A 50,879-nucleotide genomic window follows, 5' to 3' on the forward strand; every position below is an offset into this window, starting at 1 on the left:
AAAATCTTAAAGAATGTATTTATAATATTACTCAAAATTTATAACTGACTAAAATAAGATTTCGCTTATCAATAGACTATTTTAATAAAAAAGAAAATTCATTATACGCTCTCTGTATTTTCAAAACATTTTTTTAATCAAAAATAAAAAATTATTAAAATAATTATTTCTCAAACCAAAAATAAAAAATTATTAAAATAACCATTTCTCAAACCACAGCGAAAAGAATCCATTATTTTCCACGTGGGAGGGGTTGGTGAGATTTATTTTAATTTTGACTTTTTTAATTTTTTTTTTAATTTTTGAGTAAGGGTTGAATGGTTGGTGTGATTGGTGCACACCAAGAAACACCACAACGCTACGACCCCACAAAACACAAAAAAGGCGCCCTCCGAGATCGATTAACGCTAGAAATTTTAAATATTTTATTAAAAATTTTATCAAATATTTTATATGGGCGTGAATTTCGCATCATACGACACATTTAATAAAATTTTTGATAAAATTTTTGGCTCGTCTACCATTTTTGCTCCGAGATCTGAATTAGTTAACCCTTCTCTTTTCTCTCACCCACCCTGCGTCTCTGCACAATTATATATATCTCTACATTCTATACATCTACATACTCATCACTCGCTCTCTCTTCTCTCTCTCTCTCTCTCTCATTTCATCACTTGCAAGCAGCGATGGAGGGAATTCTTTTGGGTATGGGAAACCCACTATTGGACATCTCTTCTGTCGTCGACCAAGAATTCTTGGACAAGTACTCTCTCTCTCTCTCCCTCTCTCTCTCTCTCTCTCTCTCTCTCATTTGATCATTTTCGTGTTTTCAAGCTCAGATCTTGATTCCTCATCTCTGTTTCATTAGATCTGATGAATTTACTCGATATGTAGACAACGTGTTTGTTAAATTGTTGCCGTGAAATTATTAGATTTGAAGTTGTCCCTTTTGTGATTTGAGCTGTGTCTTCAGATCTTAGATTATCTATGCCAATTGGGTTTTCTTGTAAGATTGTGCATCTTGCTGAAACCATGATCTTTGCTCCCACATGGATCTGAATCTCATTGTTAAAAATTCAATCTTGATCATTGTTAATTCAATGCGAGTATAATTGTTCACCTGGGTTCTATTTGGATCTGTATGTTTGATTCTATAGCTAAAAACCCATTTCAGAGACGTAGATATATTTGCTCCTGATTTATTCATTTATCAATTTTGCACTTGCTAGAAAAGACTCAAAATTTATTTTATAGTATAATAGCTTACGGGATTCACTATATAAACACCATTGAAATTCATATTCTTTGCGCAAAATTCTAGGTAGCTTTTGATTTGATGGGTTAGTTTTTTTTTTTTTTTTTTTTGGCCTGATTATATGTACTTAAGAAGATGTGGGTGAAGAGTTGCTTATTACTATGGTCTAATTCTTGATTTTTTTTCCCCACTGTTGATAGTTGTAGTAAGTGGTAACTCTCTATGTGTCTGTCTTTTCTGAGCCTTTGCATTTCCTTCATCGTTGTTCTTGCATGTGATATACAGTTATTTCAACAAGTGTTGCCTGTTAACTACTTCATCACAGCCTCCCACCTCCGCTGGGCTCTGAATCCCTAAATATTTGAAAGAAGTGTATAATATAGGCAAATAATATAGGTTAATGTTTGTTTCTGTTGGAAGTCAGCATGTTTATCTGTGGGCTTAACTAATTGAGGTCGTCTCATAATTTATTAAAATTGATTTTTGTGATGTCTAACATGAACTGTGATGTTATGTCAACAGATATGACATCACGTTGAATAATGCAATTCTTGCAGAGGAAAAGCACATGCCTATGTAAGTAATTTATATATATATGTATTTTTTTTTCTTTCAGAATTTTTAATGAATGATGATTACATTCAGTATCAATGATTTCTGTGATTCATTCTTATAAAAAATATTGGTGACATTGCTTGACATATCAGAATATTTGTTAACAATTTACCAAATAGCTGCTGATTTTAATTTGTAAGGACTAAAATTGATAAATCACAATTAGTCAATCATAATGCATGACTTGAGTGGTGAAGAAGAGAAGATTTCTTCAGTTTATTATGCACTCTTATCGCAATATATGTAAAACTTCATTCCTTGCCCTGGTGGTGAACTTTACCAGCATAAATGGTAATGATTTAACTGAATTGATACCTAAGTTATCAAATGGAGCAAATACAAAATGAAAAATAAAAACCTCAGGATCACAAATTTGAATTTATTTACCTATGTTGTACTGCTTTTAGAAATTTTAGTTTGCTTGGATGTAGAAAATTATTGTTATTATTTTTAAAAACGCACACCCATGCGATAATACATCGACAAATAAAGTGCATAGCACAGTGCATTTGTCCTTAAAAATGCTTACCACGTTTAGTAATTGTATGTTGATGCATTTTTCAGGTATGATGAAATGTCATCCAAATACAATGCGGAGTACATTGCTGGAGGTAAGGTGGCCATTGTGTGTATGTTGGGTTCTTGAAAAATAGTTCCCATGATATCTTTAATGAATATAGTTATCAATTAGTGACAAGTTTTATGCAATCTTATCGTGTGCAGGTGCTACTCAAAATTCAATCAGAGTGGCTCAGGTATGTTTTAAATTTATTATGACGGCCTTAATGATATTATCTCAATTTGATATTATCTCAATTTGCAGCACAATGACCTTTTTTTCAATTTTATTTTTTCTTTTGCCATTAATAGTGGATGCTTCAAACTCCTAGTGCAACCAGTTACATGGGTTGCATTGGAAAGGACAAGTTTGGTGAGGAGATGAAGAAAAATATAAAACTTGCCGGTGTTAATGTATGTTACATGTTATTCTCCTCCTTCATTGTTGTAATTGTCATCATCAATTTTCATCTTCATCCCCTTTCTTTCAGTTTTTGGCTTTCAAACTCATGAATCTGCATTTTTGAAGCAATACGTGAGAGGGGTAACTTATCAATCTTATCTGTCATGTGCTGACACCCAGGTTCACTATTGTGAGGATGAGTCTGCACCAACTGGTACCTGTGCTGTTTGTGTGGCGGGAGGCGAAAGGTCAGTTTTACACAAGCTTGCTCTGAAACTCTTTTTACTGACTTCCATATTACTAGTGTGAATCTTCTTCTACTTTTTATAACTGTAAACAGAGTGAATCTCTCACCCTGTTTTAGTGTGCATTGTTATGGAGCCTATCCTATAATGTGTGCTGATAGTTAGTATTTGAAATGTGCATTGTATTGTATTTTGTGGTTTGCGCTTAAAATATGAACTATTTATTTGCCATTCCTCTTTATTTATCCAAAAAAAAGAACAGAGAAGTGAATAAGTTCTTATTTAGTGCAGAAAACTACGACTTTTCCTTGACTGATATGTAATGGCTTCAAATTTTGGTTGTATGAACTGTTAGCGGAATAAATTTTAGTTAATTTGTTACTCATAAAAGATAAATGTGTCTGAAACTCAATAATGTAGATAGTTGTGCTCTGGAAATGGGGCATCCCTAGTTCAGAGTTTTGAGTTGCCATTATGAATTTGATTGAGCAGGGCACATCCCATTTCTAAATGCGTGAATTTCTTTATTAGTAATTCTGTTATGGAACTTAGCAAACTAGCATTCAAAACTGAACTTCACAATAAATATCATGTTTGATATAATTTATCCAAGAAAAATATATATATATATATATATATCATGTTTGTTATATTATTGTGAATTTTACAAAATAAAAAGGTACATTATTTGAAATCATGGTTTCTTTATGATAATTTTAGTATCTTTTCATGTAATGGAAACAGAGCAAACTGATTATGAAGCCAATTTAACTACAGTATAACATGGACATAAAATGAAAGAGAATAAATTGTGTGCCACACTTGAGCTATGGTTTGTTATTTAGTTGATTTTATGGATGCATTTTGAGCTGGAAATGAAATTCCATTGTTTTGGTCTCTTCAGGCAGGTTATCTGGTCTGTGTGTAGGCTGTCATGGAACCTTTTATAAGATTCAGAAACTGGCTTTTTTTTTTCTTCATGTACCTTGACTGACAACATTTCTGTGTTAAATATATATGCAGATCACTTGTTGCCAACTTATCTGCTGCAAATTGCTACAAAACTGAACATTTGAAGAGACCAGAAAATTGGGCATTGGGTATTTTGTCTGCCCTGTGTCATTTGTAGGTCAGGTCTTCTTGTCTTCCTTATTCTTTTGTGCTAACTTCTTGATATTTGGACAGTTGAGAAGGCCAAGTACTACTATATAGCAGGCTTTTTTCTCACAGTTTCCACAGAGTCCATTCAACTTGTTGCTGAACATGCAGCTGCAAACAAGAAGGTATAACATGACATATAATTGAAAAATCGTACTTGCTCGGGTTGGCTTTGGCTAAATAAGCCCAAAAGCAAAAGCCTGTTCGTTTTGGCTAAAAAAGCTAATTTTCCCACTAACAAAAATACAAATTTTTTAACATTACCAATCGCATCAACTTTTTTGGATTTTTTAAAAAAAAAAAAAAAAAATCTAAAAAAACATTTGCCAATTCCCTTGTATGTTGGCTTGCAATAGCTACTGCATGAAACATTATTGAGATTTTCTTCCATGTGCAGGTCTTCATGATGAATCTTTCTGCTCCCTTTATCTGTGAGTTCTTCAAGGATGCACAAGTTAAGGCTTTGCCGTAAGTTTTATGCACTCTTCTTTTTGTGATCTTTTTTAGTTGGGAAACACAGAAATATTGACATAGGCCATATATTTTCTCTTTCTAGGTATATGGACTTTGTTTTTGGAAATGAGACAGAGGCAAGAACCTTTTCAAAAGTTCATGGCTGGGAGGTAATGTTTGTTTTGGCAACAGATGTCATGGATCACTTTTAAAATATTTGCCTGATTGGATTATTTTATTTTTTCAGACAGAGAATGTCGAGGAGATAGCTTTGAAAATTTCCCAATGGCCAAAGGCATCTGGAACACACAAGAGGATTACTGTGATTACTCAAGGTGCAGATCCAGTCGTTGTTGCTGACGATGGGAAGATCAAACTGTTCCCTGTGATATTGTTACCTAAAGAGAAACTCGTTGATACCAACGGAGCAGGTTTGGCTCTCTAGTTGCTCTTATTGCGTCAACTACTAAAAAATGCAAGCATACCATCCAAATGCATGTCTCTGTCAAAAGTTGCAATTTTTAAAAACGTTTCATAGTAAATTGAAAGCTATGATATCTGCTTTTTTATATCATTGAGGTATTCCCGTGGTTGGGCAAGTGAACACCATGAAAGGCTGATACTTCTGATCCCATTTTTCGTTTCACATTAGTGAAAACTTTATTTACATGAAATAAATGTATTCAATTAGATATATATATATATATATATATTTTTTCATTCTTGTAGGTGATGCATTTGTTGGAGGATTTCTGTCTCAGTTGGTTCAGGAGAAACCCATTGAAGACTGTGTGAGAGCTGGTTGTTATGCAGCCAATGTCATCATTCAAAGGTCTGGCTGCACATACCCAGAGAAGCCCGATTTTCACTGAGCTAGTCTGTCTTCCCATGATTTCAATGCTATGTTGTTTTCCAATTTTGATTATTGAGAAAGCCATTGCTGGTATTTTTATCTTTGTATTTTCGTTGGTTCCTTGCTCAAGTCATTATTGCTACGAAGAAACTCCCCTCAGAACTCAGTTATTTGGCGAGGGAATTTGATTCTTCAGGCGCCTATTTCTTATATTATGCTGGATTATGTATTTAATAATGTTACTTAAATATTAGTAGTTCCGCTGCCACTTTGGATAAACATGTCATGTTTTAGCTTATAATATATGTGATAAGATTTTAGCATTTTTTTAATATTTTAGCAGCCCTTGTTCCTTGTGATAATAGTGGTTGAGAACTGAATCGATTATTAAAGCTGAAGTAGTTGGAGAATGTTATTGTAACCTCTGAAAATTTTAGGGGCATTTCAAAAAATTGAAATGCATATAGCATAAGAACTACTTTTAAATTTCATGATGCCAAATTTATAATTCATTATGGCATTCATAATTTCATGTTTAAAATTCATAACCCCTGTTACAGTTTATAAGGCCACATTTGGTAGGGGATAAGGGGGAGGGTATTTTTTTTTTTTTGGGTTTTGGGATAAAATTATTTTGGGAATTTTTTTTCTTGAGAGCAATTTTATCTGAATCAATAATATTTTATGATTTTTTAATATTATACACATGAGCCTTAAGCTCTATTGCAAGCCACACACATCATATTTGTTTTGTTTCAGTTAGTATGATATTTTTTTTTTATGATTGAATACTAATAACATTTAATTAGTACCCATTTTATTATAATTATATTATATGAGCACTGCTATTTGAAGTGATTTTCACTCTAAAGGGTTGGAGAGAGGGGTAATGAATTGGGTAATGGTGTGGACTCAATTTATCAACCTCCAACAACATTACAACAAAATTGGAGTATTAGTCACTGTAGACTCTAATTTCGGTTTTCGGTGTACCAATATTACTTCAACAATGATTCATCCCACTAAAAATATCACCACTAATAGCACTAATGCATTAAAAAAGTAAAAAAAAAAATACAACTCCAAGATCAAAACATCACATCATTAATGGCGGGACCCACTGCCACCTAATTAGTGGGAGCACTTAGTGCTCCCAAGCATTTTTCATATTACTTGGGTGTGTTTGATTGGATGGACTGGATAAGGGGAGATTAGAATCTATCGGACTTGAGTTCTGGGACTGTGAATCTCCCGGATTATTTGGTTGGATTGGATATGTATCCCATGTTTGTTTTTTATGGGATTACTATTTTTAGTGAATTTAACGTTTGGTTGGACGGACTGGATAAAATAAATGAACAGAAGACTATTTTACCATTTTTCAATTATTTATTAAGTAATAGCAATATTAAACATATCTTTAATATTTTAATTATTTTTAGCTAGATTAAATAAAAATTTATTTTATTTTATTTTTTACACAATTAAATAAATTTATTTTTTAAAATTAAATAAATAAAATATCAATAAAAATATATGTTATTTTTTTAATTAAAATTTTAAATAAATTTGTTTTAAAAAATAATAATAATTAAACAATGAAATTAAATAAAACATCTATTAACATTTAAATATTGAAATTAAATAAAATATAAACAAAATTTTAAAATAAAACGTCAATAAAAAATTATTTAAAAAAATTAAATAAATAAAACATCAATAAAAAGTTAAATAAAATTATTTTATTTTTAAATTGAGACATTTAAATTTTATTAAATTTTACTAAACATAATACATAATTAAATAGTAGAGGGTCAAAATGGTCATTTTATCACCTAATCTCAATAGTAAACAATCCCCCCAAAATTGTCCCACACCCCCCCGGGATAATATAATCCCCCATATGGAGGATAAGGAGTCTGGTCAGACTCCATATCCGGCGGACTAAAAAACAAACAAATAATGGACTATTCACTCATTCGGATAAGCAATCCGAATAGTGAATAGTCCCCCCTAGTCCCCCAATCAAACACACCAGGGTGTGCTTGATTGGGGGGATAAGGGGGGATTATTTACTGTGCGGATTGTAATCCGCACAGTAAATCCAATCCGATATTTTTTTTTTTTTTAGTCCGCTGGATATGGAGTCCGGCCGGACTCCTTATCCGCCATACGGGGGATTATACTATCCTAGGGAGGGTGTGGGACAATTTTGGAGGGATTATTTACTGTTGGGATTAGGTGGTGAAATGACCATTTTGACCATCTACTATTTAATTATGTATTATATTTAGCAAAATTCAATAAAATTTAAATGTCTCAATTTAAAAATAAAATAATTTTATTTAACTTTTTATTGATGTTTTATTTATTTATTTTAAAATAATTTTTTATAGATATTTTATTGATGTTTTATTTTAAAATTTTACTTATATTTTATTTAATTTCATTATTTAAATGTTAATAGATGTTTTATTTAATTTCATTGTTTAATTATTATTATTTTTAAAAACAAATTTATTTAATATTTTAATTAAAAAATAATATAAATTTTTATTGATATTTTACTTATTTATTTATTTATTTAATTTTAAAAAAATAAATTTATTTAATTGTGTAAAGAAATAAAATAAAATAAATTTTTATTTAATCTAGCTAAAAATAATTAAAATATTAAAGATATGTTTAATATTGTTATTACTTAGTAAACAATTGAAAAATGATAAAATAGTCTTTTGTTCATTTATCCTATCCAGTCCGTCCAACCAAAAGTTGGATTCACTAAAAGTAGTCATTTTCAAACATCTAATCCCATGAAAAAACAAATACAGGATATATATCTACGGCTGTGATTCAAACCCCCAGCTGGGGGCACCTCCAGTGACCCCCAGCGCCACATGGCGCTCTGCCAGTGGCTGAAACCCAAAAAAAAAAAAAAAAAAAAAAAAAAAACTGTTTTTTTGACCAATCAGGAGTGACCCCCAGTACCCCCACTGGGGGTCTTAAGCTTTATTCATATATCTAATCCAATCAAATAATCCGGAAATTTACAATCTTAGGACTTAAGTTCGATAGATTCTAATCTTTCCTTACCCAATCTGTCCAATCAAACACACATTGGCGTGTTATACTTGTAAAAAAAAAAGTGTGCATCGTCGTGTTATACAATAAACAAAATATTTTAAGAAAACATGTTCATTCAAATATTATTTTTGAAATGAGGGATTGAACTGCCATGATTATGCTTTTCTTGTTAAAACAAAGCATATTCGCCTTTGAAACATAATTATTTTAATTGAATTTTTATAAAAAGACATGTATAAAAATTAAGATAGTGATGTGATAATTTGTAATGACTTTTTAACTATTTTAACCTATTGACAAACAAGTTTGAGTTTGTTTAGGTTCAAAAAAGGGAAAAAAAAAATTAGATGTTGTTAATGAGGGCCTTAGCCCTCATTTGGAATAGACTTTTTTAATCTGATTTTTTTTTTTTTTTTTTTATTTTAGCCTAACTAAAAAAGTTGTGTTTGAGATGATTTTAATTTTTTTTATAGTTGATTTGATGATTGTGAGAGAAAAAAAATAGAATGATTATGATTTGAATGTGACATTTTATCTTATTAACTATTTTAGTTTCTTTTTTTTTTTTTTGGTTTTTATTAACTATTTTAGCCAAAAAGTTGCATCCCAAACAAGGCCTTGTAAATATTATTTATAAAAGTGTATCATAAAATATACAATCTGAGAGGTGGATTTGAGCTGAACAATTGGGCCGAGCTATGGCAGCGCGGGTATGTTGTTGGCCCTTGCGAGGGCCAAACCCTGTGTCTGACCGAATTGAACCAACGTGACTCCCCGACCCATTACGTTGGGCCAAGCAAATGGTCGACTAGAATGTGGAGACATGCAGGTGCTCAATTGAGCTATGATTCGGCTTGATATTCGGTTAGATTCACAGTGATGCATTGGGCCAAGCCACGGACTTTCCAGATTAAATTTGGGCCGAGATGTTTACAAGGTGGCGGGGTGAGATCGAGATGTCAAACTACCTCACGACCGGTCAGTTCAAATAGACCGATTTATTATAGTTCAGCCGTCCCAGTCATTGTGGTGTTTCTTCCCAAGTGATAAGTCGGTCGTGATAGCCCGGTTGTGTGAGCCACCTGGACTAATGATCTGAAGAAGGGAAAATCCGCTCATGATATGCGTCAATACCGTTTGGTGGTTCAACAAACACTGTTTGGAGATTGGTCTCTACACGTATAAGAAAGGTAGAAGGGAGCACAGCCGCCTGTCCAGGGAAGGACAGCAGAGGTAGTGCGCCCACAATCTCTGAGGCTTCATGGCCAGCCTAGAAAATGAGGAATGGGGGAACGTTGGAGTAAGTAACCTGGAGGAATTCACAACTCTCTCTCTCTCTCTCTAAAGGGCTCTATTCCCATTCTTCTTCTTCTCCAAGTGTGCTGACTTGATCGTCGGAGGGTTTATCCGGCAGCACACCGCCGGACTGCTCACCATCTTTCTATTTTCAGGTCAAGTGACGTTACGTGAAACTTGGGTTCAAGGAGTACGGAGAACGGAGGATATTTCATCCCGTACACAATCATTTTAAATTTTGTTATCAATAAATGGAGGGACCTAACAAATGAAGTATTGCAAAAGACTGGAATGGAAACGAAACAGAATGTATCAAATTTTTAGCATGTAGGACCAGATTTGGCAAATCAGAAAAGATCAACTACATCGTTCTTAATTAATATCTTTAAAACGTTAGTTAACAAGACATAACAAAAATTTATTGCATTTAAGAAGCATGTTTTCTGTACCAGCAGACAACATTTATAGTAGTAGATTGTAGTTAGCACAATTATAACACAGTAACAAAACAAAAATGGCACTTAAATGCAGTGTCCAAATAGGAGTGTTGCTTTGTGGAGGTTTCTAGGCCTAATGTTTGGGCTCTCATGAGCGAATGCACTTAAAGTTTTAAGAGTAATGCTAGAGACCCTAAATATTCTATTAAAAATTTTATCAAATGTCTCACATGGGTGTGGGACCCACACAATGTGGGTCTCATGTGGGTCCCACACCCATGTGAGACATTTGGTAAAACTTTTGGTAGAATTTTTGGGACCTCTAGTATTTTTGAAATTTTAAATGTTGGTTCAGAACTCAAACAATCAATCAACTTCACTATCCATTTCAGAGAATAAATTTCTCAATGTGTGTGTGTGAACAACTTTGGAACAAGAAACTTGTGTGTGGCTTGTTTAAGAAATTTTCTTTTTTCAAATTTCATCAAGTGTTTAGGGCCTCCTTGATCTTTAGTGTGAAAAGGGCAGTGAGAGAGTTATCAAAAGTAGGCACTGACAAACACCCTACTTCATGCTAATTTAAAATAGCAAAAAACAAATAAAAAAAACACTATACTTTATGAAAAATGCCTCCTAATGCATAGTATTTCCTTTTCTTTGTCAAATTTCTGTGAGGGTTACATATATATACCACCAGGGTTGGTGGCCTGGTGGAGGATGCAGCCCATTCTCCAGCCGAGGAACCAGGGTCGATTCTTGAGAGGGGCATTTGAGATCACTCCCTGTGAGTAATGCCTTTACTCCTCTCGGTCCCTGGCCTCTGCTGCGGCGCGAGATTTGCCCTCCATTGGTGTCCTGGTGGTGGGTCCCTCACTTGGTGGAGGTTAATTCCTAACTGGCAACCGGTTACCCCGAGGCTAAGGCCCAACGGGGCTGTGATGACACCTCAGAGTCCTTTTTTTATAGTTCAAAAAAATAAAATAAAAAATTAAATATATATTTTTTCATAAGTCTTTATTAAAGTCTTAATATGTAAGGACCATCATCGACATCGACATTGGCCCATAAATTAGTGTCCAAACTCGTTCACAGATGGCTGCAGGTCAAAAACATTAAATTCAAAAAATCTTAAACTAAATCACGCACAACAAATTTGGCGTAGAGCCTGACAAAATTTCAAATCCCAGATCCAAGTCTAACTCAAGCCTTATTCGAATGGTATATTTTAAAAAGCTCAGAATTATCAAATTTAGAATTGGTTTAGAGGCACTTAACCTAATTGGAAACCATTTTGTATCATATTACAATGAAGATAAAGAAATTATAATAAATATTCCATACAATCTATGTGATATTTTGAGAAGTTGGTAAAAAATTAATTTTTTGACTTCTTTAGTCCATTTTGTCTTTTTATAAGTAAAAAATATGAGAGGTGATGTGACCCAAAATAGGTAAAAAGCTAAAAACTAACATTTTATTTGCTTCCTAAAACACCCATATATATATATATATATATATAAAGAAAATGAAGTTTCTAACCCACAAGTCTTGTGAGAGCTCTAAATTTTCAATCTAAATTTCATAATTTTTTGATTTTTAAAAATTTTAAAAATCTTTTATTGGCTAACTATTATTCAAGAAAAAAAAAATAATAAAAATTAATATCCCTTAATTTATGACTTTCAAATGGAAAGTATATCAGATATAAAAAAAATCAAAAGTATACTAATCCATTTCAAAATTCAAATTTGAGGGTCACTAAATATGAAAAATAATCTATTAATTTAAATTTAAAATTGACACAAAATAAATTTAAAATTATAATGATCTATCCCATAATTTATAAGTTTTGAATACAAAATTTAAAATTATCATAATTAGTTCATAATTTTTGTATATAGAAATAGTAAGAGTGATGTTGAGATTATTTATATATTTTATAAAAGAATACTTTTAAGAAGAGATATTATGAGAGTTGTAAAACTCATACAAAATGTATATACTATTATAATTGAAAAACATTGTCATCTTATTAAAATTTAAAGTTGCAAATTTTTTTTATTTTGTTTAATTTTTGTTAATATGTATCACAATATGATTGGTTTATAAATTAATTTTACATTCTTAAAATAAAATTTTAAATTTCGATTCTTCCTTAAATTATATTACGATCAATATTAGTTCCTTAATTTATGGATCTTTTATTAAATTATAAAATAAAAGTTTAAATTTATTTTTTTTTAAATTATATTACTACAATTAGAATGAGACCAATATTTACATATGTCATAATGATATAATATTATTGGTCTAAACATAATATGTGGTTAAATACACATATTCAAATTATTGATTACTATTAAAAGTTTATATTTTTATTTTTTTGTCATTTTTTGTTTGAAATTTTATAAAAAATAAATAAATTATTTCCTTCTAAAATACAAGGACTTAAACAATAAGTTTTTTAATACAAATATTTTTTTAACAAAATATAAAAATATTAAGAAAAATTAATGACTTTTTTAACAATTGCCAAACATAATACATTCTATTAATTTTTTTTAATCTCAGTTATCAATTAAACTAATTCAAATAAAAAAATTAATATTTTTTTTTGACTTAAATAGTTAAGAAGTGACTTTTTTTTTTAAATGAAATAAAAATAAACATTTTTTTTCTATTAAAAAATGATAGTTGGTGAAACCTATTTTTTTTATATAATAAAAAAAGAAAATGAGAATTACATGTGATAATTTATTATTCCAACAATGCTATAGACCCACGCTTTCACCCATAATGATGTGATAAGGGAGTTGGGTCCCGTGTCAGCAAATTAAGAGTTGACACATTGATACTACATTATTGTGGATATAATTATAGGTTTTTTTTGTGGGTCTCAAATATTTTTTTTTATTATTCATCTAGACTTTTTTAGTACTTGTTGTTGGATCTTGTTAATTTTTTTTTTAATCTCAGTTGTTAATTAAAATAAAAAATAAAAATATTTTGGTTCAAATTGCTAAAAAGTGAGTTTTGCTAAAACAAATAGAAATAAATGTTATTTTTCTAATAAAAGTGATGGTTTGTGGAATATCTTTTTTTATTTAAAAAAATGAGGGTTATTGGTAATAATTTATTGGTCATATATAATTATTTTTAGATGAAATGAGAATACTACTCTAAATTTTCTTCTTCCCTTTTTTTATTTTTATTTTTATTTTATGCAAATACTTTTATTTTTGTAGAAATTTAATTTTATTATATTTAAATATTTCATTGTAATTTTAAATTAAAAATAATTTTTTAAAAATCATATTTAAATTATTTTATGCCATTATAAATAAAATATAATATTTTTTTTAATATCAACTTATTCGATGATCCCTTTTTAAAAGTTATATTTACTTTTGTTCATTAATATTAAATTTGTAATTAATCTTATTTATTATTGAAAAAATAAATTAGCAAATAATTTTATATATTTATATATACAATTTTGTTTCGATTGCTTAGATTATTTGGTATGTCTGTCCAAGTCCATTCAAATTTATTCAAAGTTTTTAATTTTATATAGGTTCTCACCAAATTAAAAATTATGTTGTACAATCTTTAAGAATTTACAGGCTTGACTCGACTGACTTAGGTTCATCTTGCCTAAATTTACAACTTTAGCAAGGGCGTTGAAAGTTAGAGCATCTCCAATGGAGCTTCTATATCAGTTGCCAAAGCTAAAAAATGACAGGAATGACAAAAATGAGTCTCCAACGATATGCTATTTCACTTGCCAAAGATGGCAGATGCCATATGTGTTCTCAAATTTGGCAAGTGAAATGACAGATGCCAACCTTGCCAAATCAGCAAAAATCAACAGGAATTTGGCACCAAATTCGGTTGAGAAAACAACAGAATTAATCCAGTAGGGAAGCTATTTACCAAAATCAAACCCAATTTTCACAATCAAGCAAATTTCAAAATGAAATTGACAAAACACATGAAGATAGATAGTATATATATATATGATCAAACCCATGAAGGCAGATCGTATATATATATGATCAAAATCAAACCCAAAACATATATATATATATATATATATGAAGACAGATATTTTTGATGGAGATCAAAACACATGAAGACAGATTTTTTTGATGGAGATCAAGACAGATCAAAACATATATGTATATAGATGAAGATCGTACCAGAGACGGAGAGTACACAGATCGGAGGGAGATAGAGTCAAACCAGAGAGAAGGGGTTCCGATCTTGGAGGAGAAGGGGGAGATCGGGTCCGATCATGGAGGAGGTCATGAAGGAGAAGTGGTTCCGATCTTGGAGGATATCATGGAGGAGGAGGTTCCGATCTTGGAAGAGAATGGGAGATCGGGTTCCGATCTTGTGCTCTGTTTGATTTCGGCCATAGAGGAGAGGACAGAGTGAGAATGAGAGGGAGAGGAAGAGTCGTAGAGGAGATGAGAGTGAGAAGAGAGTGAGAAATTCTAGATAGATGTATGGCAAAATAGTGATGCCTCATTAGTGTAAATAAAGAGCCGTTCGGCTCTGTTTGGTTTGTTCAACCAAAAAAAAAAAAAAAAAAGAAATTATTTTTTACAACGGCTCTTTAAACGGCTATTTGCCAAACGGTAATATATTTAATTTCTATAAATTGAAACCTTCCATGCCACTTTTATTTCACACAAATAGTTACATTTAATTTTTCTTTTCTCATCTCTTCTTTGAATCTGATTTCACAACAAACCTCTTAAATTATTTTCTTTTTAGTTTTTCCATCCAATCACTATGGAAGGTTCATCAAAAACAAAAAGAGGAAAATCATTCACCATTGAAGAAGATATGGCAATTTGTAAATCTTGGTGTCACATTTCGGAAGACCCAATTGTTGGCAATTCGCAATCGTATGCTCACTTTTTGGAGAGAATTTACGAAAATTTTTGCCTGCTTCAGAATGATCAGTCCAGAACACAAGTGTCTATTCAATCTCGATGGGGTATAATCATGAAATGTTCTAACAAATTTCGGGGATGTTTAGCTTAAGTTGAAAATCTTCACCCAAGTGGGATTTCTCAAGTTGATATAGTAAGTTTTTATTTTCAATTATTACGTTTGGTTTCTTATTTTCTTATCGTATAAAAATTAAGTAATTAAATAATGTTTCAATTTTTTTTAAACAGATGCTTCAAGCAAAACTGTTATACCATCAAGATGAAAACAAACATTTCGCTTTTGAACATTGTTGGCCAATATTGCAAGACAATATCAGGTGGCAAGATGTAACTCCCACGAATACGGTAAAGTCAAGGATGCATACAGTGTTTACCCCTAATTCAGCCCCTGATTCCCCTATGGAAAACTGCATTTCTCTTGAAGATGACAACAGTCCAACTCTTGGTAACAATCCAACTATTGGTGAGGGCAGTGTCGCTGGAAAGGGTAAAAGGCCGATAGGTAGGAAATCTGCAAAAGAATTATTCTGGAGAAATCAAGTCATTGAAACTGAAGTCCAAAAAATGAGCATACAATTAGAGACATTTAACCAATACCTTGCTGAGAAAGAAAAGAAAAAAGAGGAAAGACAAGAAAAAAGGATTCAAGCACTGCAGGAGATGAAAGAACTTGAGATGAAAAAGCATGAGTTTGAGATGAAAAATGAAGAACACCAAATAATGACTACAGACATTTCTCACTTGGACCCTCAGATGAAAGCGTATTACACAATGCGAAAAAAATGAGATTTTCGCCAAGTGGTCCTCAAATGTGAGCAGCCCAAATTTTTATTTCCCCCTACCTCCTAATGAATAATTACGGGATAATGTATTTTTGAAATTTGTAATATCTTTTATTTTTTGATGTAATTGTTAGTCTTTATTTGCAATGCAATTTTTATTTTGTAATGAAATTTCATGTTGTTTTTTAATTTTATTTTTGAGTATTTTGTACTTCACAATGTAAAAAAAGACATTTTATGAAAATACATTAACTGACATTAAAAGACATTGTAAAATAAAAAGACATTAAATGAAGAACATTTTATTTGAATGAAAAGACATTAACTGGCATTAAATGACATTAAATGACATTAACTGTCATTAAAAAGATAAAATGCAAACTTAATCTACCTCTCCAGCTTGGGACCACAAGTGTTCAATTAGATCATTACGAATTACATTATGGGCTTCAACAGATCTAATCCTTTGTTGATTCAACATAAATTGAGCATACTCCTCATTCGGATCGCGTGACACTTGACAACCCAAATTACTGGTATCAGTCTCAAGTTGTACTGCACTGCGTTCATTTTTTGGAATATCACGCTCGTCTTCAATGATCATGTTGTGCAAAATAATGCACGTCTTCATGATGTAGTGCAGGTCCTCATCACTCCAACCTCTAGCTGGCACGCTAACAATATTAAATCGTGCTTGGAGCACTCCAAATGCCCTTTCGACATTTTTCCGACATGCCTCCTGCATCCTTGCAAATAGTTGTCTCTTTGCGCCTTGAGGTTGAGATATTGTTTTCACAATCGTTGCCCAACGAGGATAGATACCATCAGCAAGACAATACCCCATGGTGTATGCGTGATTATTGATGGTGTAATTTGCAGCAGGGGCACGTCCTCTAGTTAATTCAGCAAATAAAGGCGACCTATCAAGAACAGTAATATCATTTAGAGAGCCAGGTATGCCAAAGAAAGCATGCCAAATCCACAAGTCATAGGAGGTAACTGCCTCGAGTACAACTGTTAGTTTGTGATAGTGTCCAGTATAAGCACCGGCTTGGGCACTTGGACATTTATCCCAACGCCAGTGCATACAATCCAAACTCCCTAACATTCCAGGAAACCCGCGTTGCTCTCCCTCTTGCAATAATCTGGCGACATTTGCTTTATTTGGAGATCTTAAGTAAATGGCTTCATAGGTAGCAACAATTGATCTAGTAAAAAAATTTAAGGCAGCAATTGCAGTACTTTCGCCGATTCTAATGTACTCGTCTACAGCATCAGCAGGCACGCCATATTGGAGGATCCGAAGTGCTGCAGTCATCTTCTGTACACCGGATAATCCAGGAGCACCAGTGGCATCACGGGTTTGGATAAAGTACTCATTCACTTGTTGAATATCGTGTAAGATACTAACAAACAATGACCGCCTCATTCGAAAACGTTTTCGGAAGTATTCTTCTGGATAGACAGGATTATCTGCAAAATAATCTCTATAAATTTGTTCGTCGCCTTTGACCCTCTCACGATTAATGTATCGACGACCACTTGTGAAACCAACACGTCTGGTTTGTTGGTTTAGGCTTAACAAATGTAATCTTTGTTATTGCGCTGTGAATAGTTACATCATGATGATATTATTATCAGATGATGAAGATTCATCAAAATTTCCATTTAATATAGCTTTACTCAAATTGTTCATTGAAGATGGATGGGTGAGTAGGTGAATATGAAATTTGTTGAAAATCTTTTTGGTGGGTACAGAGAGTTTTGAAGATATGAAAATGATAGGTAGATGAATATGAAAATTGTAGAAAACCTTATGTTATATTTATAAAAAAAATTGTGGGTGGGTGAATGATGGATGGTTGTTGGGTGGGTAGATGAATAATAGGTGGTTGTTGGGTGGGTAGATGAACAATGGATGGTTGTTGGGTGGGTGGATGAATAATGGGTGGTTGTTGGGTGGGTGAATGAATAATGTATGGTTGTTGGGTGGGTGGATGTAAGTGAATGAATGCTGGGTTAATAATGAATGGTTGTTGGTAGTTGGTTGTTAGTGGCTAATTGGTGAAAAATTATTTTTTATGTGTAGTTAAAAAAATTTATTAAATATGTAGTGATATGTTTTTTGGTAGGGTGAATTAATAATAAATAAATATATATTTTTTTCCAATTTTTCATTTTTTTTTTATTTTTTCTATTTGTCTAGTTGGGAATAATATAAATATATAATTTTTTTTAACAAATAGGTAAAAAAATGTCACAAAAGACAATAAATAAATAAAAATAAAATCACAAAAAACCTATATCCAAACAACACCTACAAACTTGGAGGAAAAGTTGGTTGAGATTTGTCAAAAATAGCAAATGACCATTGGAGAACCATTGCTATAATTTGACAAAATAACACTATTCATTGCCAAATTATAGCAATAGCAACCCCGATATAGCAACAACCATTGGAGATGATTGAATGTGTGACAAATTAAAAATTGATACATAAATTGTAAAAAAATTATAAAACTTAAATTGAAAGTTTTAATTTTTTTTATTTTCATAATTTACATACAAAAATTTAATTATTTATATTATTTTATATAAATATATTTTTATTAAATTTTTCACATCCCGTGCTAATTTTCACTAGTATATAATTAATAGAAAGAATTTATAAAATAAAAGAGAAAAATCTAAACAAATATACAAGAAAAATAAGATTTACATGTAAATAGAAAATTTGAATTCCTAATTTGCTATTCATATACGACTAATTGGAAACCATTTGAAACTTTTAATATTTTTGACACCTAACCTTACCTAAGAGATTAATTAATAGGTATGGCTTCTGTTCAGTTTGAGATCGGATTGGACCGTACTGTTGGGCTCACGGGAGTCCACCATGGGTCCCGTTTTGATAATCTGAACCGTCAAATGTGTAGAACTCGTTGAGTACTATATGCCTTTAAAAAATCATGTTGATCGAATATCGATAGCTATGTGATCAAAGTAGTTTTTTGTCAATCGTTAATTTATTCGCCGTCCAATTTTTTTTATACGAAACTGATTTGATCATATAACCATCGATATCCGATCAACGTGATTTTTTATAGGCATATAGTACTCGACGAGTTCTACACATTGAACGGTTCAGATTATCAAAACGGGACTCGTGGGGAGCCCTACATGCCCAATAACACGATCCAATCCGATTCTGAACTGGACAGAAGCCATACTCTTAATTAATATATAAAAGGCTAGTGTGCCTTATGACATAATAGCAGTTGAAGCTCTTTGAGTTTTTTTTTTTTCTTTCTTTTTTTTTTCCTGGTAGTCTATTTTGATAATTTAATCTATTTATATTATAAAATTTATTGAGTATATAATTTATAAAAAAAATTAAATGAATCAGACATTCATATCTCAGGATTAGGTCTTAAAAAAGATCAAGTCTAATTAATTTTACAAAAAATTATCAAAATTATGTTAATCGTTTATTTTTTAAAAAACAAATGTGGTCTTCATGTAGAGTTGTAGATATTTAACTAACTTAATTTTTTATATAAATGATTTACTAGACGAATCTTACAATATAAACAATTTAAATAATTAAAATATAACTTCAATATAAGTCTAAACGGATCTGGACATTAGACTATTATGATTTTTTAATTTTTAATATATAAGATATCTTGGGTTAGCTTTTACAGAATAAATTTCTATAGTCCGAACAAGTCTTCTAAAATAAATTTTTCTGGTATTTATGAGCTCAAATGTTGATTAAGGCCAAGTTTGGGATGTTCCAAAAAAGCCAAAAAGCCAAAAAGTTACTCAAAAAGTTAAAAAGTTAACACTATTCACCAAAAGTCAACAATTACGGCTGCACAACTCCCAATTCAAATTTTTCCCTACAAATCAATTTTTACAATTTTTTATTACACATTTTTCAATAAAAATTCAAAAAGTTAACCCAAACATCCATATTTTTAACCTCAATTTTTTAGTCCAAAAAGACAAAAAGTACACTTATTTAGTCTTCCCAAACTTAGCCTAAGAGAATCGAAGAAGGAATAGAGAGAGAAGATGATATTTATGTCTCTTTAATTAAAAATATTTTTAAATTTTAAACTTTGCATATATTTTTTTGGAGAAACATCGCATTCATATCCAGCCTCCGTTTGGCAAGAGCTAAACATGATTTTTTTGGCTATTTTAGCCACAAAAGATAAAATAGGCTATTTTAGCCATAAAAAATAAAATATCACATCCAACTTATACCCATAATCATTACATTTTTCTCTCACAAAAAAGTCAAAAAAGTTAAAAAGCCAAAAAATTCTTCACAAACTAAACTTTTTAGCTCAGACTAAAATAATCAAAAAATTCAAAAAGGCAAAAGGCAAAAGCCAACCCACTTCCCAAACAGAGGCCCAATTAATATTTGTTATTTTCATTTATTTATTTTTCTATAAATTTTATTTACAGTATTTATTTATAAAGCGAGTCCATCCAACGCGCCTAAACAAACGTGTGCAGTTGAATTATTTTCTTACCCTGTTTTTTTGCAAATAATAATAAAAAAAACAAAAATGCTAAAATTCCTAAATATTCTACCAAAAATTTTACTAAATGTCTCACATGAGTCTCACACCCATGTGAAATATTTAATAAAATTTTTGATAGAATATTTAAAATCTCTAGCATTACTCTTTAAAAAAAATTCATCTCTGTATCTCTCTCTCACTACTAGTCTCTCTCTCTCTCAATCAAATTGATCATTATTGATTCACCAATTCTCAAAAAGAACCCTAAAAATCCATGAACCACCACCAACACCACCACCACCACCACCCTCCACCGTCGCCTACGGCGGCGCCACCGCCAGCGTCTCCCAACCTCAACTTGGAAACCAGCAGCCAAGTCCTGAGACAAACGAGCTCGATCTTCTACTCTCATCTCCTCACATTCATCCTCCTCTCCTTCCTCATCCTCACCTTCCGCTCCAACGTCGAGAATGGCACTCACCTCCTCACCTCCTTCATCGACCGCGACCCCTCTCTCAAAACCCTCCTCTCCCGCCTCGACATTTCCGGCACAAAAATCCACTCCCCCTCTTCCTCCTCCTCCTCCGCCGCCGTGAACCTCCGCCGCCACCGCCACCGCCACCGCCACCGCCACCGCCACCGCCGCCCCTTTCTCCACCTCACCCGCGTCGGAACCCTCGACGACGACTTCTTCTCCGGCGACGAAGACAACGACCGCTACCTCTTCGGTTCCCTCCCCAAGTCCCCTCCCAATGGCAGTTTCGTAGTTCTTAGCAACTTCGAATCCAGGTTAGGGTTTTCGAATTTCGTTACTGATAATGGAATTAGGGTTCCTGACATTGTTCGCTCGGGGGTTTCTTTCAAACTCCCCGAGAGTTCATTGCAATCTACTGTAGAATCTATAGAAGATGACAATGATGAGTTGAAGAAAGTGAAAAATTCACTGAAACAAGGTGATGATGAGACCGATAGGTTTGTTGTTTTTCAGTACTTGATCAAGAGCTTGGAACTCCGGAAGCGAGACGCCTCTGCCTTGTTCTTTCTTGTATGTTTCTTGTCTGTAGCATATGGGTATGTAGTTCTAGGTTTTCTAGTTACCTATTCTTGGGTTCTTGGAGTTGTGTTTGTTGTTGTTGTGAATCATTTAATTTCGAGGCGTCGTTCGTGGACCGGGACTATATGGGACGGTTCGAATTTGGGTTTGAAAAGGCTTTCTGGGTTGATTCTTATGAGATGGGCGGTGAGAGATGCGCTTACGCAGCTTCTCGGTCTCTGGTTTTTCGGCGAAATGGAAGATCAGTATTCGTTTTTCAAGATCTTTGTGAGGTTAAAGTTGATGCCTTTCTCAATTATGTCTCCGTGGATTCCCGGATTTGAGAAGGAGACTGCAGGGTTCTTGTTTGCTTGGCTTTTGTTAGACATGATTGTGGAATTTGTTTTTGCTGTCGATTCTTGGGTTGCAATTGTGGATGCAAGGAGGGGTGGCAGAGAGATTGTGAAGGAAGGGTGTTATTTGTTATCGACAATGTTTAAGCCAGCTGTGGTTCTTAAATGTATGGAGTCAGTGCTTTGTGGATCATTTACGAGATGGACTTTGGCTCGATATTTTGGGAAACTGTTTGCGACAGCTTTCCAATCAACCATGGAGGTTTATTTCATGGTGGCTTGGCTTATATTTTACTTTGCTGTGAGGTCTAAGGATGCTACTTCTCTAGGAAGGACATTTGGGCAGAGAGAGTTACAAGGTTTTATCCAGCGCCGTAGATGATACTCAATGGAAACTGATTTGGAGTTTGCTTCGTAGCTTCAATTATGCCAATGGAATGGCGCCGGTAATACTCTGGTGCTCAGTGTATTCATTGCAGTCAATATGGGATTCAGCACTGCCGCTGTTTCCTGATGTTACCAGCAGCATACTTTGTGTACTTCATCACGAGGCAATATAAAACTTGTGTATACTTTCACAGCAATCCCTCATGTATATTTTGTTGCAGTCTTGGTTCGCATGCTGTTCATGCCCTGCAGTATATGTTTTTCTTGGTGATCATAATGCAAGGGAATAGTCATATTTTGTCTCAAAAGTGGTTTTCCTTATGCTGATAATGGAATAGGTTATATAGAAAACCATTGACTCCGTTTCATGTCAGATTGATGACATATATTTTATAAGAACCTATGAGCAAAATGCTTTTTGGTCATTTTTATTTTGTGTGGTTGTACTTTTGACATTCCATTATTGTTAGTTTGGTCATGTGTGGAATATAAGCCCTTCTAGGTGCATTTTTCTCATGCTTTTTGAACTACTTCTGTATTATCTTATGTGACATTTATGGTAGGCACCGCCCTTCTCATTCCATGCGCACAAAAAAGGAAAAAAGGAAATGAAGAAAGAACACTCTACAATGACTCTTGTGCATACAAACACAAGTAAGAAAGGAGAGTTAAAAAAGAGAAAAAACAAAAAAACAAAAAAGTTATGATGGACTGGATAACAATGCTCAGGAAGCACTTATCATTTAAAAATATTCATGGGAGGGGAGCAGCGGGAGCATGTCCTTTTTGTTTTACAGAGTTTATTTGGTGAGGCAAGAATAAGCGCTGTTGGAGCAGAGTTACTTAATTAGTACTTATCAAAATTAAAACAAAAAGAAAATTTGTGAACACTTATAAAAAAACATTTCCAAGAGGGCTCCACTGGAAACTCAAATGATGATATGCAAGCATACTAAGTTATATGTTGTCATATATCTCCAAGAATCTTGGAACTTTTGCTTTTTTGACAATATGAATCATTTAAAAAATAGAGGGATTTGTTTATATATATATATATAATACATGTATATGTATTATCAAACACATTTCCTGATGAGATGATGGTAACAAGTGATGTTATGTTTTGGTTGCTGCAGGCTTACTTCAGATATCAGCTCTATTTCCATTTATTGTATAGTGTACTGTTTTAACAGCTTTATAACTTGTTTCATGTTGGGACAACTTGTTTGTTTGGGGGCATCATGACTGCAATTTAGTTTGCATTAGTATTGCATACGTGTTGCCATAATGCACTTTGATTAGAATGTGCTAAGTAGCTGAGACAAGCATTGTCCCTTTCAAACAAAGAGCCAAACTCTCCAAGTTTTTAAAGGATCTTCTTTTCCTTTCATGCCACAAACACAAGCCAAACCGGAGCAACCTTCCACGCCTTTCTTAATCTACTCTTTGTCCATCCTCTATTCCAAGAGGAAAATAAATCCTGAACCTATCCATGTGTCATCCACTCCACGTGGATAGCTTAGAACACCATACTTCACTCCCAGTCCTCCCGCACAACAGAGCAACATAAATGAAGAGGATTCAAACTTCCCCTCTGCCTTTCTTTACACATATAATGCCAATCCTTGAAGAATTTGTTTTGTCTTTCTTAAATTGTTGATCATCAGAATAGCTTCACGAGCTCTTGTCCAACCAAAGAATGCAACCCTGCCAAGAAAATCCAATTTCTCCTCTACCAACTAACTTTCATATAAAATAAAGTCATCGATAACAATTCACTCCTAGCCCCTCACCACATCAGACAATCGTTTCCTAAAGCATCCCAAGGAAAGCACCCACAGACTCCACCTCCCAATCCCGAATAGCCTTCCAAAAAAATAAAACCCAAACTATACTTGCAGAAGTTGGAGTCCAATACTCTGCTATTGAGCCCTCCTGATTAGTTGTTATTCTAAATAGATCTAGAAAAACGTTCCTCAAAGTTATCTGTCCACACTAGGAATCATACCAAAAATGAACCTTGTGGTCATCACCCACCCTAAAGCAAATAAGAGGGAAGACGTCAATCCTAACCTTCATAATGCTCTTCTAAACACCCACACCATGCTATCCCTAATAACACCTGTAGATTAATACTCCCAGTCAAGCCTATGCTTACCATCAATCACCCTCCTCCAAAGACTCTCCCTTTTTCAAGCTAACCTCCACAACTACTTGCCCAACAATGGAAGGCCTTATTGAACAATTCCATCTTAGGAATTCCAAATCTCCTTTTTCGAAATGTAAGGAATAAGCTCTAATGCACTACACAACCCATGAATTTGGATATAGTTGACTACCCTATCCCCCTTTCCTTTGTATATTTGCATCTCCTAGAATTAAGAAAAGAGTCATTTCATAGCTGCCACCTGTTCCAAAAGGTAGTGCCAGTGCCACACATCTACTCATGTAGATTTGGAGGGAAAATAATGGCTTGGAATTTTCTGGTAATAATTATTTTATAGTTTTAATTGTAAAATTGAAGGGCAAGAGGTAGTGGAGAAGGGGGCTTGAATTGATTTAGGCTTGATTGGTAGGGTTCTTGGTTGTGAATGGTGATGCAAAGACAGTTGGGCAGGAATGTGTTCCCTTGTTGAATGCTGGCCTTTATTGTGCACACGTAAGTGCATGTAAAATTGATTTTTTTTAATGACTTGTGCTAATTAAGGGCAATGATATCTGCTTGTTTATTATAATGTATTCTGTTTTACAAGTGAATCAATGTCAAAGCCCATTTTAACAGTTTTATGCAGCTACCCCAGTGGCTTAGGTTGCATTTTCCCAATAAAGAGAATTAAGTTTGAGTCTTCTTAACCTGCCTAATAAAAAAAAAAAGTTTTAAGCAATTAGTGTGTAATACTTTATCCCATTTCTTATCATCCTAATATAATAGTGGCTGCATCTGATAAGGACCTGAGGTGGGTTTCAAATTATCTCCGGACGATGGCTTTCTGTGAAATGTAGATGAAGTTACGTTAGATAGAAGCTTAAGTCAGTGACTGTTATGGCTAGCAATATTATTCCCGAGCACTCATTTATTTTGCTGCTTGGCACTTGGAAAGCATGTTTTGACACGGACTGTCTTATAGCCAAAGCAATGATTTCCAGAGCAGCTTGTGTTTTCTACGGGAAGCAAACTAATTCCCATGGTAGTGGTTCTGGGTCATGTTTAATCGTCACCTTCAGAAGCAGCCCTGTGGTTGGACTTCAATATGCTTTGGGCTGGTGTCAACTTCAAAAGTGTGTGTTTCTGCAGGTTGGTTGGAAGAGTTGCTTTTGCAGCTTTACTTTATCTTGTTAAACCAGAGTTTTGGCAATGACTATGGAGACGGATTGTTTGAACATAGCTATACCTTTGGTATGAAGATTAGGTTTGTGGGTAGAAATTTGAGAGATTCATTTCTTGCTCTCTTTCTTTCTTACTGCATTTTTTGGGCTCCCTATTGACTGGGGTGAATGTTTTATTATTTTCTGACAGGCAGTCTTTAGTGTAATGTAATTAAGGGGTGTGCCTCCTGGGAAGCTTAGAAGCCAAGATCCACACTCTTAGCACATTGAAAGAGAAAAAAATACTATCAAAATCATAGATTAACAAAAATGAAATATTTGGTTTTAGATTTACGCGTCTTTATATTTTTTGTTGGAAATGTATTTGTGGCAAGATGTCTGTCCCAAGAGAAACCAAATGAAGACTCTGTGAGAGGTAGCTGCACTTAACTAGAGAAGCCTGGTTTTCTATTAAGCTCTTCTTTCTCTTCTCGCTGTCCTCGCTATATGTATGAGCTTTAATCAACACAGTATTCAACATTTGTATTTGTATTCTGTCAGTGTATGTTCATGATAGTTGGAAGAACTGAAAAATGAATGCAAAAAGAATATTATTGTGATCTCAAAACATAGGCTTTTGTTTTTTTCTTTCTTTCTGTTTGTTTGTTTGTTTTATGTTTTTGTTTTTGGTATAATGAGAATGCATTATGGCTTGTATGTCTTCTGGCTGTTGGACAATTCTATTATGGATCTGAAATGCTGTTTGTACATGATGTATTTAGCCGGAATGAATACTTAAACATTTGCTGAAGCTCTGAATTAGGAGAATATGAATGGAGGGAAAGACCAAGAAAAACGCCTATCTGAGAATAGGTAAACTTATACAACAGAACCAAATTTGAAATCTTTATTACCAAAGCATATTCTTTGATGCCCGCCTATCATCTCATATTATGTGTCTCTCATATTATGTGTCCATATTTGCAGACGTACGACAGGTCAACCAGTTGGTCAAGATGTTTTGGATCCTCAATGAGATTAGAGCACATTGCTGGACTCGGAGAATCTCCAGAAGATAGGTGTGAAATGGAAGACAATATTGCAAAGAATATTTGCCAAGAGATAGCAACTTTGCCCTTTAGCCCCGATCTGCCCTTTAACGGACTGGTATTACACAATGTTTTCTTCCTTGATCACTTGGTTGTAGAATGTAGATTTACTCTCCTAATTTTTTTGTTTTGCTTTTCTGTGGTCCAGATGAATGCCACCGGTGTATTTCTCATTATGTTGGATCTTGTCAAGGCTTCTCGTGTTTGTATATTATTCCTTTTTTTTTTTTTTTTTTTAAAAAAAAAAAAAACAGCAGAACCCAGAAAACAAAACTAGAAAAGAGGGATGGCGCCTTACATGTGCATTAGTTGGTTGTGTTGCACATGGTCATGCCATTTTTAACTTGTGTATTTATTTTTAATTTTATTTGTTCACGTGAAATCACTTATCACAGCACTTATCTATCTTTATATATTTTTAATTTCAGATTTTTTTATTTTATGAATCAATTGATTCTTATAAGTCTTATAAAATTTTATTTTATAAAATTTTCGGGTTTGTTTTTCCATTTATTATTCTCATAACATAATAGTTACGATTCTGTCATGCTTGTCTTTAATTGGGCAATATATAATTGATTGATACTCTTTTTATTTCTAAAATTGTCCACTTTATTTTCCTAGGAGATAAAACAATCATGAAGATTAAGGGCTGGTTTGGCATCATGAAAAAAGATAAAAAATCAGAAAATTGTTAAAAAAATCAAAAAGTTATTATTATACACAAAAAAAAAAAAAAAAATTTACAAAAAAAGTACAAGTCAAAAGGTGTATTGAAGTGATGTGTTGTCTGCAGTATTGTTGGTACACATTAGACAGCTGGATGCACTTCTCATGATACACAGAACAATGCTGTTCGGCTTGTGGGGGTTTATCACAGGTCTCATTTTGATAATCTGAACCGTTTAATATGTAGAACTCGTCGAGTACTATGTGCTTGTAAAAAATTACGTTGATCGGATATCGATAACTATATGATCAAATCGGTTTTGTATAAAAAAATAGACGGTGCACAAAGTAACGGTTGACAAAAAATTAGTCCGATCAGATAGTTATCGATATCCGATTAATGTGATTTTTTACAAACATATAGTACTTGATGAGTTCTACACATTTAACGGTTCTAATTATCAAAACGGCACTCGTAGTGAGCCCCCACAGGCCGAACAGCACTGTCCAGTCCAAACAGCACCGTAGGCAATCTGGTCCTATCCATCTTGCTGCCCACTGTATGGATGACGGTATCATCACTGTCAGTATGCATTTATATATTTGGGGGTAATTTGGTAATTTTGTTATTTGTTACAATATTTTAATACACATTTTTTTCGTAAAAAGTTAAAAAGTTATTCCAAACATACATATTTTTTTTCTTTATTTTTTTTATCAAAAAATCAAAAAGTACACTTATTTAGCACACCCCAAACAAAATAGACATTTGAAATTCTAAAATTAAGCTAGAACATCACAAGAAGGGATGCACATGTGAATACATAAAATACTTTACATACCATTGAAAAAGTTATTAAAAAAGTCAAAAAACCTATAATTTATATCAAAAAGGCAAAGATTCTCTTTTCTCTCTATTTTTTGCACATCTTTTCGTAAAAAATCAAAAAGTCACTCTAAACATACTAATTTTTTTACCTCATATTTTAACTAAAAAATTAAAAAATTACTAAAATAGCCTCTTTCCAAACGAAACCTAATTATGGAGATAAAAAAAAATCTATGTCTTCATAATTAGACTGTTCATACTCTATAAAATCTTTTGAAAATTATTTATTGCAACAATATCAAAAAATTTGTGACAAAATATTTTATCTATTATTGCATAAATTTTGTCCGTAATTGTTGTACTCAAAGAAAGCTATTTCGAGTCCACTTTCTCCAACTCATGAGGTTAGCCAAGGGCTGTTATCAAGAAGTTATTTGATAAGTCGTACCTATTACGTGGGAGGAAATATGAGAAAAATTAAGCCTTATACATTTGGAAGATTACGCCACACAAGATATATAGGTCCTGTTTGGTAGGATTTATTTTTAACTTATTTTAATTTTTAGTTTAATTTAAATTATTTTAATGTGTTTGGTTCAGCTTAACAATATAGTTTATAGTTTTTTGTAAGTCAAAAATCAACTTATTCTTTGAGTGGGGAGGAGAAGCTTAATTTATAAGTAAAAAATTAGTTTATGTTCACAGCTATAAGCTATAAGCTGTTAGGCTCTAAGTTGTAATCACTTTCCCACAGCTCTACCAAACGGGGCTATACTGGATCTACTAAAATTAAGGATATTGAGAAGAAAAATTAATCCAATCCATCATTTTATGTATCCGACAGTACACATCATATCAAGATATACATATTGATTTTTTGACATTTCGATAAAAGATACACCTTAAGGGTGTTTTGAAAAGTTGGTAAAAAGTTAGCTTTTAACTTTTTATCAAACTTTTTAGCTTTTTTGAAAAGTGATTTGGGAAGTTAGTAACAAGATGACTTTTGATTTTTTAGTTTAATATTTGTTTATGGTGTCACATCACATTAAAATGACCAAAATACCTTTATCCAACTTAGTAAATTTACTTTTTTACCCATATGTGTGTTTTAACATGGAGGGTAGTTATGTAATTTCACAACTTTGAGTTTTTATTACTTCCCAAATGGTTTTGTTGCGTTTATATGGCTTTTTTTCTCATTTTGCAAAACGCAGCTTTTTACTCCTCTTCCCAAATGACCACTTAGTATATGTGTATTGGTTGGTTCGTGATACGGATTGGTTTATAGCAGATTCACAACCTAATTCATAGTCGCAATAGATTTAGGTGCCATAAAACTTTTCGTGACTCGCATTTTGAATTTTTTTTGAAAAATTTACAAACATGTTACGTAGTTTTCGATATTGTCCCAGTATTGCTATATTGCGACCGATACCACTGATTTGTCTCACAATCTCTGCCATTTAAAACTGTACGGGAGCCAAATATCCGACGTTACCCGTACTCCCAGTGCCCAACCTGCGCTCCGCTTCGATCAACCTGAGAATTCAATGAGGGTGAGCTACCCGGCGGTATGTTGCTGGAAAACCCCTCCGACGATCAAGTTAGTACACTCAGAGAGAGAGAGAGAGAGAGAGAGAGAGAAGGAAGGAGAAAAAGTGGTAGGTGAGCTCTGCTTTGAGGATGTTCCAGACCTGAGTTTGAGGGCGCAGCTTCGTTTATATAACTTCTGCAGGCGCTTCTGCGCCATTCACCTTTGAACGCGTGGACCTGCTTTCCTGTAACGACTCCAAAATGCGTGTCACAATTATCTTTATTTAATTATGCGATAATACAAATTAATTTGAAAATATCTGATGAGGCTACAACTTCGGGACTGAAATTGACAACCATAATGAGTTCAGAAACCGAAATTGGGTACATGGATATGCTAATGGGAATTTTTAGAGCCATTTGGGACGTTTAATTGAAAACTGATTTCGTCTGATTCGCTAATTTTAACAGGTTGGAATTAAATAATTGAATAGGAATTAAAGCTTAATACACATTAGTATAATTTAATTTAGTGTAATTAAGATTATAAGATGATGAGATGAATTTAATCCCAATTAGGTAATATAATATTAAAGCCTAAAATATGTATAATCAAAAGGACTAGTGTGTTGCCATAAATTAAATATAGACTAAGAGAGAGAGTGCTTGGTTGCCTTAGTCATCTTTTTTCACATACTCACAGACCCACGTAAAGAGAGAGAATGAGAGGAAGAGTGAGTTAAGCTCATAGAAGAGAAATTGGAAAGGAAGAAGAAGAGGAACCTTAAGAAACCTGAAATTTTGGTCTTGAAGCATCAATTAAGGTAAGAAATTATTCCAAATTCTTGATATTGAAGCTCCATTACACATCATCTTCCAAGATATGAGTTTAAATGAATTGAATTTGTCCTTAAATAAGAGATTTGCTCATGTAATTAAGAGCTTAGGACATACATGTTTGCAAATGAGTAGAATTGTTCAAATTAACTCTTAATCTCTACATGCATGGCATATTTTTTATTCTATACTTGTTCTCCTACACGATTCATGGAGTTTAAGGAGAAATTAAGCATGAATTAGAGCTTGGGTTCAAGAAAATGGATGTTTCATGAAATTGAGTTTCAAAAATGAAAACATGGGTTTAATTTGATATTTAGAGCTTTATAAGAATTCAAACAAAAATTTGATTTAGGTTCATAAAATTAGATGTAGTCAAATTAAGCCTTAATTGAGAATTAATTAAATTCAATTGAAATTGAGTTAGGCTCAAGATTATGGAAATAAATGTGAAGATTAATTATTTGGGCCTTGATTTGCTTGAAAATGGAGTTGAAATTGCAAAATGTGCATATTTATGAGTTTCTGATTCAGTAATTTAAACATGACTGAATAATTGTAATTTAATGTGTATGAGCCTAATTTAGGCTTGATTGTGTAATTAGTGAACTTAATAAGGATTGGTTTATGATTAGATTATTTATATTTAATTAGTTTGGTTAATACATGGCTAAACATGATTTAGTTAGAGATTAAAGGAAATTAATAATCTAATTAATTCTTAATTCTAGTCATCCATTTTTAAAAGCTTAAGTGAACTAAATATGTTAAAGATGATTGTGTATCGTGCTATGCATATTTGTGATTGTAGGAGTCAAGGACTGCTTGACCAACCGTTCTGGAAGCACACTATGAGTAATGTTATTGTAAAGATATGTTCATATGAATTATGTTCCAAATGTGATTTGATAAGTTATGATTTTTGAAATGATATTTGTTTACGTGAACGAATGTCCTATTTGCGAATTTATTATGGCATCCACAGATAGTCCCAAGTCATGAGGGACGACATGCAAATGCGGGTCCATGACATCTATGTGATACGAGATCTCGTTGGCCACTTCATTGTGGTGATATGTGTTTAATCGGTATCTAGAACCGATTACTCTAGTCGGAAGACGATATGTGATATGTTTTGTGAAATGTACCATTATGTTATGTTCTGATATGAAACTGATATGAATAATTGTGTCATGATTTGTTTTACGGATATGATATATTTGGAATTAGTTCACTAACCCCTTTACTTTAATGTTATTCATTGGGTTTTAGCTCACTATTTTTATATATATGTATAGGTGAGCGTTCTGGAGGGCAAGCTTAGCCGGGGTCTTTAGCTGAGCCACCGTTTTGAAGCCTACCGAGTTGTTTTGTTTGCCTCTGAGTTGGGGCTAGGCTTGGAAGGCCGTTGTTAGGTTTTTGATCGTGAAATAAACTTTTATTATGTGCAAATGTTAAGTTATAAGTTATGTATTGAATGTGGGTAAATTAACGTTTTTGTATGTAAATATTTGTTCATATAGATGTACAGCTCATTGGACTATTGGTGTTTTTGTATATTGTTTCCGCTAGCCCCGATTATTTTTGATTATATGAGAAGGTCTTTGGTAATCTCGGATTACTGGCTAGTTACGACGCCAAACTTATAGGGGTGAGTTTGGGTCGTGACATTTCCTTTCCCATTTCCCCACGTGTCAGCTCAAATACAGCTAAACACAACCTAACAAAACCGCCAAACGGCACGGACAGTGCAATCCCCTTCCTTCAGTCTTGTCACGACCCAAGCCCGCCCCTATAGGTTTAGCATCATAACCGGCCAGTAATCCTAAGATTACCTAAGGCCTCTGAAACAGATTAACAAAATAAGGGGCTAGCGGAAACAAATACATAAATATAATTGTTCAATGAGCTGTGTTGACTTATATGAAACAGAATATTTAAAACTTTATATACACATCCAAAAGTCATTCTTACATTATACCCACACACATTATAACATCTTAAGTACAACCAACAAAACAAACAAGTCTCATGTATATAAACAACTAGAAATTAAAACACGTGACACTTCCGGAACCTCTACGTGGGGCACAATGGTTGGCTGACAACAGAATACAGATCTAGACAAAAGTCTTTAGGACTGATCTCCAAAACGCTCACCTATACTTATATATACACACAGTAAGCTAAAGCCCAGTGAATAACATTAACGTAAAGGGGTTAGTGAACAAATTCCTAACATTTCATAATCATAAAAACAGATCATAACATAATCATTCTCATATCTGAACATAATAATGGTACATCCCATAGAACACATCACATATCGTCTTCCGACTAAAGTAATCGGTTCCGGATACCGATTAAACACATATCACCACAATGAAGTGGCTAATGAGATCTCCTAATCATATATATATGTCATGGATCCGCATTAACATGCCATCCCCCATGACTTGAGACTATCTATGGATGCCACAATAGATTTCAAACATGGGACATTCATTCACGTAAACAGATATCATTTTAGAAATCATAACTTATCAAATCACATTTGGAACATAATTCATATAAACATATCTTTACAATAACGTTACTCATAGTGGGCTCCCGTAAACGGTCAGTCAATCTTCGATTCTTGACCTATAACCACAAGGTACATAACACAAACATATCTTATCATTACACATGTACTTGGCCATCACGACTTATCTTTCTTCACATTAGTTTCTTCTTCAGTCCATTTCTCATAATTTGTATATGTGAATCACATTCTCGGATTTCGAACTGGTCTCATATTTTCTAATTCAATTACTCATGTTATTTCTTATCTTAATACTCTTCAATATCTCATAATTCATGTCTACATATGCTTAGAAATAGATGAAAATGAAATGCAGATCAACTTGTCAAAATGCACTGAACATAGCCTGGTCGCTTGAGTGCAACTTTGGTTGCTCGAGCGGCTAGCCTGACTGAAAAAGTACTAGTTGCATTCATTTTATGCTTGAGCGCGACTTTGGTTGCTTGAGCGGTGGTCACTCTAGCGCAGGTTGTGTCGCTCAAGCGGAGAGCTCATGTTTGCAAAAATGTTGAGAGCTCGCATTCTCCGCTCGAGCACAAGTTTCCTCGCTTGAGCGGATTGCGCAATTCTGGTTTCCAAAACAGAGTCTTGAGCTCCAAACATGCAATTTCAAAGGCAAACTCGTGCATGGCGTGTTCAAAAACTCAGAAAACTTATCCACACATCTGAATACATGATCATTTACAAACCTTTACCTCAAAACTCATGGATTTAACCAAAATTGGGTTCAAAATGTAACAACCTCGACCCATGATTAGCGCTAATTCATGTTTATGAATGCCTAAGAAGTAATTAAGAGGAAGTCTTGAGTTAATTACATGTGCATTGCATTATTTAATGTTTATATCTGTTTTACGTAGAAGGATCTGTTCATGTTTTAGTTTCAGTTTGCAAATTTAAGGCCTTATCGGCATCCGATCCATAAATTGATTTGATTTATGAGTTATTTGGAATTTTTAGAACCTTATGGTAAGTTTCATTAAAATTCGGTTTAGAGCGATTAAATTAGATTAATTAAATTCCATTTGATTAACTTTGATTATTTACTACCAATGAGCCATATTTGACCCCACTAGGTCAACTTTACACCCTCGTTCCTACTCGTTGATGCTAAAAAACGTGAGGAAGGGAGAGAGTAGGAAGATTTGGTCCTAGGCTTGAAATTTAACTCAAACCAAGGAGTTATTAGAAAAGAAGAAGGAACTTTGGAGATTTGATCATCTAGCTCAAGAATTTAGCACCCAAGACCCAATTGAGCATCTAAGGTAAGAAGCCAAGTCTGTTGTCTTGAAATTGAGTTAATTCATACATGAATTCAAGTGAATTGAGCTATGAGATGTAAGAACCAAGCTTAAGGAGTAGATAGGAAGATCAATTCATACATGCATGCACATTTCAATGCATTTAGAGCATGTTTACTAGGAAATTCCCTCATGCATGTTTGAAATTCATCTTAATTTAGGGAAATCATCAAGTTTCAAGTTGTTTTGTAGCATTTGAGCATGACTTGAGAAGATTAAGTTCAAAGGAAATACATGCATGTCATGTTTATGGATCATTCATAAGTTCTAAGTCGATTTTTGCACAATTAAGAGGCTATTAGGCCATGATTTCTTGAAATAATCTTTAATTCATGTTATTTTAAGAGTTTCCATCTATTTCCTCAAGTTTCGGCCTAGAAAAATCAAGTTTGAAGGCTTTAAGTTTGAGTTTGAGCTTGAAGATCAAATCTGGAAATTCCAGAATTTGCATCCACGCTCGAGTGTAAGAGTTTACGCTCGAGCGAGCACTCTGAGTGTGTGCACTTCTGCTCGAGCGACTTGAGGCCCGCTCGAGCGTGAAATGCATGTACCCAGAAGTTCATATGTTTTGCAGCACGCTCGAGTGACAAAGGTCACGCTCGAGCGAGGGTCTGAGTCTCACTCTTGAGCGTAGCTCGAGTGTCTGTCGAGCGTAAAAAACAAGTAACTGGTACTTTTGTCAAAGTTTACAGCCTGCTCGAGCAAAGGAAGTCATGCTCGAGCGTAGACGCTGTTTTCAGCAAGTTTTGAAAAAAAAAATGTTTTTAAGTGCATTTCTGCATCCTCATTTCATCCTAGGCATTCCTAGGCTATGATTAAGACACCGTAATGGGATTAAAGGCTAGAAACGCACTAAGAACAAACGAAATGAGTTATGTACAATTCGAGCGTGTGTTTCAACGTATGCATCTGTCATGCTATGTAGGTCACGTGCCTCAAGATAAGTGAATTATCTACTCTACTCGTCTATTTGGAGCCATCGGTTATTTGTGAGTAATAACTCTGTAAAGTTATGTTTGACTTTAATTATTTTCTGATGATATGAAATGATCAGTTTTCTAAAATGTTACGTTTTGTATGAATGAATGAATGTCCAAATTTTTCTTTGAAACATAATTGTGGTATCCTTAGCAGAGGCCCTCGTCCAGGGGACATAATACCGTGGCTTATGGTCATAAGGCCCTAACCTGGGGGATAATACCGTGGCCCAGGCTCTCGCCTGGGGAAAACAATACCGTGGCACAGGCCCTCGCCCGGGGGAAACAATACCGTGGTCGATATATGAGATATGTTACTCGGTACCAGAGGTTTCTTTATGGAACTTGATATGCTTGACCAATGAGACATGTTTATGCTAATGGATGTACCACACATGATTTGAATATGAATGAAACTATGATTCTGTTTCCGCTACCTGATTATGATTCTGATTTACTATAAGATTTGAAATCTGTGCTGGGCGTCATTCATTAAAATTCTTTACTCTATTATTATTCATTGGGCATTAGCTTACAATTTATATTATGTATGTAGGTGAGTAGGTATGTGACCAGGCCCAGAGTTGACGGCCGATGTTTTAGTTTTTGTTAGCCAACCTTTGTGCCTCCCGAGGAGGTTCTGGATAAAGTCAAGTTTTGTGATTGTTTTTGTAACCGTATTAGACTTTGTTTATTTTGTTAAGTTTTTGGGCAAGATTTCTAATATTATACTTCTAGGAGTGATATGTAAATGTTATATCTTCCAACATCACTCGTATATTTATAAAAGTTTTCAATTATACGTCTCATGTACGTCTTTACAGCTTAATGGACTATGTATATTTTGTATGCTTGCTTCCGTAGCCTGTAACTATATGTTAATCTGTCAAGAGGCCTTTGGTAATCCAATGATTACTGGCCGGTTACGATGCTAAATCCATAGGAGCGGGTTTGGGTCGTGACACAAAACCTCAAAGCATGTAAGTTTCATAACTTTTTTTTTTTCTCAAAGTCCATATTTTTAGCAAAATTGAGTTTTAAGGCTTCTAACATATACAAAACTCTTTTTCAAAACATGATTTAAGAGATAATATGTGATGATTCAAACATGCATGTGCCAATTATTCATAATTTCCACATGAATGATCAAAATCAAACTTGACATAGCAAAACCCAACATGTTTAGGTATGCAAGTAGAATTCCCTTCTTAATTCTTTCCTAAGACTCCTCAAACATGGAATTTACTTACAAAACTTGATCTAATATGCATGCATGTTAATTTCATGGTCTCAATTCAATATAATAATAAAGCTTATGATCAAAATGATGATGTAACACTCATACTTCTATGCATGTAAGAATTATAAGCACATTTTTCATCCTCTTGACAAACTCATGTGAAATACATGCAAATGATTATGACAACTCCATGAATGCATCTCTACAACACACAATCTTCATGAGTTATGGATTAGATGCTTACCAAAAGCTTTCAAATACACAAGATTCTTGCCAAACTTGAGTTATTCTGGCAAAATCCTTAACTTCTACCTTGAATCTACACTTTCTCTCTCTAAAATGGAGTCGCTCTCTCTCTCTCTCTCTCTCTCTCTCTCTCTTTCTCTCTAAAATGTTGATTCAAATTTGAGAGCTCAAAGTGTTAAAGAAATGGTCAAGTGAGCTTAATGTGTTGTATATATAGTTATAATGCCATAATACATTAATTAGAACATAAGGCTTGCCAAACGCAACTTAATTAGTCAGACGAAATCAATTTTTAATTAAACTTACCATAACATTCTAAAAATTCTGAATAACATATTGATGTAACCAATTTCAGTTTCGAATATCGATAAGGTTTCCAATTTTCAAATCAAAACAGAATTCCTGATAGATATTACTACGAGTAACAGATAGAAAGCCAAATAACATACAAAACACATAATAACGCATAATTTATTTTAATCCCTTCATTAGCATCCTTAATTACGAATTAGTACTTAATTATGGATCGGGGTTGTTACAAGTCTCGTGGCGCCGCATAGCACTCTTGACCGAGATACGCTCAATACAAAGCCATGCCATCACACAACGACCGAGCTACTTGTTTGGTTTCCTTGACAATTCTATGCCATGGCTCAGCCGAGCTCTTTGGCTACAACTGAGCATAAGCTCGATTCACCATGTCGGAAGGACTAATCCAGCCCAAATCTAAACAGTGCATATCTCCCCGGATCGATAATCTACAACTGTTCTCGCCCAACTAGAATAAGACCTCGGTTTAACACGTACTTAAAGTCAGGCTGAGCAGAAGCTCTTGACTCCGGCCCAACCAATTCGGCCCAACGTTTCGATCGCAAACCTCCCTCTTAATTGCCCCTTAATTCCGTCCACGCTAGCGTGACCAGAATTACATTCTCCAGCCGAGGTCGCTCATCTGCTCGGTCTTTCACCCCAAGGCATTCACCATGCTAAATTTCACACTAGGTCCCATGACTTGCTCGGCTAGCACTTTGATTTTTTAACTTGTCCTTTCAAGACTGACACCGGTCTTATTATAGACACGTGTCCTCTATTCATTAGCTTCGTACAGCCAACCCCGCCGTCTCATGACGTCTCTTCAAATTCAAATCTTGGCGCCTCTTCTTCCCTTATATACACATTGCACACCCTTTCACATTTCTTCTCCTATTGTTCATCTTCCTCTAAGACGCCCTTCCAGAGCATACCCAGTCTCTAATTTTTCATTTGTTATACTCAAATCAGAGTTCTCTCTGGAGGGAATTTGACCTCGTCGCCGTCACTGAAGCTTCATCTCACCGTTTGAAGTTATGATCCGCGCCCTAACCTGTAAGTCTTCAACTCCTCCTCTGTTCTTCATCAGTTCTTTGTGCCCCTTTATTTTTTTTATGTTCTTAAACCCTAACTCCCGTAGATGAGTCTAGGGTAGAATAACTGTAGCTACACAATGTTGAAAATGGGGTTGGACTAGGGTTTTCATCCCATTTAGATGACATAAAATGTCTTTGCCCCCCATCTTCGACACTGTTCACCATCTTCTGTGATGAAGGTGTGAGGATCTGGGATTGACCGGGCTATAAACCTCCGTTTGATCCTAAATCATGCCTTAATCGAGCAAGTCACTTGTTTGCAAAACCTAGGGGTAAAACCGAGATATTAAACGCACTGGGCCACTCAACCGGGCTAATATCTGGTCCGCTCGAGCGACTGGGCTATTGTGCTTAAAATCGGGACCGAGGTGCCATTGTGCGCAAAGTGACCGAGCTGAAATCAAGCTTGTTTGCGCACCCGCGCTATCACTTACACTTGGTTTTTTATTGCAGAGTCCTAGGGGACCAGACACACCTACACAGGGGCTTTCAAAGACCGAGCAGCCACTGTGCAAAATTTTGCAAACTTAACATTGCTGTGCTGAACAAGCCGGCCTTCCAATGGGGCGCTACCGCTTCCTTGTTAATACACTGGGCGCGATGGTCGCGTTCCGAGAAAAATATGGCATTATGGCTGACGTTCATCTGGAGCTAGGTGAGGAGGGCATATACCCATGGGGTGGGCTAGAGTCCTGCCCCTTCACCTTGCTAAGCATAGTTGAAGGAGGGTTGCACTTCCTTGTGCAACCCTTGATCTGCGAGTTCCCGAGATGCACCGGGCTCACTCCAACACAAGTGTCCATCAACACATTTAGAATCATAAACGGTGTGGCCGACCTGAACCACCAGTGTGGTTCAAACTTGGGCCTGGCTGAGATCTTGCATCAATACACATTGGGTTGAATAAAAGGCGGTTTTAAATATTATTTAAAAATAAGATCGGGCAGAGAACGATTAGTGACCGGCATGTCGGACAAAGATATGCATAATGATGATTTCTTCTAGGTGTCCGCTAATTATAAAACAGCGAACGTTGGTACATCAGCAAGAACTTCGATTTTTCTTATAAGCCCATCTTCCTGACCAATTTATTTTGTCAATATTGTTTATGCCATGCTAATTACTTCATTTTTACAGCTATTGAAGAATTACAAGCCAACTACCAGTACCCAAACGAAGAGGCGATCAAGGTCACACTGAGATACCGGCACCGAGATTGCCACGAGCTCCTCGGATACGTTTTGACTTATCATTACTCGGCTTCCCGCAGGAGCAAGGTGACAGACTTTCTCCGGGCTCCTTCCCCTGACCCAACTCTGCTAGACGTCCCACTAATACGATTGACCGAGGAGGAAGAGATGGCAAAAAAGAGCCGGATCAAGAACCTAATCACCGTGACTTTAACCGAGCTACCGAGCATCCCTCCTCCAACTCCATTCGTCAGTTAGAGTTCGGGGATCGTGATTGCTCTGGCCTCCATGGTTGTCCCACCTGTTGAGTCTCGTCGTGCTGGCAAGCGGAGTAGGTCAGCCGACCCCTCTGCCAAGCTCGTGGCCGAGCTAAGCATTATCCAGACAGTGTAGGAAGCCGAGCCCACTCCCTCATGGAAGCCGGAGTTCAAACACAGGGGTAAAAAGATCTCAGCCACCGCGTCCGTCAAGAGGGACAAGGAGCACCTCTTGGCCTTCGACTTATCGAAGGTGTTGTTGCTGCCGAGTGACGTGACTGGAAGTGATCATGTTCTCGACACTCGGCTCGTGAAATTAGCAGTCAAGTCGATGACTAGGGTACGATTCAGAATTTCATCAAGTCCCTGCTCGGTTCACTTTTTTACTTGGGCTAACTTCCTTCCTACTTCTTGCAGGCCATCCAAAAACAACATCTTATCATGGACCGTATTGTTAATTTGCGCCACAAGGTCACTGAGCTAAACAATGCCGGTAAAAACATCTCGGCTGAGCTTGGCCGAGCTAAGTCCTCCCTTGAGATCACCAATGCTGACAATGCCAAACTTCTTGGCCAGCTTAATAGGGCCGAGCAAGAGAGGGACGCTCTGAAGGCCGAGCTAGAAGCTGAAAAGAAAGCGAGGCAGAACGTCGTGGATGAGGCTAACAACCTCGGTTTCAAGAAGGCTGAAGACAACTATATCAAACAAGTTGAAGCTACCAAGGACATCTACTTCAAGTCCGGTTAGAAGGCTGCTTGTGAAAGACTTGGCTAAGGATCTGAGACCGAGGTGTTCACCTTTCCTCCTCTCGTCTTTCTACTGGTCTATTTGATACCCTATGCGAATGAATTCTTCAACGCTTTGCAAGAAGAGGCCGAGGATAAGGCCGGCCAGAAGGAGCCCGACGACAAAGAAAAAACTACCGTAGTTGACCTGGAAGCCGCAACGAAGGGGGCCGGAGACTAGTTTGCTGACCTCTTCCCCTTAGCGTAGCCATTAATGCTCCATCTTTTTGCTTTGAACTTCTGTAACTGGGTTATAAGGCCCGCCTCATGTACTTAAATTTTCAATTAATGAAAGTTTTTAGCAACTTATCTCGAGTATTTTTGTAACGTATGTGATGTGTTTTCTATGCAACCGTGCAATACGTGCCGGAAAAAGTACCCACTGATTGAACCGGAAAAATCATCTCGGTCATAAAAAAGTGAAACATAATATCCAGTCTTGTCTAATGAAAATAACTTTTTGACTTGTGACCGAGCAAAAGTATCTCGGCTAAAACACTAGAGTTGAACAATTCATCAACTCAATTGACCGAGCTGATGGCTGAGCTAAATCATCTCGGTTATAAAAACAAAGTTGAACACTTCATCAACTGTGATGGCCGAGCAAAAATCATCTCGGCTAAAACCATAAAGTTGAGCAATTCATCAACTCTATTGGCTGAGTAAAATCATCTCGACTAAAATCTTGGAGTTGAACTATTCATCAACTTAATTGACCGAGCATAATCATCTCGGTTAAAAGAATAGAGTTGAACAATTCATCAACTCTGTTGGCTGAGCTAAATCATCTCGGTTGAAATCTTAGAGTTGAACAATTCATCAACTCAATTGGCCAGGTAAAATCATCTCGGCTAAAACCATAGAGTTGAGCAATTCATCAACTCTATTGGCTGAGTAAAATCATCTTGACTAAAATCTTGGAGTTGAACAATTCATCAACTCAATTGGCCGAGCAAAATCATCTTGGTTAAAAAAATAGAATTAAACACATCATCAACTCTATTGGTCGAGCTAAATCATCTCGGCTAGGGGTAGTTGCCCCTTGTTCATTACACAATCCATTAATCACAACAAATTGGTTAAGCACAGTAACTCTTTGCTATTACGTTCATGAATTTGCAAGGTGATGAGAAGAATTACATTGGTAAATCGAAAGGAATGTTTGCCCTTTACAAAAAATTACATTGAAAGATGGAAACTAAAAATAAAACAACTTCAGATTGGCCGCGTTCCATGGCCGTGGTATAGCTTTGCCATCCAGGTCTTCCAGATGGTATGCCCTTTGCTCGCCAGACCGGTGATCTTGTAAGGCCTTTCCCAGTTTGCCCCCAGTTTTCCTTTGCCCGGCACCAGGGTGTTGCCTATTACCTTCCTTAAGACCCAATCCCCAATTTTGAATGGTCTGGGGTGAACCGTTTTGTTATACTTTCAGGATAGTTTTTGTTGATATGCTGCGACATAGATCAAGGCCTTTTCTCGGCGCTCTTCGACTAGGTCCAATTCTAAGGCAATGGTTTCGGCGTTCAAGTTGGGCTCAAAATTTTCGCTGCGGACGGTGGGCATACTGGTCTCCAATAGGATAACTGCCTCCATACCATATGCCAAGGCAAATGGTGTCTTCCCGGTCGAGCGCCTTGGTGTTGTTCGGTAAGCCCAGAGAACATTTGGAAGTTCCTCTGCCCACTTTCCTTTGGCTTTCTATAATATTTTCTTTAGCCCATCTAGAATGGTCTTGTTTGATGCTTCGGCTTGGCCATTGGACTGAGGATAGGCCGGAGTGGAATTATAAAATTCTATCTTTAGTTCCTCACAAAATCCTCTGAACAACCGTCCATCAAATTGAGTGCCATTGTTGGGGATCAAAGCCTTGGGGACTCCAAACCGTGTTACCACATTCTGCTAAACAAATTTTTTCACATCCTTTTCTTTAATTGTCACCAAGGGCTCGGCTTCAACCTATTTGGTGAAGTAGTCTGTTGCCGCTATAAAAAACTTGTGATTGCCCAGCGTGGTTGGGAGTGGTCTCACTATGTCAAGCCCCCACATTGCGAAAGGCCAAGGACTCATGAAATGAAGGAGCTCTCTAGCCGGCCGATGAATTTGGTGGGCGAACTTTTGGCATTTTTCGCATTTTCTCACATATTTCTGTGTGTCTTCTTGCATGCACGGCCACCATTAGCCTTGCGAAATAGCGCGGTAGGCTAAAGATCTCCGTCGATGTGGCTTTCACACACTCCTTCATGGATCTCGTAAAGAAAAGCATTGACTCTATTTGGGTGAACGCACTTGAAGTGTGGACCGGTGAATGACTTCTTATACAAAGCGTCGGATAGAGAGAGCCAAAACTGCTCAGACTTCACTCGGATTTTGTGTGCCTCTTTCTTGTTAGTCGGCAGGATCCTTTCTTTGAGGAAAAAGATGATACGGTCCATCCATAAAGGACCTAGCTCGGCGCATAGAACTTTCGTCTGCTGTGAATCTTCAATGCTGGGTCTTGGGAGGAACTCAATCAAGAGAAGGCCGGGGGTTGATTTGCCGGAATGGAAGCTAAATCGGCTAACTCATTTGCCCAGCCGTTATCCTCTCGGCTAATTTGTTAAACTCTTATGGCTTGAAACTTCTTTATCTGTTCTCTCACCAGAGTTTGGTATTTGGCCATTCTGTTATATTTGGCTTTATATTCTTTAGATACTTGGTTTACAACGAGTTGGGAGTCGCTGCAGTCCATTAGCTCAGATGCTCGCAAATGGAGCGCGGTTTTCAGTCCGGCTAACAGTGGCTCGTACTCGGCCTTGTTGTGTGATGCTGGGAACTCGAGCGGGATGGAATGTTCGATGGTTAGTCTGTTTGGCGAGATCAAAACTACGCCTAGTCTAGCTCCATGTCTGTTCGACGCGCCATCAACAAAAAGTTTCCACATTTCGTCGATAAAAAGCTTCCAGCATTCTGAGGGGTCGTGGGATGTTTGAAGGTTTAGGCGATCATGGTTGCTCGACTGCTCGACTATTTCCGCTGCAAGCGCGCCATTGATGATTGCAACAAACGTGCTTTCATCTCCTTTTGGTGATGCGGCGCTAGATCCAACAGGTTAATCTGTTATTCCCAAATCCAACGTCGCATTGCCAGGCTGAAATAGACCTTCAAGTGATGGGTTTGTAAACGGGCGCGTAACTTCCACGTCTCTATCAACATTCGGTTGGGGAATTTTTGCCGTGCTTACCCCATTCAGCCCAGTTGCGTCGGTAAGATCCACCGGGCAAACCGGGTGAATTCTAGGTGAGAATTTCGTAACAAAGTCGGCCAATGCTTGGGCTTTGATGGCGGTTCGAGGTTTAAACTTGACGTTGAATTGCCCCAACTTGACTGCCCATTTCAGAATTCGGCCGGAGAAGTCCACGTGCTCAAATAAGGCTTTCAAAGGGAACTCGATCAGCACCACGATCGTGTGAGTGTGGAAGTAGTGTGCCAATTTTCTAGAGGCCATCATTAGTGCCAAAACAAGTTTTTCCAATGGCAAGTATCTCGACTCCGCCGGGAGCAAGGTTTTGCTTATGTAGAAGATCGGTAGATGATGGATGCCTTATACCTGGACGAGCACCGCGCTAACAGCATGTTGAGAAACAACCAGATAAAGGCAGAGTTCTTTACTATGCTTCGGCGTAACCAAGAGTGGAGTGGAAGATAGATATGTTTTTAGCTAAGGATCTGTCACATTCTTCGTCCCATGAAAACTTGGACTTCAAGGCTCGGAAGAAAGGGCGGCAACAATCTGATGATCGGCTTATAAATCGGTTAAGCGCGGTTGCCATACCGGCAAGATGTTGCACGTCCTTTGCCGAGTTGGGTTGCTTCAATTCCTGTATGGCTTTGATTTGGGAGGGGTTCGCCTCGATGCCTCGGTTGGTGACAAGAAAGCTCATAAATTTCCCTGACCCTACGCCGAAGGCACACTTGAACGCATTCAGACACAGTTTATGTTGTTTAAGAATAGTGAACATCTCTGCTAGGTCGGCCAAGTGGTCGGCCTCACACTTGCTTTTGACCACCATGTCGTCAATGTAAGCCTCCATAGTGCGGGCGAGCAATGGGGCGAACATCTTGGTCACCATTCTCTGAAAGGTCACCCCGGCGTTTTTCAAGCCAAAGGGCATGACTCTGTAGCAGAACAATTCCCTCGGCATTGTGAAAGAGGTAATCTCCCGATCTAGCTTATGCATGGCTATCTGATGATAACCGCGGTAAGCATCTAAAAAACTGAGTCTGTTGTGTCCAGCTATCAGGTCCACCAGCTGGTCGATTCTGGGCAAGGGAAAACTGTCCTTGTGACAAGCTCGATTAACCGTCTTATAGTCGATGTAGACTCGCCATTTCCCATTCTTCATCAGTACCACGACCGTGTTGGAAACCCACCGAGGGTAGTGCACTTCCTGGATTGCCTTTACTTCAAGCAAGTTTTTGACCTCCTCTGCCACTACCTCGGTGTTATGAAGTGCTGATCTCCGCGTTCTTTGAATGACAGGCTGGCATCCGGAAAGACATTGAGTTGGTGGAAAATAAAGTTCGGATCGACGCCAGGCATGTCGTAAGGCGTCCATGCAAACACTTCGATATTCACCACCATGAACTCCACCATCTCTATCCGTTTTTTGGCGGTCAGGTTGGATCCCAACAGAAAAAACTTGTTAGGATTATCTTTGCTGATCCACGCCTTCACCAAATCTTCAACAGCCTTTTCTTCGGCCCTGGTACCCACATCATCTAGGACACTTTGATCTTTCAGATCTTCAATCATTTGCACGAAGCCTTTGGCTGCTTGGCTTCCATTCACGGCCACAAAACACTGTTTGGCCATGACCTGATCGCCCAAATCTCTTAAATCGCCCCTGTAGCAGAAGGAAACCTCATAGCTTGGTGGTAGGTCGACGCCACCGCTTGCATGGCGTGAAGCCATCCCCTACCTAGGATTAGGGATGGTGGTGCTAAGAAGGGACGTAGGCAAGCAGGGATGGTGGTAGTAAGAAAGTGAGAGAGAGAGAGAGAGAGGGAGGGAGAGAGAGGGGGGGTATATATATAAGTTTTGTTTTGGAACATCAAATGGTTGACATGACATAAAGTTAAGGGTACGAGAGAATATATATATATATATATTTTTTTTCTGTAAGGATTTGATTTCTTTCAAGTTAAAATTTTAATTGGATCAAATAGTTGAGATTTTTTATTGGTAAGAATCATTAAATATAGATTTTTTACTAGTAAGAGTTTATAAAAATATAAGCCAATTAAAATTTTGATTTCTCTCCAGTTAAATTTTCAATTGGATCAAACAGTTGAGATTTCTTATCGGTAAGAATCATTAAACGGAGATTTTTTACCGGTAAGAGTTTATAAAAATATAGCCTAGTAAATTTTTTTAAAAGATTCTTACCGGTAAGAATCTTCTGTTTAATGACTCTTACCAGTAAGAAATCTCTGTTTAATAATTCTTATGAGTAAAAAATCTTAATTGTCTGGTCCAGTTAAAAGTTCAACTGGAGAGAAGTCATTCCCTTCCTATAATTAATACATTTCTAAAATCATGATCATATTTCTAATTACTAGTGCTTTGATATTCATTATAATTAATTAAGAGATTTTATTAATGAGGATCACTGAATGTTGGTTAAGAAATATTCACTGAGGTCTCGTTTGGGAATAAGATTTTTTAGTAACTTTTTGACTAAAATATGATATAAAACAAACAGTATGTTTGGGATGATTTTTTTAATTTTTTACGAAAAGATGTGCAAAAAGTAGAGAGAAAATAAAATTTTTGACTTTTTGGTATATATTGTTAACTTTTTAATTTTTTTAGTGACTTTTTGACTATTTAACTAAAATCACTACTTGCCAAACGAGGCCTAAGAATCAAGTAATGTTATACAAAATTAACATTTCAATACACATTTTGCATATTTTCATACAATTTTATATATTTTTATACATTTTTCACATACGACTTTTTTTAACCTCCGTCACTTACTGCATGGTGGCATGTGTACTTTATTTATTTATTTATTTATTTTTCTCTCTCTTTTTCTCCCTAGAAAATTGTACCAACATGCATGATATGATTTACAGACACAACTATCAAACTGGGTGTTTGGGAAGTGAATTTTTTTGTAAGTTTTTTTAGTTGTAAGATATTATTAGAGAATTTTTTTTTTGTGTTTGGAAAGATAATTAGATTTTTTTATGGTTGAATGCGATATTTGTCAGAGAAAAAATGAAATGATTATAGAATTTGATGTGATATTTTTTTTAGTTTTATAACCAATTTATCTTTTAATAAAAAAAAATCAAAAAAAAAAACTTCCCAAGCAGTGCTTATAATATTACAAATTTAAAAATATTACTTAAAAAATGTACTTTTAAAACCGTATTAATGAATCACATTCATTATCGGTGTAGTCCACTTTACAATAACTTCAAATTTATATAAAATTTTGTGATAATTTTTTAATATAAATTTTGGGTACATAATATTTTCTATAATTATTAAAAACAAGAAAATTTTGAATGGTATGTTTTCCTTCCTTGGAGGGTTGTTGAATTTAGTGACTATTGGTTTTTAGTTGTTTAGTTTGATATAACGATTCTTATATTTGTAATTAAATCTTTTTACACTAAAAGAATCTAAAAAACAAATTTGATGGGCATGGTTCAGAAGGGCCCAACCCATGATCCAGGAAGACCTAACTCACATTTGTCCTAAGCTCCCAAAGCACTCGCATGGTTAAAGCCTAATAGCAATGAGAAGCCGATGCCGGCCCAGGTCCAGTAGCATTTAGACATTTGTCAGATAGGGAGTTAGTCATGTGGTAGACAAAGATATTGCAGAGTTATTGAACCCACACATCAGGTATTAAATGAGGCTGTTATGGCATTAAACGTAACAAGACCTCTCACGCTAGAGCAGGCAAAACCACCATGATCGATAGCAACTAGATTATAGACTTTTAGCCAACGAGACAACTCGAATGGACTAGGAAATGATGAGTAAGAGATATAAGGAAGTTTCTGAAGTACGTTTGGTAACAACTAATCCTCTAATTCTCTCTTTTTCTTCTCTAAGTTACTATTCAAACTACGTTCTCATCTAACTTGACCATTGGAGGGTCTACGGGAAGGAAACCCCCCACTTCGAAACCTTCCCAGTGGGCTTGTTGCAGGTTTAGCTTGAGGGACGAAGGTCAACCGATCTGTGAAGTGTTTGGATCAGTCTGACCAATCCCTTGCCGATAGAATTGCATTATCAAAATTTTTAATATAAATTTTCAATAATGTTATATTTCTTAATTTATCATTCCTAAACGACTCCTAATGATGTAGTATTGAGGTTAGATCTTACATAATGGAATGTTTGACAAATCAAAATTTGACACTTGTTAAACACATCATTAGGGGTGATTTTTTAATAATTTTTTTTAAAAAAATATTAAAGACAAAAAAAAAAAATTTTGAAAAAAAGGAAGAATTTTTTAGGTGGATTCCAACATGGTTACAAAAGACTCTGGTGAAGTTACAACTTATTTTTGTATTTTATTATTATTAAGTTTTTTGAACAACATGGTGAAGTTAAAACTAATGATTAAGTAGGAAACATATAGCCAGTAATTATAATATGTCCAAATTTGTACACAATTCACACATTACAATTGTGCTTGAATTAAAAAATTGAGAGGAAATTTTTAGAGAAAAAAAAGAAGAGAAAATTAGTGAAATATTCCTCATTAATTTTGTGTAGTAGGAGATATTAGCTAAGGTTCTTAATATTTTCATAGAGAAAATTTGACTCAGAAAAATTTTGCTTGACCCAGAGAAATTTCGACCTCAACTCAGAGAAATTTCAATTTCTATAAGTCGGGGCCAAATTTCTCTGAGTCGAATTTTCTCTGTGAAATGTTAAGGAATCTTAATTACTATGAAAATATTGTATATCTTTTATCTTATAATCAAGAACCTTAAAAAAAAATTCCAAAAAAAATAATTATATTTCATTTATTTATTTATTTGCTTCCTTGTAATTTTCTTGATCTAAATACCATAGACAGCTTAAATGGTAAGCATGGGGTGCACCAACTTATAAGGCTTCGTTTATGTCACGACCCGCTCCCCGTACCCAAGGGTTAAGTATCGTGATGACCAGTAACTGAGGTTACCTACGACCAATTCTTAAACAAATCAAATAACGCGAGCGGAAGTAATATTTAAATAAGGGTACCAAAAGAATCATTGGAGCTTTTATTTTTATTATAAAATTTATTGACCAAAAAGGCCGATATTTACATATAAACATATCATAAAAATATTGTGTGTGTCTAATCCGCAGTCCCGCATCTAAGACTTCTTAAAAGCTATTTCTGAATTGTATTGTTTTCTGAAAATTGGTAAACAACTATAAGCACATGACAGAGTGAGAAATATTATACCAAGAGTATAAGGGACATGAAATAACCATGGATAGTTATGTAGCCAAAACATTTGTATAACTCAGTTTGGTACATAAATCATTAGTAACCAAATCATTTACGTAGCAGAATTGAAATACAGAAATTATGTAAGTAAATAACCATAACCACGGTATTGAACAGAACAGAGGTCACAGGAGTGACAATCAGAATAGAGGTACGGATTCAAGAGGTGGCTCGTACGGATTCTAGAAGTGGCTCCCACAATAGTATAACACTTAGCTCTGCACAACACTTTGGTCCGCACAGAATAGAGGTACGGATTCAAGAGGTGGCTCGTACGGATACTAGAGCTGGCTCCCATAATAGTGTAGCACTTAGCTCCGCACAACACTTTGGTCCGCACAGAACAGAGGTACGGATTCTAGAGGTGACTCTCACAATAGTGTAGCACTTAGCTCCGCACAGCACTTTGGTCCGCACAGAACAAAGGCCAATGGATCAGAGGGCCACAAAGTAACCAAACAGAGGCCAATGGTTATTTAAGTTCCCCAAGGTGTGAGACTCCCGTAGTGGTACTTACAAAACATAATTGTATATAAGGTCATAGCCAAATATTCTTTAAAAGTAAAACAAACATATCTATGGGTTTTCTTTTAACAAATAAGGTTCATAAATTAAACCACGTACCTGAAATAATAATATAATTTATAATAATCTATAAAACATAACTTATATAAAATAGATTTTGGTAAGTCAAAACATACGTAAAATATATTTTAGTGACTCAAAGTATAATATAACTCACTTTAACTATAATACCTTATTCTTTCTTTCCACTATCAAAAAACCCTTTAAACTTCTATTATTTTTTCCTTTCTTTCCCTTCCTTTCTTCTTTCTTTCCTTTTCTTTCTTCCTCCTTTCTTTTCTTTCCGTTCTTCAGGTGAAACGCCTTCTCCCTTTCATTAGGAGGAGAGACGCGTACGTGGCTTCCACGTGGCTAGACGTCGCTTTCGCTCAGGTTTAATTCATAATTATATAGATTCATTCTTATCTTTAATAGATATTTAAGATAATTACTCTTTGATCCAATGTTTTAATATAATTATATAAATTAATTAATTCTTAATAAAATACACTTTATCATATACCAATGGAAAATTATTTATTCATTTTAGTACCACACCCATTATTATTATTATTTATATTATCTATATTATTATTATTATTATTATTATTTTGACCCTAAACTTTTAATAATTATATTATTTTACAAAATTAGACATAATAATATATAATAAATTATATATTTTCCGAACTGAGATTAAATAATATTAGTATAAATTCTACATAATAATTAAAAATCTGAGTTGTTACAGTTTAGGAAGAAAAAGTCTAGAGTTTTTTGACCATTTTAGCCACAAAAAAATAAAATAATTTTTTTAGTCTAATAAGACAAAATATTACATCTAACCCATAATCATTATATTTTTTCTCTCATAAAAGTCAAAAAAGTCAAAAAAATTCATCCCAAACGAGACTTTTTAACATAGACTAAAATAACAAAAAAAGTCAAAAAACCAACCCACTTCCTAAATGAATCCTAAGAGGAATCTAGATTATTTGTCTCTTTTCATATACTATTTTTTGTCTCATTGAATTTAGTTGATTTATAAAATCACTTATAAATTCATAAAAACAAATAAGTAAACAAAGAAAAAAAATATGAAAAGTGTTAGATATTTCA

General features: G+C 35.1%; 2 protein-coding genes and 1 long non-coding RNA gene across 3 annotated transcripts; all 3 read left to right on the forward strand.

The window, feature by feature from the left end:
- The first annotated feature begins 308 nt into the window (after window positions 1-308).
- LOC114262589 (adenosine kinase 2) lies at window positions 309-5,819 on the forward strand. Its single transcript, XM_028202945.2, has 12 exons — window positions 309-763; window positions 1,778-1,831; window positions 2,435-2,481; window positions 2,594-2,625; window positions 2,741-2,842; window positions 3,012-3,079; window positions 4,100-4,176; window positions 4,262-4,359; window positions 4,632-4,702; window positions 4,791-4,857; window positions 4,935-5,118; window positions 5,417-5,819. The coding sequence occupies exons 1-12, from the start codon at window positions 687-689 to the stop codon at window positions 5,557-5,559; spliced, it is 1,020 nt and encodes a 339-aa protein (XP_028058746.2). The 5' UTR covers window positions 309-686; the 3' UTR covers window positions 5,560-5,819.
- A 15,093-nt stretch (window positions 5,820-20,912) lies between these two features.
- On the forward strand, window positions 20,913-22,406 carry LOC114261705 (uncharacterized). Its single transcript, XM_028202002.2, has one exon. The coding sequence runs from the start codon at window positions 20,913-20,915 to the stop codon at window positions 22,404-22,406; it is 1,494 nt and encodes a 497-aa protein (XP_028057803.2).
- A 2,572-nt stretch (window positions 22,407-24,978) lies between these two features.
- Window positions 24,979-27,266, forward strand: LOC145822412 (uncharacterized). Its single transcript, XR_014363644.1, has 3 exons — window positions 24,979-26,590; window positions 26,705-26,884; window positions 26,975-27,266. It is a non-coding gene; the product is annotated as an uncharacterized LOC145822412 (long non-coding RNA).
- Window positions 27,267-50,879: the final 23,613 nt, after the last annotated feature.

This window comes from Camellia sinensis, chromosome 3 (assembly GCF_055761805.1).
Source record: "Camellia sinensis isolate YWXY chromosome 3, ASM5576180v1, whole genome shotgun sequence".
NCBI lineage: Eukaryota > Viridiplantae > Streptophyta > Magnoliopsida > Ericales > Theaceae > Camellia > Camellia sinensis.

Bases quoted from the DNA above. Each gene is read 5' to 3' on its own strand.
- LOC114261705 (XM_028202002.2), top strand. From the start codon at position 20,913: ATGAACCACCACCAACACCACCACCACCACCACCCTCCACCGTCGCCT.
- LOC114262589 (XM_028202945.2), top strand. From the start codon at position 687: ATGGAGGGAATTCTTTTGGGTATGGGAAACCCACTATTGGACATCTCT. The intron at 764-1,777 runs GTACTCTCTCTC...TTATGTCAACAG, and splicing joins GACCAAGAATTCTTGGACAA to ATATGACATCACGTTGAATA. The intron at 3,080-4,099 runs GTCAGTTTTACA...ATATATATGCAG, and splicing joins TGTGTGGCGGGAGGCGAAAG to ATCACTTGTTGCCAACTTAT.